This window comes from Bufo bufo, chromosome 2 (genome assembly GCF_905171765.1).
Source record: "Bufo bufo chromosome 2, aBufBuf1.1, whole genome shotgun sequence".
NCBI classification, from domain to species: Eukaryota; Metazoa; Chordata; class Amphibia; order Anura; family Bufonidae; genus Bufo; species Bufo bufo.
Window position 1 is genome coordinate 361,473,661 of NC_053390.1, and position 72,089 is coordinate 361,545,749.

Below are 72,089 nucleotides of genomic sequence, written 5' to 3' on the forward strand. Positions count from 1 at the left end.
CCTGGTCAGTAGGCTCCCAGCCCAGATACATTATGAGTGGCCATCGATTTATGATACTAGAGAATATACCCCCCTGGCCACTACTATATATTGGAGTAATGAAGCTTATGGAGCAGGGATTGTATCCCAGATTTTATAATAAGGGTACCATCTATTTAGTCTCTATTATGTATCTCTCAAATTTATTCATATGGATATCCTATATATGTTTCAAATAATATTTTATATTTTTATAAAAATAAATAATTTTTTTTATATATTATGTATTTATATTTGCCTTTTTTGTATAAAATATGGAGTGATGTATATTATGATCACCCACATATACTATATGGGCGAGTTCTGCCAGTGACTTTATGCCTCCCTGGTCACCTCAGGTGATATAAGAGAACTTAGCCATGTGATTATTCTATACTTTATTAATAATAACAAATATATATATGCTACTAGGATGCAAGACTTTCTAATATGTATGTGTATTTGAAAGAAGAATCTGATAAACGTGAGAACGCAAATAGCTATTACAAGAAATTCATCACAAAACACTAGGGATAAGTTAAAACAAAAGTGGAGTAAAAAAAACGCCAAAAACGCATGAACCTATAAAAAACCGCAGAGGAAACGCAATGAAAACGCAATATGATAAAAAGTGTCCCAGATACACAGGATCCACTTCAGGGTTAACAAAGAGCCCATTTGAGAGCCAGAGGGATAAAAGCCGGACAGCCAGACAGTCCTTACTAAAGCCACTGAGGAAGAAGGTAGCCTAACCTTCGAAACGTGTCTGGCGTGGAAAGATAGAAGTATTGGACCCTGGCAACGAACCGGCAAAACTAGAGAAAGCGCTTTCTCTGAACAAACAAGTTCCAGATCTATTGGCCATAGTCTGGTAAACTTGCGGACAACATAACACAGCTGGTGCCATTAAACTAGTTGCTTGGGCGGTGAGAGAAACGCCCATCACAAATGGAAGTGCAGACTGTGAACTAACTACGGCGCAAACAGAAAGAGACCTGTGACCTGCTACCGGACCTCTACAAAGCGGACTATATAGAACCGGGATATAACAGTAAGACAGTCTCGTAATTTGCGCCTATAAGGTAAGCGTGCCTTGCACTCACACTACAGACTGGACACTACCAAGCGTGAGTACTATTGCACCGCATGATACCATAGAGAGTAATGAATATCATCGAAGATCTGGTACTGCAGTCCTCTGTTAAAGGGTTTCTATCACTTCGTATGACATAATTAGCTGTCAGACACTAGCGATCCGCTAGTGTCTGCTCTGGCCAACCATCCTAATATAACAGCTTTTGGGGCAGCCGTTTTGCTAAAAAAAGAACTTTTATAAATATGCTAATGAGCCTCTAGGTGCTATGTGGGCGTCATTAGCACCTAGAGGCTCCGTCTACCTTCATAAACAGCCGCCGCCCAGCGCGTCCCTCCAGCCTGCCCATCTCCTGCTGAATGCGATCCTCCGTGTGACGCAGCGGACGAATTCTCGCGCATGCGCCGTGCGCGGCTGTATTCGGCGCATGCGCAGTGAATGTCTGACCGCTTCCCTGCTCAGACATCTCCACTGCGCCTGTTCCTTGGAGCACTATGACGTCATCGGCGCAGGCGCAGTGCAGATGTCTGAGCAGGGAAGCAGTCAGACATTCACTGCGCATGCGCCGAATACAGCCGTGCACGGCGCATGCGCGAGAGTTCGTCCGCTGCGTCACACGAAGGATCGCATTCAGCAGGAGATGGGCGGGCTGGAGGGACGCGCTGGGCGGCGGCTGTTTATGAAGGTAGACGGAGCCTCTAGGTGCTAATGACGCCCACATAGCACCTAGAGGCTCATTAGCATATTTATAAAAGTTCTTTTTTTAGCAAAACGGCTGCCCCAAAAGCTGTTATATTAGGATGGTTGGCCAGAGCAGACACTAGCGGATCGCTAGTGTCTGACAGCTAATTATGTCATACGAAGTGATAGAAACCCTTTAATTGATTGAGATTAGCCCATAGTGGCAAATTGTAACTACTGCAATCGCAATATTTGAATACAAAGTTACATCTACATCCACATGTAAGCGGCTACAGACTCAATAGTATTCTGCCGCCAACACCGCTGAACTTCTGCTGGCTGTGGGCAATATAATCCTGCAGCAAATAAACACTCATCTATTATTCTAAACACAGCAACACAACGGAATTTGATTTATTCTATAGGATTTTCATTTATGTTGAACAATTATCTACACATGAATTTGGATCACAAGTGATTGTTTTTTGGATTTTTTTCCTGGATTTTCTTTTCACCCTTAATTTATCAACATTTTGATATCATTTAGAAGTGTTTTATTAATAGCACACACGTATTTGTGTTGATTCCACATTTTTTCACATTTTGTAAGGTATTATATGTATTGATCATATTTGCCCAGCCAAATACTCTATTCCAGCGGGAGCTTTTATGTTTCACAGATTGGACGGACCTGACCAGGTTCATCATTAGCGGCTCCATTCAATCTACAATAGGCTATTGTGTATCCTCAGTAGCCACTACTAGTTTTATTTTATTTATTGTATATTTTATTGTGTAGCGACAGGCCTGTATTTTATAGTGAAGATATTTATCGATTGTCCTTATAAATATCCCTGAGTGGGAACAGCCTAATATATCTTACCAATTTTATGCATGTACTATCATTATTGTGATTATATTAAATTTAACCTGTTGGTTCCGGATATTAGAGTGCCCATCTTCTTTTTTGATTTAATATTTTGGTGCCTTGAGTGCGACATCAGATAGGTGCACCTGGCCATCCCAAACCAGGAGGTAGAGCCGTCCTTCATTTGTCATTTAGTAATAGTATGATGCATACTGAACGGATTGCTCTTCATTCAGAATGCATTAGGATAAAACGGATCCGTTTTTTCCAGTAGTAATGAGCCCCTAGGATGGAACTCAATACCGGAAAACTTTAACGCAAGTGTGAAAGTACCCTAAGAAAATTGTGCCAGATGTCTTGTAGTTTTCTCAGATGCACCTTTGCCGCCCTCTTATTTTTAGAAAGGGGGTAGAAAGAGGATTCCTCCTGGCAATCCGTCAAAACAAGCCATACTTTTTCAGTCTTTTTCTCATTCTACTGAATGAACTTGAACATTTAACATGTTAAGGCCTCTAGATGTAACTCTTGTTGTTTTTATTTTTTTGCAATTTCTTTGTGCAAAACACAGTCTGACTACGCTCTGACCACCAATTTTCTGGTATGTCCACTGCTGGGAAGATTGTGAACCATGAATGTTTTTCATTAGCGAATAATCATTCTTACTGTAGAATGATTGATTTCAAATTGTTTGAAAAAAAAATCTTATAACCCTTCTGTTACGACCAGTGGGTGGGACCCACTGGTCAAACCAGACATAGTGTGGATTCTCTGTGTCAACCAAGGGAGGCAGCCATTAACCCCTAGGGCTGTGATGGCTAGCTCTGGCACTCCAGCTGTGGTAAAACTACAACTCCCAAGATGTATACTTGCTTGGCTGTTCTCAGAACTCCATAGAAATGAATAGGACATGCAGGGAGTCATAGTTTCACCACAGCTGGAGTGCCGGAGGTTAGCCATCACTGCCTAGGGTGTTATTCAGCACTCTCACAGGAGACAGGATTAGCTAATATGGTTGACAGCTGACTCACAGAGTCAGACAACAGGTAACACTCCAATAGCTCAAGTTGCAGTAAGAACCCCAGTTAGTGTGAGTCCAATAGCAGACACGTGGTGAGAAGTGGTATTGCAGAGAAGACTGGAGTAAAGGCAGCAGCTGATGATGATGATTGTCAGAGGCAGAAGCTAAAGCATGGTCAGAGACAAGCCAAAGGTCAACAGCCTGTAACACATAGTAGTGTGGTACAGAGGATCAGACAGGCTCAGGGTCAGGCAGGTCCAGTAGTTGATGCTGGTGGCAGGCAAACAGAATGGTCAAACAGGTTGGGTCAAACACAGAAGATCAGAACAGAACACCTTTGCTATTAATCATAGTAAGTAAACACTCAGGGAACTTCCTGGAAGAAGAAGCTGATATTTAACCTTGTAAGCCCGCCCAAAGGCCATGCTGGGAGGGAGGAAGCACAAGCTCCTGGAAGCATAAATGATAGGAAGTGGCGGACGCGTTCCCCTATAGGATGCCAGCATGGTATGGAGTACAGAGGCAGAGTGGCCGGAGGACGCATCTGGCAGGCACACATCTGCCACATCTGGTGGAGATAGGCAGCGGACAGTGAGGCAGGATATTCTGGGGATATGACAGGTGAGACAGCGGGAGGTATAGCAGAAGGCCCAGGCCCAGGCCTAACACCTTTCCAGACTGATGGGCAACAACAATTGCTTCTCTAAGATCAATGCCGATATCTATCCTCCTTGGCATTGTGTTAACACACCTCTGAATGCTCCAGACCAGCAAACTGCCAAAACTTCTGCTTTAATACCGGTGGTCACATTTGCTGAGGATAAGTTAATCAAAAGCATTTGATTAGCAGCTCCTGGCTGCTATTTAACATCTTAATTCCTATGGAAGCAGTAAGTGAATACTTAATTTTTGTCCTAGTCAATGTTAAATAAATAATGACACACTGTAATTTGTCAGGTTTAATTGTTCATCTGAGGTTGTATTGACCTAATTTTAAGATATTCTAAGGACCAGATGTTATTTTTTTGTGCCCTGATGCATAAAACCATTCAAAGGGGTGTAGTTTGTTTTTCTCATAACTGTAGCCAAACTCTTCAAAAGAGCTCCTGCAGCAGTCAGGATCAGACTGACCTACAGCAGAACAGGTGAATTCCCTGATGGGCCCTGAGCCAAGGTGGGTCCCTAGTCCCCTATCCCCTTGTTGCATTATTTGCAGCTTTTTTTTTTTTTTTTTCACACTTCTTTATTGGTTTTTATTTTAAGTCATCTATGAATATAACATCATTGACATACCAACACTCATGTCAATTTTACATCAATATTTGACAATTTCAGCAAGTCGTTCAATGAACAAATATCAAACATACATACGTTCTGAATACAGTTGTCATTAAGGATATACCCTCTCCCACCCTCCCACATCCACCCTCTAACCCTCCCTACCAAGTACCACCCCCCTCCCATCTTCCCCAGCTTCAGCCCTAACCAAATATTTCAAAAACGAAATAAAAGAACAAGCCTAAACACTCCTATACTCAGCCTAGATCAGTCTACCTTCAGATGCCCTAAACCTCCCTTCAAATCCTCCGTCAGATACCAGGTGGTTAATTTGAATGGAGCCATAATGCGAGGATATTCTGAGACAGGAACGAAGACAACCAGGAATTTCCTCCACCCCTGATAGAGTTTCCTTCCTAGGAGTTCCTTATTTTTTAATGCTTCAAGCCATTCTAGGTGAAATACATACTTCAATTGAGAAACAACCATGTCCCTTGATGGGATTTTTGGTTCTAACCATAACTTTAATATGCAACGCTTTGCTACCATCAGAAGTTTAAGGCCAATTAAGTCAAATGAGAAACTCCACCCTCTCTGCCCTCCCCTGTTGTTGGGCTAGATTGTGGATTGTGTGGGTGATGGCCAGCACTGGAGAAATTTTCCCTTTAAAGCTGCTGATATCATTCAAAATTTTACTCATCTGTGCCCAGAAATCCTCAAGCAACGGGCACGCCCAAAGCCCATGAAACAAATCTGACCCCACTAGTTTACATTTGGGGCAGGCTATCAACCTGTCTGTATCACCTTGTCTAGCTGGGATATTAAAACCATATATTGCATGATGAAGTATTTTGAGTTGTGTCTCCCGCCATTGCTCGTTAGTAACCGATCGATACAAGTCAGCTAAACCTGCACATATATGGGGATATATATCTTCCTCCCCCAACCAAGCTTTCCATTTATCGAATATCTTTTTCCTATCCTTAGCTCTCCATTTGTCCCTAAGTGAATGATACAATGAGGTGATTGTGGGCCTGCCTGTGGACTTGAGGAATATGTCAAACTCATTCTTATTCCACTCCCTGGCCAAATCCTTCACTAGACTTTCACTATACCTCCTAATCTGTATATAGGGCAGAAAATTCGACTTCTGTAAGTCCCATCCCTCTTCTAGTTCCTGTAAGGTGGCCCATCGATTCTCCCCTTCTCTAAACAGGTCCCCTGCCTTAGTTAACCCTTTCTGGATCCACATATCTATTAACCTGCTACTGTCACTCGCTCGGAATCCTGGGTTATGAGATAGCGGAAAATGCTTGGAAAATTGATAGCACAATTGAAACTGCTTCCTCAGAATTTTCCATGTAAGGATTGTGTCCCTTAACATAAGTGACCTCTTAATGAATACTGGGAGCTTGGGTATACTCGTGTGTACTAAAGCCATAAGGTCCCAAGGTGAGGCCAATTGCTCCTCTAATTTCAGATTAGAATAATAGGAGGTTTTGTTAGCCCAATCTAGCAGGTGACGGCTCAAACATGTTAGATTATAGCCCCTTACATCAGGGAAATTTAGGCCCCCATGCTCCTTTCTCAACTTTAACTTGTCTAAGGAAATACGTGGTCTTTTTCCTCTCCACAAAAACCTTGTGAATCCCTTTTCCAATCTTTGTACATCAGCATGCCTAAGTAGAAGAGGAATGGTCTGCAGCGGATAAAGTAATCTGGACATCCCCATCATTTTTATGAGGTGACATCGTCCCATCAAAGAAAGTGGGAGGTTGATCCACCTATCTAGATCTGCTAATATCTTGTCAATCAATGCCGGAAAGTTCAGCTGATATAACGAGTGAGGCTGCTTTCCCACCTTGATGCCCAAGTACGTAATATGTGATTTGGCCTTGGTTACCTGGAGTTTTTCTATCCAGAGCTGAGTTTTTTTTGTAACAGAGCGTAACATTAACAATTCACATTTTGCAAAATTAACTCGGTATCCTGAATATGTACCAAACTTTTCGAGTTCCTCAAAAATTGTCATTACCTGTTCTTTAGGTTTATTTAAAAAAAGAATGATGTCGTCCGCAAATAGGGCAGCCTTTATACATTTTTTCCCCACCCTAATCCCCTCAAAGAGATCTGATTGACTCAATCTTCTGGCTAACGGCTCTAAAGCCAAGTTGAAAAGGAGGGGGGATAAGGGGCAGCCCTGGCGTGTGCCTTTCTGTAAAGAAAAAGGATTTGAAAGAAAACCTTGTGTGTATACTCTAGCTTTGGGATTAACATATAATTTGGATATAAAATTCCTAAAATGGCCAACAAACCCCATTTTATCAAGTACCGCCTCCAGCCATGCCCACCTGACGTTGTCAAAAGCCTTTTCCGCGTCAATAGTGAGCATGGCTGGAGTCTCTCCCCTTCCCTGATCCTGACTCACCCTATCTAATACTGTTAATACAGTCCGCAGATTTGTGACTGCAGACCTTCCCTGCACAAATCCAACTTGTTCAGGGGCGATAAGTGTAGGTAATATGGTCGCTAAACGATCTGCCATCACTTTTGACAATATTTTTGTGTCCACATTAATGAGGGAGATGGGCCTGTATGACCCTGGATGCAATGGGTCTTTCCCTGCCTTTGGTAGTAGCTTTATATAGGACATATTTTCATTGTCAGGAAGCTCTTTCCCCTCTAACACCTTGTTGTAAAGATTTAACATAACTGGAGATACCTGAGTGAGCAACGCTTTATAATACTCCCCTGTATATCCATCAGGGCCTGGGGCTTTGGAGTTACTCAGGCTACTAATAACCGCTTGGAGTTCTTCTTTGGATATTTTAGCATTCAACTGTGTTACCTGTTCTTTTGTAATTAATGGTAATTGCACCTTATCTAAAAGAGTATCAACCAGGTTGGGACTGGTCTGGTCCACATATAGATTTTTGTAATATTCCCCCACTATTTTGCTAATTCCTTCCGGGTCAGTGATCACCTTACTATCAGCATTTTTGAGGGCCGAGATGAATTGTGGGCGCCTCTTTCCCTTTGCCAGGCTTGCTAACAGACGACCCGACTTGTTACCAAACTTGTGTAGGATAGCTTCAAAAGCCACAAACCGTAATGATTCTCTCTCCCTAGTGATCATGTCAAAATCATGTCTCGCTTCCACCCAATTTTTCTTATGTACTTCAGTGGGATTCCCTAAAAAAGACGTATATGAGGACCTGACTTTTGCGCTAGCATTTTCCTGTTGACTGGCTACCTTCTTCTTAATCCCAAACATATAATTCATTATTCTTCCTCTCATCACTGCCTTAGAGGCGCGCCAAAATAGCCCTGGATCCTCCATATGTTCCTGATTAGCCTCCCGATACTCCTCCCACCAACCTACTAACTTGTTTTGGAAATCCTCTCGGGATAATAGCTGGGAAGGGAATCTCCACAGGTAATCCGGGCCCCTAGGATAATCCTCACTTAAGATTAGTTCTACAGGCGCATGGTCCGTTATCACCAGGTCTCCTATCGTTGCCTGCTCTACCTTCCCTCTCAGTGAGCCATGTACTAGGATGTAATCTATTCGCGACCATGAATCTTTTGCATGTGAATAGAAGGAATAACATCTTTCATCAGGATGGAGTTGTCGCCAGGGGTCCACAATCCCAGTATTTTGCATCATTTTTGACATTACTCCATCTCGATGACTGACGCCCAACCTCCCACCAAAATTGCTCTTCCTGTCCTCTAATGTGCTGAGGACCGTGTTGAAATCCCCCCCTACTATCTTGTTGGGGCAGTTATCACGTAAAATTCGTTCCTCAAGTTCCCTGTAAAATCGTGCGTTGCTATGATTCGGGCCATATATATTATATAAGCTATACTGGGTCTCCTGAACCTTCAACATTACATGAACCCATCTGCCCTGATTATCAGACTCAGAATTCAGAATTTGACAGTTAAACTGCCCATTAATAAGGATCAATACCCCCGCCTTCTTGCCAATAGCTGGTGAACCCAGCACCTCCATGACCCACAATTTCTTCATCCTGAAAAAATCCTCCTGGCCTAAATGTGATTCTTGAATTAAAGCTATATCGGGCTTCATTTTCTTAAGATGTCTAAGAATTCTCCAACGCTTCTGTGGTGAACGTAAGCCATTGACGTTCCAAGAGACCACCTTCATTTTAACTAGCTAAAATAAAATAATTAGAGTAATCTAGACTGAGTACCTCCTAGGCTGTTCTATTAAACTAAACTGATAATACACTCCCCCTAACCTCTGAGTAACAAACTGCCCTAAGCATAGAAGTATGTCACCATTAAAATCTATACTTCTCCCTCCCTTACCACCGTAACTTATAACTCCCTTTTTTCTGTGCTGCAGGAACATAACCGCCACTTCTCGGCAGTGTCTCGACCTTAGGTTATGTTTAAACATCAATTTTCAATATTCCCCTAATGGGCCGTTAACTCTCAACTCTCATAGCAAACATATAACATTCCCAATGATATACTTAGGACTTTGAACTGTCAAGTCCCTCAATCTTATCATATCACTCTAAACATAGCAACATTATGACATATCTCAACACATAGCTTCTCATGTGTAACACTTGTTGACATGATCAGCTTTTGCTCGCCGCCATTTTGCGGCCTCCCTGGGATTTCTGATCCCTTGATGGGCTTCCCCCTTCTTGCGTTTCCCGGTTCTGGTCCCGGGATGGGCCTTCTTCCTGCCTGCCCGAGGAAGCGTTTGGTGATCTTGATCTAGAATGTTCCATCCCTCGCTGATAGTCCCGACTCTCCCTGGACCGCAATAACATCTGTTCTGCTTCCTGGGGGTCCCTGAAGAAACGTACTGAGCCATCACGCATGGCCACCTTCAAACGGGCTGGATACTGCAGTTGAAAGCGAATCTCCCGCTTATAAAGTTCCGAGCATATTCGGCTGAAATCCCTGCGTTGGCGGGCAACCACCGCTGAATAGTCCGCAAATAAGAGGATCGTCTGGCCCCGGATTTTAAGTGGCCTTTTGCGGGTGCGAAAGGCACGCAGGATTGCCTCTTTGTCACAGTAATCTAAGTACCGCATTATCACTTGTCGCGGCCTGCCACCCGCAGTTGCTTTATTGCTTCCCCTGTGGTTATTATTATTATCTGGCATCGGGCCTATTCGGTGTGCCCTTTCCACTTTATGTTTGCCCACAAGGCCGAGAGCCTCGGGTAACTCCCGCTCACAAATTTCCATCAGATCCTGAGGTTTAACGCTCTCAGGTAGGCCCAGGAGTCTAACATTGTTCCGTCTAGACCTATTCTCAAGGTCTTCTAGGTGGTCTTTTAAGATAATGTTCTGCCTGAACAGTTCTTGGGCCTCACCATCATTCCTTTCAAGCGCCTTTTCCACCTGCACTAACCTCTTTTGCACCTCCTCTATGCGAGACTCATGCTGGGACAATGTCTCCCGGAATTCATGCAGGGACTGCGTTAGAGTCTTTGCCAGCGTCTCTCTAATATCCGGCGCCAAGTACCTTGCCACTTCAATTGCCAGCTTCTGGTAGTTGATTGCTGAGACATCCAGCTGAGATGATATAGGTACTTGCACCTCGGCTTGTGAGTTTGGCAGGGTCTCCGATGCGACCGAGCGGGAATCCTCCATTTTGTCCAGGTTAGTCACCTCACGCGCGCCTTTGCCTCCGGTCATTATTCTGCTCCCACTCCTTAGAAGGTATCGGTCCATGGACCACTTTGTGCCAGGGTACAGAAGACTGGACCTCTCACGTTCCAGCCCCTGAAAAATGCCTCGATGTTGGAGCAGGGGCTCGGTTTCAGTGCACGGTGTCCGGAGCTCTAGCCCTCCGTGTCCTGCATCACAGCGCCGGAACCGGAAGTCATCCATTTGCAGCTTTTATAAGCAGCACTCAGACATTGTAGAAGAGCAAAAACGGGTTTACTTTACTTGGGACAAAACAACAACCATTAACTATGACATCAATATCAAGATGGAAACTACCAGAAATAACATCTATATCATCATCAGACAGTACATAAACTAGATAAACTGCACTTTAATAAACAGTGATGCTTAACACAGTGCCATCTACTTTCAGCTTAATATAGTAGCTATTTCTTTATTACAACACCCCTTCTCAATAGCTAAGGCTTAATCTTTAAGACCTAGCTTCTTCATCAGCCTGAAGTGTGTTTCAACACTTAACAGCTTTGTAAATATATCTCCGACCATGTGATCAGTTGGACAGCCCTTGTTCTTGAAGATCCCTCAGAAAATGAAACACATTGATAAGCTTGGTTCTGGGATTCACCCTTTCCATCTGCACGAGTGCAAGGCATCCTTGGTTGTCTTCAAAGACTTTTCCGACTGCTGTTGATACATACTGCATGTGCCAACAGTTGTCTTAACCATATGACTTCATGACTTGCTTGTGCTGCTCCAACATCATCTGCTTCTGTTGAAGAAAGTGATACAGAGAGTTGCTTTCTGTCAGTCCAACTGATGGTACTTTGTAAAAGAAAAAATGATATCCACTGGTGGATTTTATGTCACAGGTGTCTCCAGCCCAGTTAGCATTCACATATCCAATCAGGTTACATTTGTCGCTTGCTGGTAACCTTAGTTTGAAATGCAGTGTTCCCTTCAGATAGTGAAGAAAGTTTTTACAACATTCCAGTCCATCTGACATGGCATTGAGACTTTTCTACATAAGATTACTGCTGCTGCTTTAATGTCAGATCTTGTAACAGCGGCAATGCATAGCAATTTTCCTATTGTCTTCCTGTACCGATTATCGTTTGGTAATAATGTACCTTTGCTGTTTACCTACTTCAAGTAGTTGGTTTCCATAGAAGACTTTACTGGCTGTGCATTCTAGTTTAGGTGAAATGTTTTAATAATTTCTTGAATCTTGTGCCTTTGGTTTAGAAGAAAGCTGCAATCTTCCTCTCTCTCAATCTGAATACTGAGGTCATGATTTATGTTTCTAGGATCTTTGGTATCAAAATTCTCATTTAGAGTTTGTAATATTCTTTTCTCGTTCCCTTCTTGCTCAAAGCAGACTAGGAGATCGTCCACATAAATCCATCTGTCAATTGCTTTGTGTATAAGCAAGGCTCACCATTAGGACTCATGCTGCTGGCCAGGCCCGTGCAGCGGACCGCAATTTGCGTATCCTTTGACAACAAATCTAGCTTTGTGCCATCTGTGTTGTATTTAACTTTGAGTCCTTTTACAAAGTCCATTTATAGCCTATGACTTTTCTTCCAGGTGGCAGCTCTGTCAATGTCCATGTTTTAGTATCGTGCATGGATTTAATTTCTTCAGCTACCTTTATCTATTTGCTGGCTTCCCCTTCTGGAAGTTGAAAGATGTCTTCCCAAGATGTAGGTTCATATACGCCGACTGTGCTCACCTTGTATGAGAGATGCACAGGTGGTTTACCTTTAGTTTTTTCTTGTTGAACATCATGGCTCTATCTCTGGGTTTGTTGTATCTGCTCATTGGCGGGACTTGGGCTTGCATTAACTGTTCATTAACTTCAGCAGTGCATTAACTTCATTTGTTCAGGAGACTCACAGGTAGATTGTTTGGTGTCACTTTCAGTATTTTGTTCTGCTCCTGATTCCAGCAATGTCATCACACCATCGTTCAGATGCTCAGTGAAAATCACACTGTTGCTAATGGTAATCGTGTCTGTTTTGGGGTTTAGGATTCTGTACCCTTTACAGTAGTCACTGTATCCAATAAATATTCCTTCTACTCTTCTGCTTTGGAATTTGGTGCATTTTACTTCTGGAATATACACAAATGTTCTACATCCAAACACTCTTAAATGTTTTACATTTGGCTTCTCACCATGCCATAGTTCATATGGAGTTTTCTCAACCGTTCTACAGAACAGTCTGTTTTGTAAATAAGTAGCTGCCATTGAGGCTTCACCCCAATATTTCTGAGGTAATCTGGAGTCAGTATGCACCTGATCATTTCAGTTACAGTTCTGTTTTTCCTTTCAGCTACCCTATTTTGTTCTGGTAAATATGGGAATGTCTTTTGATGCTTTATTCCATGTTGTCTAAAAGAGGACCTTTCATCTGTTTTACTATTTTTAAACATTGCCCCTACTCTCCACTGCGCACTCCTGAAGTTCTCGCGCTCAGTATGTAAATACTGAGCACCGGGACAGGGAGGAGGAAACACCAGGGTTTCTCAATGGGCAGCACCTTCTCCCTGGCTGTGACTCTCTCCGATGTGATTGGATCGCGGCACAGCCAGGGAGAAGGAGACGCCCATTGAGAAACCCTGGCGTCTCCTCCTCCGTGTTCCGATGCTCAGAATTTACATAATGAGCGCGAGAACTTCAGAGGGGGGCAGAGGGGCGTAGGGGCGATGTTTTAAAAAAAAAAAAATGCAAGTACAGGTATTTAGCTCCTATAAGTAAAACAGATGAAACCTCCTCTTTAAATATTCTTCTACTATTTTCTCTACACAGTATAAAAGGATTCCTCTGAAACGTGTTGCTTTTCTTTGTTACTAGTGATAGACGAACATCGGCTGAGACGGTTCGCGAACGCTATCGCGATCAATTGTTCGTGAACCGCAAGTTTGCGGCGGGCCCCATTTACTTTAATGGCAGGCGAACCTGAAAAACCTTCAGCTCATATTTGCAGCCACCAAATACTTACAAGAAGTGCACAAATCTTCCCGCAACATGGACAGTGGCATACCAGAGGGGGATCAATGGCAAAAATTCCCACAAAAAATATGTATTTTAATCAGGGGCCATTTTAAACTCTCAAAAATGTGCCCTGCTGGAGAATAGAAATGTTTTATTTTAGGCCACAGGAGTAAAGGCCCCAAACATTAGGCATTCACTGGACAGAAAACATCAAGTGATTATGTGGCTGTAGGTATATTAGATGGTCATTAGATATCAATTTTACTGCAGGCCAGTGGAGTACAGGCCCCAATTATTCATTCAATGTACAGAAAAGAACAAGCTTTGTCTTCTTCTCATTGTCTGTCGCTAGTAGAGGCCTAAGCATGGCAGGCAGGTTCCCCCAGAAGTATCTTGCTGGATTAGCAGCCAATACAGGATTCAGCTCCAGGTGTAGAGCAATTGTTTTTTTGGAATGCTTTCTCCATCGCAACACCCTCCATGTTGAATAAACTGAAGACTGGCCGATTCTCTCCTAAGAAAAAAAATTAAAAGTTATTATTACATTTATTAAACATTTTATTAGGAAATTTATTCCATATATATTATAAAATTCGGTGTCTCCATGATCAATCTGCAGCTTGGGGGTCCCACACGGGTTCTACACACTTCCAAAATAAAGTGGGGCGAATAAATGACGGATGATCAGGACGCTCCATGATCTTCCCAGGAGCTGCTTTTGGGAACCACGGTTCATTTCTGAGACGTCTATGTGGGAATCCGAAGACCATCTCCATCTCCGTGCACAACAGGATGTCCTCCTCCTCCTGTGTTAGGAAATTTTTTATTTTTATTATAAAATGTATTAAACATTTTATTATTAAATGTATTAAATATAATAAGGATGCCCTCCTTTCCATTCCATGATGACTGGGAACCCCTGACAAAGAGACTGGGCCCTGGTTGGTTTGAATCATGATTAAATTCGCAACTCTTCTGGGCTCAAAGCAATCTTGAAGCTTTGTCTTCTTCTCATTGTCTGTCGCTAGTAGAGGCCTAAGCATGCCAAGCAGGTTCCCCCAGAAGTATCTTGCTGGATGAGCAGCCAATACCGCACTTGCATCAATCTTGACAGGATTCAGCTCCAGGTGGAGAGTAATTTTTTTTTTAATGCTTTCTCCATCGCAACGCCACGTCGTTGAATAAACAGAAGACTGTCCGATTCTCTCCTGTCTTACGCAACATTTAATTTTTATTATTAAATGTATTCAATATTTTAACATTAATTTTATTAAACCAAAACTTGAATAAAATTATAAGAAAGTATACTTAAATTTGCGAAAACTGGCCTAATAACTCAGGTATGAACTCTGCCTTATAGATGTTAGTGTCAAGAAGAAGTGCGCTCCTTTTACATCCTTGTCAGCTGATTCCACATAGATGTCTACAGAACCTGTTCTATTACACGATTATACAAGTAGAGACCCCTTGACCGAGTGGAGAGGATGTCAGCAGTAAGTTTGTGTTGACGTTACTGATTAATTTGCCCTTCCTCTGATCCGTCAGAACAATAACCCACAAAAAACAGATCCAGTCTTTGGAGCATACGCCTTTACCCGGTCAGCATTTGCTCAGTATTGCTAATGCCAATAAAAACAGGAGTGGGTCTAAAACAGAGATGACATGAGAATGAAATATTTGCATGTCTTCTGTGTTTTGTACCCACTCCTGCTTTTGTCTAGCAAATCATAAACCAATTCTGATGGGACCATACAGGCCTTACAGCTGCTACACAGACAGGATCTGTTGTGCATCTAATTTTTCCTTCCTTCTGACAGATCAGAAGAAAGGTCAAATAAATGATGTCAGCCAGGCCGAAAGCCAAAATAGTGGCCCAGTCATGAAGTGGGGAGGGTGTGAACAAAGTGTCCCTATGACAGAGTAGTGAGGTGGAAGCAGCATGAGGAGACCACACAGTGGCCCAATGACAAAGTCTGGAGGTGGCAGCAGCATCAGGAGGCCACAGAGTGGCACAATGACAGAGTGGCACAATGACAGAGTGATGCGGGCTGGTGTGAATTATTTTGCATTTTTGTGCAGGGTTAGTGCATAGTGTATTCACCTGTATTGGTGCACCGCTCTTATGGAGGTCGTCAGGTAATTGCGCAGTGTGTGAAACATAAATACAAATCTTCAACACAACGTAATTCAGTCCATACCGCAAAAAGGACTTTTCCACATATAACTGCACGCTGAATATATCTTGATTTTTGTACAGAAATATGCCACTAAAGGCTGTACCTCATATAACTGCAACAGTGAAAGCTGAATATATTTAGATTTTTCAACTGATATACGTCAATAAATGTTTTTCAAGATATGTACAGAAGCGAATGGCGAATTTATATTTATTTTTCTACTGCTATACGTGAATAAAGTTTTTTCAAGATATAAGTGCACCAGCGAATGGCGAATGTATATTTCTTTTTATACTGCAATACGCCAGTAAAGGCTTTACCAGATATAACTGCAACAGTGAACTGAGAATATATTTTTCTTGTAGTGCTGAAATACGCGCCTATACGCTTTCACCAGAAATAACTGCAGAAGTGACCTGAGAATATATATTTCTTGTTGGACTCAAATAGGCCACTATATGCTTTCAACAGAAATAACTGCAGAAGTGAACTGAAAATGTATTTTTCTTCTTGGACTGAAATAGGCCACTATACTCTTTCACCAGCAGTGCGTATGTATTTAAATTTTTTTTATGAAATAAGCCCCTATACTCACCAGAAATTAATGCAACCGTGCAGTGCGTTTAAATGTTTAGTGCATTACTGAAATACCGCCCTATGCTCTTTCACAAGAAATTACTGCAAATGATTTTAGCGTAAATAACAACAAAAGTGACCTGCGTATATATTTTTTGTATTGTATTGAAATAGGCCAATAAATGATATCAGCGCAGTTAACAGCAAAAGTGACCTGCATATATATTTATCTTTTTCCACAGATAAAAGCCAATAAAGGCTTTTCAACATAGCACTTGCACCCCAATAACTAATTACTGGAATGACAGAGAGGTATTATGAAAATATCTGTCAGGGATGGTGTTGCAGGAAACAATACACTGCGTGCAGAATTATTAGGCAAATGAGTATTTTGACCACATCATCCTCTTTATGCATGTTGTCTTACTCCAAGCTGTATAGGCTCGAAAGCCTACTACCAATTAAGCATATTAGGTGATGTGCATCTCTGTAATGAGAAGGGGTGTGGTCTAATGACATCAACACCCTATATTAGGTGTGCATAATTATTAGGCAACTTCCTTTCCTTTGGCAAAATGGGTCAAAAGAAGGACTTGACAGGCTCAGAAAAGTCAAAAATAGTGAGATATCTTGCAGAGGGATGCAGCACTCTTAAAATTGCAAAGCTTCTGAAGCGTGATCATCGAACAATCAAGCGTTTCATTCAAAATAGTCAACAGGGTCGCAAGAAGCGTGTGGAAAAACCAAGGCGCAAAATAACTGCCCATGAACTGAGAAAAGTCAAGCGTGCAGCTGCCAAGATGCCACTTGCCACCAGTTTGGCCATATTTCAGAGCTGCAACATCACTGGAGTGCCCAAAAGCACAAGGTGTGCAATACTCAGAGACATGGCCAAGGTAAGAAAGGCTGAAAGACGACCACCACTGAACAAGACACACAAGCTGAAACGTCAAGACTGGGCCAAGAAATATCTCAAGACTGATTTTTCTAAGGTTTTATGGACTGATGAAATGAGAGTGAGTCTTGATGGGCAAGATGGATGGGCACGTAGCTGGATTGGTAAAGGGCAGAGAGCTCCAGTCCGACTCAGACGCTGGTTTGGGCTGGTATCATCAAAGATGAGCTTGTGGGGCCTTTTCAGGTTGAGGATGGAGTCAAGCTCAACTCCCAGTCCTACTGCCAGTTTCTGGAAGACACCTTCTTCAAGCAGTGGTACAGGAAGAAGTCTGCATCCTTCAAGAAAAACATGATTTTCATGCAGGACAATGCTCCATCACACGCGTCCAAGTACTCCACAGCGTGGCTGGCAAGAAAGGGTATAAAAGAAGAAAATCTAATGACATGGCCTCCTTGTTCACCTGATCTGAACCCCATTGAGAACCTGTGGTCCATCATCAAATGTGAGATTTACAAGGAGGGAAAACAGTACACCTCTCTGAACAGTGTCTGGGAGGCTGTGGTTGCTGCTGCACGCAATGTTGATGGTGAACAGATCAAAACACTGACAGAATCCATGGATGGCAGGCTTTTGAGTGTCCTTGCAAAGAAAGGTGGCTATATTGGTCACTGATTTGTTTTTGTTTGTTTTTTGAATGTCAGAAATGTATATTTGTGAATGTTGAGATGTTATATTGGTTTCACTGGTAAAAATAAATAATTGAAATGGGTATATATTTGTTTTTTGTTAAGTTGCCTAATAATTATGCACAGTAATAGTCACCTGCACACACAGATATCCCCCTAAAATAGCTAAAACTAAAAACAAACTAAAAACTACTTCCAAAAATATTCAGCTTTGATATTAATGAGTTTTTTGGGTTCATTGAGAACATGGTTGTTGTTCAATAATAAAATTAATCCTCAAAAATACAACTTGCCTAATAATTCTGCACTCCCTGTAAGTAACAAAATAAAGATCCGACTGACTTGATCCAAAACTAAGGAACAAAAGGGTGAGCCCTATAAAAGCCCTAGAGCTCTCCCTCACTGCTCAGCCCATGCAAAGATCTCAATGATAGAAAGTTGCATGTCCACGTACCTTAGACTGAGTGACACCTGCAAACCCTATAATAGTGAGGGGACACGACCACCGGCTCCCTGCACTTAATATGGAGGGAGTCAGGGTCACTTAGAATCAAGTCAACAGGAAAACACAATACAGAAATAGACTTATCTTGAGGAACCAGCAGTAGCAACTTCAAGCAGTGAAACCAATCCAGGAAGTAGTATAAACCGCAAAGTGAAGCAGTATGGGAGGAGATATATAGGGAGGCAATCAGTGCTAATAGATGACAGCTGGGAGAGGGAGAAGAGATGTCAAAGCGAAAGCAAAACAAAAGAACATCATGCAGGAGGTACCGAAGAACGTCTATCAGAACTTCTCAGAGATCTGGCGGTGACACTATCTGGATCCCCATGTAATGTGTCCCTGCACTTGTAAATCGATTGTTTTCACAATGAGGAATTTACTATAACTCAATTTACTATAACTCAATCTAGCATCTGCACGTCTCTCCCTGACTGTGAAATTATTCCTCTCACTGTCCTTTCCCTGCACTTGTAAATCGCTGGTTTTCACAATGAGGAAATTCTGATGACTCTCCCTACTAGCATCAGCACGTCTCTCCCTGATTCATCTCACTTATCCTTTCCGTGCACCAGTAAATCGCGTCTTTCCTTTTTTTTTTTTTAAACAGTTTTTCTTTCACTCTCCCTAGGGCCTGCATACACATCTGTCCCTGAACAAAGTACGATAGTGAATGGCAGACTTCCAGATGGCCGCCGTATTTATAGTGCTGTGACATCACCGGGCTGGCTGCTGATTGGCTGCATGCATGGCATTATGGGTCATCCTGCCTTCCCAGAGTTCCTTGCCCCATGTCCTCACAAGTGTAGCCGCCATTTTAGAGGCCATTTTAGGAAATAATGCGATTCATTGCCATGAAGCGTGAAGAAATTTGCATTCGTTCAGAATCAAATTTTTCCTGAAATTCTGGACGAATTAGACTTCGTCATCTTCGATTCGCTCATCTCTAATCACAACAGTTGCAATTAGTTGTTCCAATAGCGCTTGTCCCTCTGTATAGCTGCGGTATCTCAGCAGAACAGCACACAAATGCTGCACAATACAAATGCACTTTATATAAATTATATTATAGGTATATCGCACCCCTGCCTCAATCAGTTTTTTGGGGGCGCAACTGGTATATCACACCAGTAGAAATTATTTGTTCCAATGGCGTTTGTCACTCTGTGTAGCTGAGGTAACGTAGCTAAACCGCACACAAATTCTGCACTACCTAAATGCACTACAGGGAGTGCAGAATTATTAGGCAAGTTGTATTTTTGAGGATTAATTTTATTATTGAACAACAACCATGTTCTCAATGAACCCAAAAAACTCATTAATATCAAAGCTGAATATTTTTGGAAGTAGTTTTTAGTTTGTTTTTAGTTTTAGCTATTTTAGGGGGATATCTGTGTGTGCAGGTGACTATTACTGTGCATAATTATTAGGCAACTTAACAAAAAACAAATATATACCCATTTCAATTATTTATTTTTACCAGTGAAACCAATATAACATCTCAACATTCACAAATATACATTTCTGACATTCAAAAACAAAACAAAAACAAATCAGTGACCAATATAGCCACCTTTCTTTGCAAGGACACTCAAAAGCCTGCCATCCATGGATTCTGTCAGTGTTTTGATCTGTTCACTATCAACATTGAGTTCAGCAGCAACCACAGCCTCCCAGACACTGTTCAGAGAGGTGTACTGTTTTCCCTCCTTGTAAATCTCACATTTGATGATGGACCACAGGTTCTCAATGGGGTTCAGATCAGGTGAACAAGGAGGCCATGTCATTAGATTTTCTTCTTTTATACCCTTTCTTGCCAGCCACGCTGTGGAGTACTTGGACGCGTGTGATGGAGCATTGTCCTGCATGAAAATCATGTTTTTCTTGAAGGATGCAGACTTCTTCCTGTACCACTGCTTGAAGAAGGTGTCTTCCAGAAACTGGCAGTAGGACTGGGAGTTGAGCTTGACTCCATCCTCAACCTGAAAAGGCCCCACAAGCTCATCTTTGATGATACCAGCCCAAACCAGTACTCCACCTCCACCTTGCTTGCGTCTGAGTCGGACTGGAGCTCTCTGCCCTTTACCAATCCAGCCACGGGCCCATCCATCTGGCCCATCAAGACTCACTCTCATTTCATCAGTCCATAAAACCTTAGAAAAATCAGTCTTGAGATATTTCTTGGCCCAGTCTTGACGTTTCAGCTTGTGTGTCTTGTTCAGTGGTGGTCGTCTTTCAGCCTTTCTTACCTTGGCCATGTCTCTGAGTATTGCACACCTTGTGCTTTTGGGCACTCCAGTGATGTTGCAGCTCTGAAATATGGCCAAACTGGTGGCAAGTGGCATCTTGGCAGCTGCACGCTTGACTTTTCTCAGTTCATGGGCAGTTATTTTGCGCCTTGGTTTTTCCACACGCTCCTTGCGACTCTGTTGACTATTTTGAATGAAACGCTTGATTGTTCGATGATCACGCTTCACAAGCTTTGCAATTTTAAGAGTGCTGCATCCCTCTGCAAGATATCTCACTATTTTTGACTTTTCTGAGCCTGTCAAGTCCTTCTTTTGACCCATTTTGCCAAAGGAAAGGAAGTTGCCTAATAATTATGCACACCTAATATAGGGTGTTGATGTCATTAGACCACACCCCTTCTCATTACAGAGATGCACATCACCTAATATGCTTAATTGGTAGTAGGCTTTCGAGCCTATACAACTTGGAGTAAGACAACATGCATAAAGAGGATGATGTGGTCAAAATACTCATTTGCCTAATAATTCTGCACGCAGTGTATATAGAAAGTATATTATTGGTATATAACACCCCTGCTTCAATCAGTTTTTTTGGGGGGCAACTGGTAAATCACACCAGTAGAAATTATTTGTTCAAATAGTGTTTTTCACTCTGTGAAGATGCAGTAACGCAGCAAAACCGCAGACAAATGCTGCACTACCTAAATGCACTATATAGAAAGTATATTATTGGTATATAACACCCCTGCTTCAATCAATTATTTTGGGGGGCAACTGGTAAATCACATCAGTAGAAATTATTTGTTCCAATAGCGTTTGTCACTCTGTGTAGATGCGGTAACGCAGCAAAACCGTAAACAAATGCTGCACTACCTAAATGCACTATATACAAAGTATATTATTGGTATATAACACCCCTGTTTCAATCAAATTTTTTTGGGGGGGGGCAACTGGTATATCACACCAGTAGAAATGATTTGTTCCAATAGTGTTTGTCACTCTGTGTAGATGCGGTAACGCAGCAAAACCGCAAACAAATGCTGCACTACCTAAATGCACTATATAGAAAGTATATTATTGGTATCTAACACCCCTGCCTCAATAATTTTTTTGGGGGGGGCAACTGGTAAATCACACCGGTAGAAACGACTTGTTCCAATAGCGTTTGGCACTCTGTGTGGCTGCAGTATCGCAGCAGAACGGCACACAACTGCTGCACAATAAAATTGCACTATAATATACTTTCTATGTTAGAAAGTATATTATAAGTATATTACACCCCTCAGTATGTCACACCTATACCACTCCTTAAAATGACTTTTGTGGCCCTACTAGCTAGCGTTTTGTGTCCCTAACAGTCTGTCCCTGCTCCACACAGCAACCTCTCCCTACACTGGCAAAAGACTGAATGTAAAATGGCGCCCAGATCAGGTTTATTTATAAGGTAGGGGGTATGTCCATGTGCTGAAACGTCTCAATTGGCTGTCCTGTACCACCTGATGGATGTGTCATGGGTCAAAGTTCTTTACAATGTAAAAGAAAATGACGGGCGCGAATATCGCCATATGTTTGCCAGTTTGCCGAACAGCGAAATAGCAAAGTTAGCCGTGAAACGACCACCGGGCGAACCGCAAGGCCATCTCTATTTGTTACATAGTCTTACAATTTATCTAGAACTTTATCCTTTCTCTTCATTATGTGAGTGACTGTGTATCTGGAGTAGTAATCTATGAAGTTCACTATATACCTGTTGCTACACTTTCATAGGACCGGAAACATTAATGTGTATTAGGTAAAGTGGTAGTGAGACTCTTTTCTGGCTTTCTTTAGGAAGTGTCCCCCATAAAGCTTTGGATTAATGCAGCATTCACATCTAACAATTAATGGAGAAGTGGATACTTTAAGATCCTTTGTTAGGTTCAGTTTTTGTAGTTCCTGTATGCTGTCTGAATTGTCTGTGGTCTAAGCATCTATGCAAAACATGAATCATTAATTTCTAACGATAATTTGTTTTCCCTTAGTCCTAACAGTAGCACAGATGGGGTTTTCCGCCCCCCGTGGACTGGTAGGACAGGTGGAAATTTTATTGACACTTAAATAATTAAATAATTGACTAGACCCTCCCACCTCCAATAAAGAGGGGGATCACCCCCAGTGCCCTTGTGTAGTTACAAGTAGAAATAAGCAACAATAATGTATAACAATTTAGCAACCAATAACTAAGGGGGGGGGGGGGTATTTGTGTGCCACTGTTAGGACTAAGGGAAAACAAATTATCGTTAGAAATTAACGATTCCCTTATGTCCTAACCAGTGGCACAGATTAGCAAGTAGAAACCCCCGAGGGAGGGATTTACAGATGACCTCCAGTGGAATCGAGCTTCTTTTTGCAAAGGAAGTAGCCACCGCTCCAGTAGAGTGGGCCTTTACAAACTCAGGTGGCTCAGAACCCTGAGACACATAAGGCTCCCGAATCGCCTCTTTAATCCATCGACTAATGGAGGGCATAGAGGCTTTCCTACCCTTGTGGGTACCGGAAAAAAGGATAAGGAGATTTTCATCTTTCCTAAATACCTTGGACCGCTCCTGGTAAATCCTGAGACATCTCGAGACATCGAGGGCATGGAGCCCTCTGTCTTCTGAGGAGGGGAGTGAAGCCAAAACTGGAAGAGAAATTACCTGGTTGATGTTGCTGAATGAAGGCACCTTTGGGATAAAGGTAAGCAAGAACTTCAGCAGCACCCGGTCTTGCAGGAACTTGGTGTACGGCTCAAAAGCAGAAAAAGCTTGGAGTTCCCCAACTCGCTTTGCAGAAGTGATAGCCAATAAAAAAGTAATTTTCCAGGCAAGAAATTTGAACTCCACCTCCTTTAAATGCTCAAGGGGGGGGGGGGGTGGCAGGATGATAACCCCCTGAGCACGACCATTAAATGCCAAACTGGGATAGGTCTGATTACTGTAGGCTTTAACCTTGAAGCTCCCTTCATCCCTTCAGGAACCTCTTGATAAGGGGTTCTTGAGAAATGGACCTGTTGAGACAGGTCAAGATAGCAGAAGTTTGCACTCTGAGGGTAGACTGTGACAATCCCTTGTCCAGACCGTCCTGCAGGAACTGTACGATGGTAGGCATGGAAGCGTCTGTGGATGACAGTTGACTACTGGAACACCAATTTGAAAAAATCTTCCAAATTCTTGAATAAGATCTGTTAGTAGTCTCAGATCTGGAGTGCTGTAAGGTCTTCAAGACAGACCCTGAAAGCCCTTCTATTCTTGGAAGGGACTGATCAACCTCCAAGCTGTCAGGTTGAACATTTGAAGATTTGAGGAGATCTGAGTGTCCCCCGACACCAGTACTCCCTCTGGGGGAAGCCTCCAAAATTGACCCCGACTCATTTGAGTGAGTTGGGTAAACCAAGCTCTTTTTGGCCAGTATGGAATGATGGCGATGACTGATGCTTGGTCCTGCCTGATTTTAATCAATACCCTCGGAATCAAGGAAATTGGAGGGAAGATATAGGCCAGCCCGAACCTCCATGGGATTGACAGTGCATCTATTGCCACCGGGTTGTCCTCCCTGTAAAGGGAGCAGTACCTCTTCACTTTGGTGTTGAACCTCGTTGCCATGAGATCGATCTCTGGCATGCCCCACCTGAGCGTTATCTCCTTGAAGATGTCTGGATGGAGAGACCATTCTCCAGTTGGAAGACCTTGGCTCAGGCAATCTGCAATCATATTGTGGACTCCACGAATGTGGATGGCTGATAAATGGGTTAGGTTCTATTCTGCCCAATCCAATATCACACCTATCTCTCTCAGGAGACTTTGTGACTTTGTGCCTCCCTGCTTGTTGATGTACATTACAGCGGTCATGCTGTCTGATTGTACTTTCACCGCTTTGCCTTGAATGCAGGGATCGAAATAAAGAAGGGCTAGTTTGATCGCCCTGATTTCTAGGAGATTCGATGACAATAACTTCTCCTTAGATGTCCAGGTTCCTTGAACTGTCTTGTCCAGAAGATGTGCTCCCCAGCCTACTAGGGATGCATCTGTGGTAAGTATGATCCAAGAGGGTTGGATCAGGGACTGTCATGGTCTTACCTGCTTGCTGCTCTCCTTCGTTTGACATGTGCTGGCGGCCATCTTGGGTCCTGGGTTTCTTGTAGCCTTCCACCCTGCGGCTCCTCCTTCCCCTGGGAGGAGCTGGATGCCTAGCTCATATATATAGGAGGTCTGTGGCTTCAGTTCCTTGCTTGGTCCCCTTGTGTTCACATGCTTCTAAGACTGCTGCTGCTTCTGGTTCCTGATCCTGGCTTCGTCTGACTACCCTGCTGGTTCCTGATCCTGGCTTCGTCTGACTACCCTGCTGGTTCCTGATCCTGGCTTCGTCTGACTACCCTGCTGGTTCCTGATCCTGGCTTCGTCTGACTACCCTTCTGGTTCCTGACCTCTGGCTTCGCAAAGACTCTGCTCGGTTTCACCATCCGTTTGGACTTTTGCTTTACAGCTTTATTTTCAATAAAGCCTTCTTATTTTCATTTATCTCTTGTTGTACGTCTGGTTCATGGTTCCGTGACATTAGGACCAAGCCATGAATTCTGACGGTACAGGGCCATCCTCGCTACCCACGCTGGTTGCCAGACTTGATCAGCAGGATCACCTGTTGGGTCGGTTCGCTGTGGCGTTGCAAACCCTGCTTGAACGCACGGCTCATTTCGCTCCCGTTGCCGATGGGTCGGTTGTCGCTCCTGGGCTCGCTCCTACTGCCGCTCCGGTTGTTGCGCCAGAGTCTACCCCGACACCTGTTGTTGCGCCTGCGGTGTTTCGGGGTATGACCGGTTCTGCCCCTCTTCCACAGCGCTTTGGGGGAGAGCCAACTCAGTGCCGAGGTTTCCTTAACCAGGTGGGCATTTATTTCGAGTTGCTGCCACATGCCTTTCCTACTGAGAGATCAAAGGTGGGCTTCTTGATCTCGCTGCTCTCGGACAAGGCCTTGGCCTGGGCCAGCCCTTTATGGGAGAACAACAATCCGGTGGTTGCCGAGTTTTCCGGTTTTGTTGCTTCTCTTCGGAAGGTATTCGATGTGCCGGCTCGTGCTGCCTCTGCTGCGAAGCTCCTTATGTCCATCAGACAGGGTTCACGATCCGTAGCTGAATACGCCATTGAGTTTCGTACCCTGGCAGCAGAGGTGGGCTGGAATAATGAGGCTCTGGTCGCTGCTTTCTCTCATGGTCTCTCGGATGCCTTGAAGGATGAGGTTGCAGCTAAGGACCTACCAGTTGAGCTCGAGTCTCTTATTTCTTTCCTGATTTTGATTGACACCAGACTCAGGGAGAGACCTTCCTTTAAGGAGAACCTGCGGTGGTCTTCTAACACATTGGTGCCTACGTTTGCTGTCCCACCCGTGCCTCCCTCTCCTCCCACGCCTCCTGGGGATGACTTGTCTGGGGGTGAACCCATGCAGCTGGGGTTTGCTCGCCTGTCAGAGGGGGAGAGGGCACTCCGGAGACGCGAGGGCCGATGCATGTACTGTGGTCTCGGTGGGCATTTTCGGTTGGCATGTCCGAACCGTCCGGGAAACGCTCGTACCCTGAGATCCTGTCGGGGGCAGATCTTGGGTGGAGTCTCCTCGTCCCCGGTTTCCCGTGTTGACAAACCACTGATCACTGTTGTCCTCTCCTGGGTCGGGGGCTCGGTGACGACCCAGGCGTTGGTGGACTCTGGTGCTGGTGGTTTGTTCATTGATAGTGTGTTCGCTGCCGCCAATTCCATTCCTCTGCAGGCTCGAGGTTCCCCACTGGCTCTTGAGGCGATAGACGGCAGACCCCTTCTGCCGCCACACGTGACTCATGAGACCCTTCCAGTGGGGATAGCCATTGGTGCCGTTCACAGAGAGTCGGTCTGCCTCCAGGTTATTTCGTCTCCACACTACTCGGTGGTCTTGGGGTACCCCTGGCTCCAGAAGCATAATCCGACTTTCGATTGGAGATCGGTCGAGATCCTCTCGTGGTCACCGCAGTGTGGGGCTAGTTGCATCCATGGGTCTGTCAAGTTGCTGTGTACTTCCTCGGACTCTCTGTTGCCTCCTGAATACGAGGAGTACCGGGATGTATTCGATAAGGTGCGCGCGGTTGCCCTACCTCCGCACCGCCCATACGATTGTGCCATAGAGTTACAATCTGGTGCCGTTCCTCCTCGTGGCAAAGTCTATCCACTGTCGGTAGCGGAGAATGAGGCCATGGAGGAGTACGTGAGGGAGGCGCTTTCACGCGGACACATTCGCAAATCTTCGTCCCCGGCAGGGGCTGGATTTTTCTTTGTGAAAAAGAAGGGCGGTGAGTTGAGGCCTTGCATCGATTACAGGGGTCTCAATCGCATCACGATCAAGAACGCTTACCCGATACCCTTGATTTCCGAGCTGTTCGATCGCCTTAAAGGGGCCACGGTCTTTACCAAACTCGACCTGAGGGCGGCATATAACCTGGTAAGGATCAAGGCGGGCGATGAGTGGAAGACCGCGTTTAACACCAGGACCGGTCATTACGAATCCTTGGTTATGCCCTTTGGGTTGTGCAATGCGCCCGCAGTCTTTCAGGAATTCATCAACGATGTTTTCCGTGACCTGTTGCAGCAGTGTGTGGTAGTCTATTTGGATGACATCTTGGTATATTCTGAATCCATGGAGGCCCACATTCTGGATGTCAGACGAGTGTTGCAACGTTTACGAGAGAACAAGCTGTTCGGTAAGCTTGAGAAATGCGAATTTCACCGATCCCAGGTAACCTTCTTAGGTTACATCATTTCCGCTGAGGGGTTCTCCATGGATCCTGAGAAGGTTTCGGCTGTCTTACAGTGGCCCCAGCCCAGTGGTCTTCGTTCCCTGCAGCGCTTTTTGGGCTTCGCCAATTATTATCGGAAGTTCATCAGGGACTTTTCCATGCTGGCCAAGCCTCTCACGGATCTGACCAGGAAGGGCAGTAATTCCCAGGTCTGGCCGCTCGAGGCCATCCGAGCTTTTGAGGCCCTAAAGTCCGCCTTTGTGTCGGCTCCGATTCTGTCGCATCCCAACCCTGGGTTGCCCTTTGTCCTCGAGGTGGACGCGTCTGAGACGGGAGTAGGCGCCCTTCTGTCTCAGCGTAGAACACCAGAGGGTCCTCTGCTTCCTTGTGGGTTTTACTCCCGGAAACTGTCTTCCGCGGAGTGCAACTATCAGATTGGTGACAGGGAGTTATTGGCCATCGTGCAGGCCCTTAAAGAATGGAGGCACTTGCTCGAGGGTTCGGTGGTTCCGGTTCTCATCCTGACGGACCACAAGAATCTGACCTACCTTTCTGAGGCCAAGAGATTGACACCACGTCAGGCCAGATGGGCTCTGTTCTTGTCACGTTTTAATTACGTGGTCTCCTACCTACCCGGTTCCAAGAACATCAGGGCGGATGCCTTATCACGGCAGTACTCCGAGCTGTCCAGGGAGGAGTCGATTCCGACTTCGGTCATACCTCCGAATCAGATCCTGGCCGCCATTCGCACCAGCCTGACCTCTCCCCTGGGTGAGCAGATTTTGGCGGCTCAATCTGGTGCTCCCTCTGGGAGACCCAACGGCAGATGTTTTGTGCCTGAGGAGTTGCGCACTCGGTTGTTGCGAACCTACCATAACTCCAAGACCGCGGGGCATCCTGGAAAGAATCAGCTGTCCTGGGCTGTTTCACGTCTGTTCTGGTGGCCTTCCCTACGTTCCGACATCGCCGCATATGTAGCGGCATGCTCCATTTGTGCCCAGAGTAAGTCCCCTCGGCACCTTCCGTTGGGCCTTCTGCAACCCATAGCCACCGGGGAGCGCCCATGGTCACACCTGGGGATGGATTTCATTGTGGACCTCCCTGCATCCCGAGGCCATACGGTCATTCTCATGATTGTGGATCGGTTTTCCAAAATGTGCCACTGTGTTCCTCTCAAGAAGTTACCCTCTGCACAAGAGTTGGCCACGATTTTTGCCAGGGAGGTCTTCCGGTTGCACGGTTTGCCTAAGGAGATTGTGTCGGATCGGGGGAGTCAGTTTGTGTCCAGGTTCTGGCGCGCCTTTTGCTCCCAGTTGGGGATTCATCTCTCCTTCTCCTCGGCCTACCACCCTCAGTCCAATGGGGCCGCAGAACGATCCAATCAGGCCTTGGAGCAATTCCTTCGTTGCTATGTCTCCGATCACCAAGACAATTGGGTTGACCTCCTGCCTTGGGCTGAGTTTGCCAGGAACACGGCGGTGAACTCTTCCTCTGGGACGTCTCCCTTCATGGCCAATTATGGGTTCCAACCTGCCGTGTTACCGGAGGTATTCTCTCACCAGGATATTCCGGCTGTGGAGGATCACCTTTCCGTCCTACGTGCTTCTTGGGTACAGATCCAGAAGTCCCTTGAGGTCTCTGCGCAGCGCCAGAGATTCCAGGCTGATCGCAGACGAGCGCCTGCTCCTTCCTACCAGGTCGGAGACCGTGTATGGTTGTCCACCCGCAACCTCAACCTTCGAGTGCCCACTCCCAAGCTGGCGCCTCGCTTTGTTGGTCCCTTCCGAGTGCTTCGCAGGGTAAACCCGGTAGCCTATGCCCTTGCGCTTCCTCCTGGCATGCGGATCTCCAACGTGTTTCATGTCTCCCTGTTGAAGCCACTGGTGTGTAATCGTTTCACTTCCTCGGTTCCTCGGCCTCGTCCGGTCCAAGTGGGCAATCGTGAGGAATATGAGGTGAGCAATATCCTGGACTCACGCCTGGTCCGCGGTCGGTTGCAGTTTTTGGTCCATTGGCGTGGTTATGGTCCAGAGGAGCGTTCCTGGGTTCCCTCCGCAGATGTCCATGCTACTGCCTTGCTCCGAGCCTTCCACGCACGCTTCCCTCAGAAACCGTTTTGTGCTCCGCGGAGGAGGGGCCCTTGAGGGGGAGGTACTGTCATGGTCTTACCTGCTTGCTGCTCTCCTTCGTTTGACATGTGCTGGCGGCCATCTTGGGTCCTGGGTTTCTTGTAGCCTTCCACCCTGCGGCTCCTCCTTCCCCTGGGAGGAGCTGGATGCCTAGCTCATATATATAGGAGGTCTGTGGCTTCAGTTCCTTGCTTGGTCCCCTTGTGTTCACATGCTTCTAAGACTGCTGCTGCTTCTGGTTCCTGATCCTGGCTTCGTCTGACTACCCTGCTGGTTCCTGATCCTGGCTTCGTCTGACTACCCTGCTGGTTCCTGATCCTGGCTTCGTCTGACTACCCTGCTGGTTCCTGATCCTGGCTTCGTCTGACTACCCTTCTGGTTCCTGACCTCTGGCTTCGCAAAGACTCTGCTCGGTTTCACCATCCGTTTGGACTTTTGCTTTACAGCTTTATTTTCAATAAAGCCTTCTTATTTTCATTTATCTCTTGTTGTACGTCTGGTTCATGGTTCCGTGACAGGGACTTGCCGTCCTCTAGATGGGTCCACCATCTTAGGGAGGACCGGGCATGGTAAGACAGGGAGTGCACGGAATTTAGTCCCACCGGACTGTGATTCCACTTGGCTAGTACCTCCGATTGTAGCGGACGTAGATGCCATAATGCCTAAGGAACAGCCTCTGCGGTTGATGACAGTAGTCCCAACATTCTCATCAAAGTACGAATGGTTACTTTCCGAGGTACTAAGAGAGAGTGGGCTGTCTCTTGAACAGGTAGCCTTCTTTCGGGTGTAAGATGAATAGTCATTTCCACTGAGTCTACCACGAATCCCAGGAACTTCACTGAGGTAGCTGGCAGGAGATGGGACTTGTCCCAGTTGATTATCCATCCTAGCTGGTGGAGGAAGGCTACAGCCCGCTGAATGTGTTGGGACAGGATCGCTTGGGAAGGAGCTCTGAAGAGCCAGTCGTCCAGGTATGGAATGATGCTCAGACCCTGAAGTCTTAGAGCTGCCACCACGGAAACCACAACTTTGGTAAATGTGTGTGGGGCCGAAGAAATTCCAAATGGGAGGGCCACAAACTGAAAGTGTTTTAGAGCTCCCCTGACTTGCACCGAAATCCTTAAGAATCTTCTGGTCCCAGGATGGATGGGAATATGGAGGTAAGCATCCTTGAGATCCAAGGTTGCCATGAAATCTCCTGGCAATAGAAGATTGGTCACTGACTGGATAGTTTCCATCTGGAAATGCTTGCGTTTGATGAACTGATTGAAATATCTCAGCTTTATGATCATCCTCCAGTCTCCGGTCACCTTGGGTACCAGGAAAACTGGGGAATAGATACCTGCTCCTGAAGAGGCACCTCCTCTAAGGCCCCTTTCCGAAGATACTCCAGGATATAGTCTTCTAGAATCTTCTGTTTGCTGGATGGAAGCAGTCTTGTTAGAACAAATTTGTCCGATGGGGGACTGTCCAAGTCTACCAGGTATCCCTGAGATATAATACGAAGCACCCAAGGGTCTTGGATGTGGATCTGCCAAGATTCTAGAAAGTGTTGTAGCTGACCGCCTACGGGAATATGGGGAGCAGGGAGTTCTGAGAATCCAGTCAGACCAGCATGGTACCAAGAGCCTCGAGGAGGCCCGCAATAAGAGCGCCGAGGATTTTTTGGGGGGGCTTAGAGACCCTGGAGGATTCCCCCCCCCCCTTAGGGAGCTACAATCTCTCTGGGCTTTGGGATGATCTCCAGACCTGGACCCATACCTTTTGCTCCGACCATGAAAGGGCTGTTGGGGAAGGGACTTGCCCTTCTTATCCGACAGTCCCTCCATTATATGGTCAAGCTCTGTACCTAAAAGTTTGCCGGGTTCATATGCCATGGCGCAGAGATTATGCTTGAAAGTCGTATCAGCCTTCCAGGGTTTTAGCCAGAGCGGATGCCTGCCCACGGCTGAGAGCGCCATGGTCTTGGAAATTTTAGTTGTTGTGGAGCAGCGTCACACAAAAAATCAATGGCCAGACCGGCCGTCTTACCAGAGGCCAAGATGTCATCCCTAGAGACCAGGTCAGACTGAACTTGGGCAAACCTGGTCTTGACAAAGTTCGCCACTTCAGAGGACGCCATTGCGACCGAGGCAGAAGCCGATGCAGAGGAATAGGTATGCCTAAAGGTGCAATCAGCCTTGCAGTCCATCAGATCCTGGAGATTTGATCCGTCATCCGATGGTACTATAGTCCTCTTGGAAAGCTTGGAAATGGCCATATCCACCTTTGGTACTGGCCCCCAAGGGGACAATTGATCTTCTCTTAACGGGAAGACAGACTTAAATCTATTGGTCAGCACGGGACCCTTTTCTGGTTTCTTCCACTCCGTCTTCATTAATGACAGGAGGAAATCGTCCGCTTTAAAGGCCCTGGGCCCCTTAGAGGCAGACGTTGAGGCTTCACCCTAATCAACGTCCTGGTCCCCCGACCGGATGGATCTCAGCAGCCGCTGGGCTTTCTCGGGAGGGAAGAAGTAGGAAAACCCATCCTCATATTCAGAAGAGGAGATAGATCCCTCTCTAGCATCCTGAGCCCCCGATACCTCCATGGCCCGATGAGGATAGAAAGGTCTTTGGCGCTTAGATATAAGAGCCTGCTTCAGCTACTCTATAGAGGAGTTCACCTGATTCATGTTGGACTCCATGTAGCTCTTCACCCAGTCAACTACATCATGAACTGTAGGTTCTTCCTGGGGAAGAAGCTTAGCTTTACAGGGCGGACATCGAGAAAATAAATAATTATCCTCCAGGACAATTTGACAGTTGTGGCATTGAAGATGGCGTCTCTTGCCAGAATTCTTCCTGCCAGGGTCCCGATCACCATCCCCTGTAGACGACATGGCTGCAAGAAACAAACAAAATTAACTGTTGAGTCTGGAAGGAGGAAAGGAAATCCAAGCAAATAGGCTTTTACCCAGAAAAACCAAGAAACTACTTCAAGCAAAACAGCAAGGTTAATTAGCAGAGGAACAGCACTAGCTGATCAAAGCAAAACTCCTTGGAAGAAGGGAAAATTTGCTTCAGCCAATATCTCAAGATAAGCAGATTAAGGAAAACCATACACCTGCGCTCCAGGAGGCCAAATGACCACTGGTGCAGGATTAAAATAGCAACATTGGCGCCGAAAAAATAGGCTCTGCCCCAAAGGGGGCGGAGCTAGTGCTAAATATAATAATCAATAAAATGGCTTTAAAAGAGAGAAAATAGGCAAAAAAACTAAAGGGAGCCTATAGTAGCTTAGTTCTCCACAAGTGGCGAAAATAATACATTATTAGAGTTGAGCGGACATCTGGATGTTCGGGTTCGGCAGGTTCGGCCGAACTTGAAAAAAAAGTTCGGGTTTGGGACCCGAACTTGACACCGAACCCGAACCCCATTGAAGTCAATGGGGACCCGAACTTTTGGGCACTAAAATGGCTCTAAAATAGTCCTGGAAAGGGCTAGAGGGCTGCAAAAGGCATCAAAATGTGCTTAAGAGCATGGCAACTGTTCTGCAAACAAATGTGGATAGGGAAATTACTTAAAATAACATAAAATACTGAAAATTTTAAAATAACAATATGGATCTAGGAGTAGGAGGTTGAGGAGGCGGTGGATGGGTGGATGTGGCGGTGTAGGTTGACGTGGCGGTGTAGGTGGAAGTGGCGGTGAAGGAGGAATAGGTAGCCAACACTGATTTGTGTTATTTTTTATTTTTAAATTGGGGTATCCCCCAAAATATTGGGACATATAACAAAATAAAACAAAGAATAAGTGCACTTGAGTACAAAAATGGATGGTTGAGGCTGGTATAAATGTCTATTCTGCACAAGGTACGGACAAGTCCTGTGGGATCCATGCCTGGTTCATTTTAATAAACGTAAGCTTGTCCACATTGGCTGTGGCCTGTGATAATGCTCTCTGCCCTGCTAAACACACGTTCACACTATACACTGGCTGCAGGGCAGGTCAGCACCTCCAAGGCTGACAAAGCTTTTCCACATTTGGGCCATGCTAACCCTGCCTTCTCAGGTGCTGGCGGTGCCCCAGCTGCGTTGGGGACCTCTTCCTCCTCCTCTGCCTTCGCCTTGTGCTTCCACTGTGCCCCCGCTGTCAGGTGGGAATGCCATCAGCAGCGTGCGCTTGTAGTCGCGCATCTTCCGATCAGTAACAGATGTTTTCACTAAATTTAGTTCCCTCTCAGCAATGCAGAGCAGGGGTTCATTCACGGCAAAAGTGTGTTTTTGTCACCCAGCAATAGAACAGAGGATTTTGAGATATTTAGGCCCCTGTCACCCAGGCACAGCAGGGGTTCATTCACGGCAAAAGGGGGTTCATGTCACCCAGCAATAGAACAGAGGATTTTGAGAGATTTAGGCCCCTGTCATCCAGGCACAGCAGGGGTTAATTCACAGCAAAAGGGGGTTCATGTCACCCAGCAATAGAACAGAGGATTTTGAGAGATTTAGGCCCCTGTCACCCAGTTCACGGCAAAAGGGGGTTCATGTCACCCAGCAATAGAACAGAGGATTTTGAGAGATTTAGGCCCCTGTCACCCAGGCACAGCAGGGGTTCATTCACGGCAAAAGGGGGTTCATGTCACCCAGCAATAGAACAGAGGATTTTGAGAGATTTAGGCCCCTGTCACCCATGCACAGCAGGGGTTCATTCACGGCAAAAGGGAGTTCATGTCACCCAGCAATAGAACAGAGGATTTTGAGAGATTTAGGCCCCTGTCACGCAGGCACAGCAGGGGTTCATTCACGGCAAAAGGGGGTTCATGTCACCCAGCAATAGAACTGTGGATTTTGAGAGATTTAGGCCCCTGGGTGCCTACAGCAGGGGTTTGTTTACGCCAAAAATTGTAAAATGTCACCCGACAATTGAAAATAAGAATTTTTTTAATTTAGGGCATTAAAATTGGCACTTTTTTAAATTAAAATGGCTCTAAAATAGTCCTTGAAAAGGCTAGAGGGATGTAAAAGGCAGTAAAATGTGCTTAAGAGCATGGCAACTGCTCTGCAAACAAATGTGGATAGGGAAATAACTTAAAATGAAATAAAATAAAAAAAATTACAAATAATTAACCTGCAACTCAGAGAAGGAGGTGGATATGGAGTCAGAGGTTGAGGAGGCGGTGAATGTGGTGTTGTAGGTGGAGGCAGCAATGGAGGAGGGGTAGGTAGCCCCCAATATATTGGGACAAATAAAAAAAAAGAAAACAAAGAATCATTGCACTTGACTTGAGTACAAGAATGTATGTTTGATGGTGGTATAAATGTCTATTCTGCACAAGGTACAGACAAGTCTTGTGGGATCTAAGTCTGGTTCATTTTAATGAACGTGAGTTTGTCCACGTTGGCTGTGGACAGGCGGCTGCGTCTGTCTGTAATGACGCCTCCTGCCGTGCTAAATACACGTTCAGAGAGTACACTGGCTGCAGGGCAGACCAGCACCTCCAAGGCATACAGGGCAACTTCTGGCCATGTGGACAGAAGTTGAATGGGGCAGAACCATCAGTCAGTACGTGTAGTCGTGTGCACAGGTACTGTTCCACCATGTTGTTCAAATGCTGCCTCCTGCTAACGTGCTCCATATCAGCAGTTGGGGCCGGTTGTTGCGGCGAGGTGACAAAGCTTTTCCACATGTCGGCCATGCTAACCCTGCCTTCTGAGGTGCTGGCGCTCTTCCTCCTCCCCTGCCTTCACCTTGTGCTTCCACTTGTCCCCCGGCGTCAGTCGGGAATGCTCTCAGGAGCATGTCTACCAGCGTGCGCCTGTAGTCGCGCATCTTCCGATCACGCTCCAGTGAGGGAATTAAGGACGGCACATTGTCTTTGTAACGGGGATCCAGCAGGGTGGCCACCCAGTAGTCAGCACACGTTAAAATGTGGGCAACTCTGCAGTCGTTGCGCAGGCACTGCAGCATGTACTCGCTCATGTGTGCCAGGCTGCCCAGAGGTAAGGACAAGCTGTCCTCTGTGGGAGGCGTATCGTCTGCGTCCTCCGTATCCCCCCAGCCACGCACCAGTGATGGGCCCGAGCTGCGTTGGATGCCACCCCGCTGTGAACATGCTTCCTCCCCATCCTCCTCCTCGTCCTCCAGTAGTGGGCCCTGGCTGGCCAAATTTGTACCTGGCCTCTGCTGTTGCAAAAATCCTCTTTCTGAGCCACTTCTAAAAGACTGGCCTGAAAGTGTTAGAGATGACCGCTCTTCCTCCTCCTCGTCCTGGGCCACATCCTCTTCCATCATCGCCCTAAGTGTTTTCTCAAGGAGACATAGAAGTGGTATTGTAACACTGATAATGGCGTCATCGCCACTGGCCATGTTGGTGGAGTACTCGAAACAGCGCAACAGGGCACACAGGTCTCGCATGGAGGCCCAGTCATTGGTGGTGAAGTGGTGCTGTTCCGCAGTGCGACTCACCCGTGCGTACTGCAGCTGAAACTCCACTATGGCCTGCTGCTGCTCGCACAGTCTCACCAGCATGTGCAAGGTGGGCACGTCGCATATGAGGCGGTGAGCGGGAAGGCCGAAGTTACGCTGTAGAGCAGACAGCCGAGTGGCGGCAGGATGAGAACGCCGGAAGCGCGCACAGACGGCCCGCACTTTATGCAGCAGCTCTGACATGTCGGGGTAGTTGTGAATGAATTTCTGCACCACCAAATTCAGCACATGCGCCAGGCAAGGGATGTGCATCAAACCGGCTAGTCCCAGAGCTGCAACGAGATTTCGCCCATTATCGCACACCACCAGGCCGGGCTTGAGGCCCACTGGCAGCAACCACTCGTCGGTCTGTTGTTCTATACCACGCCACAACTCCTGCGCGGTGTGGGGCCTGTCCCCCAAACACATCAGTTTCAGAACGGCCTGCTGGCGTTTACTGGCTGTGCTGAAGTTGGTGGTGAAGGTCTGTCGCTGACCGGATGAGGAGGTGGTAGAAGAGGAGGAGGAAGCTGAGTAGGAAGAGGAGGCAACAGGAGGCAAAGAATGATGCCCTGCGATCCTTCGCAGCAGAAGGACGTGCACCAAACAGCTCTCCGCCTGGGGCCCGGCCGCCACTACATTTACCCAGTGTGCATTCAGCGTCCCTGACCGTGCTTACTGGTCCATGTATCTGTGGTTAGGTGGACCTTGCCACAGATGGCGTTGCGCAGTGCACACTTGATTTTATCCGATACTTGGTGTGCAGGGAGGGCACAGCTCTCCTGGAGAAGTAGTGGCGGCTGGGAACGACGTACTGTGGGACAGCAAGCGACATGAGCTGTTTGAAGCTGTCCGTCTCCACCAGCCTGAATGACAGCATTTCAAAGGCCAGCAGTTTAGAAATGCTGGCATTCAGGGCCAGGGATCGAGGGTGGCTAGGTGGGAATTTACGCTTTCTCTCAAAGGTTTGTGAGATGGAGAGCTGAACGCTTCCGTGTGACATGGTGGAGATGCTTGGTGACAGAGGTGGTGTTGGTGGCACATCCTCTGTTTGCTGGGCGGCAGGTGCCAATGTTCCTCCAGAGGCGGAGGAAGAGGCCGAGGCAGCAGCAGAAGAGGGAGCAGGAGGGGCCTGAGCCCTTTCTTGGTTTTGAAGGTGCTTACTCCACTGCAGCCCGTGTCTCGCATGTAGATGCCTGGTCATGCAGGTTGTGCTAAGGTTCAGAACGTTAATGCCTCTCTTCAGACTCTGATGGCACAGTGTGCAAACCACTCGGGTCTTGTCGTCAGCACATTGTGTGAAGAAGAGCCATGCCAGGGAACTTCATGAAGCTGCCTTTGGTGTGCTCGGTCCCTGGTGACGGTGGCGAGTAGCAGGCGAACTGTTTTGGCGACGGCTGCTCTGCTTTTGCACCCTGCTCCCGCTTTTGATACGCTGTTGGCTCGGTCTCACCTCTGCCTCTTCCTCCGAACTCTGAAAGTCAGTGGCACGACCTTCATTCCATGTGGGGTCTAGGACCTTATCGTCCCCTGCATCGTCTTCCACCCAGTCTTCCTCCCTGACCTCCTTTTCGGGCCGGACACACTGCAGAAAGACGCAGCAGTTGGCACCTGTGTTTCATCATCATCAGAGACGTGCTGAGGTGGTCATCCCATGTCCTCATCAGGAAACATAAGTGGTTGTGCGTCAGTGCATTCTACGTCTTCCACCCCTGGGGAAGGGCTAGGTGAATGCCCTTGGGAAACCCTGCCAGCAGAGTCTTCAAACAGCATAAGAGACTGCTGCATGATTTGAGGCTCAGACAGGTTCCCCGATATGCACGGGGGTGATGTGACAGACTGATGGGCAAGGGTTTCAGGTGCCACCTGTGCGCTTTCTGCAGAAGACTGGGTGGGAGATAATGTGAATGTGCTGGATCCACTGTCGGCCACCCAATTGATTAGCTCCTGTACTTGCTCAGGCCTTACCATCCTTAGAACGGCATTAGGCCCGACCAAATATCGCTGTAGATTCTGGCGGCTACTGGGACCTGAGGTAGTAGGTTCAGTAGGACGTGTAGCTGTGGCAGAACGGCCACGTCCTCTCCCTGCACCAGAGGCTCCACCAACACCACCACCATGACCATGACCACGTCCCTTATTAGATGTTTGCCTCATAGTTAGCGTTTACAAAGCAAAGTAAAAAGTGGTTAAGTCTGTTAAAAATAATTAACCGCCAATAAAAACCCTGATGTAGGGTATTGCACTCAATTTTTTTTTTTTAACTCTATATGACAGCGGTATTTGTGGCCTAAGTGTGACACTCACTTATGCATGTCTTATCCCAGATGTGCAGTATATCAGAGGGTTTTTTCACCCCAGTAACCAAAAAGACGTATTTCTGGCCTAAATGTGACAGTCACTTATGCTTGTCAAATCCCAGATGTACAGTATATTAGAGGGTTTTTTCACCCCAGTAACCAAAAAGCTGTATTTCTGGCCTAAATGTGACAGTCACTTATGCTTGTCTAATCCCAGATGTGCAGTATATTAGAGGGTTTTTTCACCCCAGTAACCAAAAAGTCGTATTTCTGGCCTAAATGTGACAGTCACTTATGCACGTGTAATCCCAGATGTGCAGTATATCAGAGGCTTTTTTCGCCCCAGTAACCAAAAAGCCGTATTTCTGGCCTAAATGTGACAGTCACTTATGCATGTGTAATCCCAGATGTGCAGTATATCAGAGGCTTTTTTCACCCCAGTATGCCAAAGCCGTATTTATGGCCTAAATGTGACAGTCACTTATGCACGTGTAATCCCAGATGTGCAATATATTAAAGGCTTTTTTCACCCTAGTAACCAAAAAGCCGTATTTCTGACCTAAATGTGACAGTCAGTTATGCACGTGTAATCCCAGATGTGCAATATATTAGAGGCTTTTTTCACCACAGTAACCAAAAAGCCATATTTATGGCCTAAATGTGACAGTCACTTATGCTTGTCTAATCCAGTGCTTCTCAAATAGGCTCCGTAAAGGGGGGCTCGTTTGACCTCGGCAAACACTGTCATATTGGATGTCCAGATCGGATTATCCGACTCACTCGCAAGCGGCGTCCCACACGGCGTCGGTTGCCTAGAAACTCTACGGCTGAATAGAGGGAGCAGCGCAGCGCGATCACTGGAGATTGTCCCAGCGCAGCCCCAGTAGCAGCCCGACGCGGAGGACCACGTGACCGCCAACGCACGTGACACATGCAGAGGACCCGTGGAGACATACAGGAATCAATACGCTGGTTCCTAGTGCCACTCACAGAGGAGAAAGAGCAGGATGCCGGCATGTCATCAAGGCAGAGTCGCAAAGATACATCCGCAGCATCACCAGGTGGGAAAACAAGAGCTGAAGCACAGAAAGAACATAAAGAGCAGGGGTCAAGGAGAGGAGGTAGGACAAACACAAAATCTGATAATAAAACTGAAAAGGGGAAAAGAAATAGTAACCAGGGGATGGAGGAGGAAAAAGTATACAAACTAGAAGGCAGTACCCTGGATGATGCTCTATCCTGATTGGTCAAACCCGCCCGTGTGACTTTTAGACCCGGAAATCGGTCCTCTGTACAGAAAAACGCCTGAAAGAAAGGAGTTGAACACACATAAAAGGGGACACCGCCGATTCAGCCAAAAAAGGTCAGTGTTCTGATGAAAAGGCTTTTATTATGCTTTGAAACGCGTCAACGCGACCTGTAGGGGGCATTCATCCATCTATGCCTTATTGCCATTGCTCCACAACTGATGTAAGTGTGGCTCATTTTTATGCTTTTAATCTTTGTATTTTACAAACTTCTTTTTTTAATCTCTTATACGTTAATAAGGATACAGTGTTATGCAGAGGTGTACTTATTACAATTTTATAGACAAATGATACTATTTACAGTCGCGCGGGGGGCGCAAAATGTTTTCTTCTTCCTAGGGGGGGCATGACAGAAAATAACTGAGAAGCACTGGTCTAATCCCAAATGTGCAGTACATTAGAGGGTTTTTTCACCCCAGTAACCAAAAAGCTGTATTTCTGTCCTAAATGTGACAATCACTTATGCACGTGTAATCCCAGATGTGCACTATATTTAACAGATGTATTTTTTTAACCCCAGTAAGCAAAAAGCTGTATTTCTGGACTTGCAGACATGCAGATAGCCTGTGCTGGTGCACTATCGTTGCATAAAATGGCTGCCGATTATGTATTGATATTGACTAACTGAAGAAAAAAAAGTTCGTTTTCAGCAGTAGTTGGCTCAGGGCAGGCTTAAAAAAATTGTGCTATATAACACAACCAATTTAAGTAGGTCAAACTACTGTTGGTACTAATGGGCTAAACCCTTCAAATCCCAAAAAATATTCACAAACAGTGGGTAGCTTATTAAAACTTAACATTTATTAATGTCCAAGAATAAAATAATGGGCCCTGGAAAAGTGAAACAAACAAAGAACACATCCATTGGCTGCTTTAATCTCCTTTGAAAGTAATACTGACAAGAAGATGGGAGAGGACCAAGGCAGGGATAGCGGTGTAAAAGTAGAGTAAGAGGAGAAGAAACATAGAAAGACAGACACAGTGCTGGGTCAATTACCCTAGGTGTCCCTAGCTCTATCCCCTGTCCTACTACCCTACTGTATTCGCCCTGCCGTCACCCTCCCTAAAAGTGGACTGCCCAGCTTTGCCCGACAGACAGAGAAAGGTCCGTAGGTTCCCAAGTTAATCTATCGGTTAAAGGAGAGCAATTGAACTGACACAATGATAGAGTTGATTGAACTGAATTGCAGTGTGGCTATAAAAGGGACCGCAATATACAGTACAATCAACAATCTGACATGTACATTGGTAGCTGTATAGCTAACAGGTTATAAAAAATCCCTGACAGAATGGTAGGGTCGATAGAACTGAATTGCAGTGTGGCTATAAAAGAACCGCAGTATACAGTACAATCAACAATCTGACATGTGCATTGGTAGCTGCATAGCTAACAGGTTATGAAAGTCCCGACGCGTTTCCTCGATGGTTACTGATTCCTCAGGGGACCAAATCTAATGTCAGTGACCCCTCAATAAAAGGTCACTTTGTTCAAGTGGGAAGTGTATAGAAAATCCGGTTTCATACAACGCTCCAGAGTTATGCGCTGCAATCCGTCCTAATTGCTGGTGGCTATGTGGTATCTTTTTACCAGTCCAGTCACCAACAGATTTCTATTCAAACCCGAGCCATATGTCAATTTGGTTCCAGACAATTATGGCCAGGTCTCACCTCAGTTCATGTGACCACACATGTTAAGGTCACCAATCACAACTGTTATATAGATATTTATTCAACAGTGTGAATATAGTCCTGGTGTATATAACGCAACCTGGATCTAGTTCCATTCAGTGATGTTCATTAAAGTATTAACTAGCGCATATTGAAACAGCTCTCCTGGTCTACTCACACCAGGAAACATTCAAAAGCTGTTCAATAGCGTGTGCTCTTAAATGCTAAACAGCAATGATGAATAAGCACAAAAGACACAAAGGTCACTTATCTGTCCAGTATTGGATATCAACTGTCCACAGATCAATGCGGCGGATGCTACTCCTCGGCGTCCTGCGTATGGCAATGGCATTGGAGAGACGTTCGCGGCTCTTTTTTAAAAGCCGTGTTACCCCGCCCATTTCCCGCCCACTCGCGTCATGCAGCGTCATCCGACCAGGTCACGTGAGGCATCACCTGTTCACTTCCCCGGTCACATGACTGTGCAGTTCTAGGAAGTGCTCAGTACAGCGGCGTGTCAATACTATAGAATAGCCATCCAGACAGCCGGCCGTCTCCAAGGGGCGGAGACTCCAACATCTGAGTGGCACACACTACAGCCGCCGCAGAAGAGTGCGCCTACCAGAGTATGCTCTATATTGCACACGTCTAGGGCGGGTTCGTCACAGTGTTTAAGTTAAGCCAGCGGGCAAGCCTGGTTCAGCAATAAACAAAGTTCCAGTTTGAAACATGCTTCCACCAGATCTGTAAAGTCCACAGATATCATAGTGGAATGTAGGAGTATTATAAGGTTGGTCCCTAAAAATATCTGTCATGTATATGATTACTTTACAATCCCCTGAATCCAGCGCTAACAACGATTAAGTATCCAGACAGCATATAATGCTAGATATAAAAAATAGATAGATAAACAGATCTAAGTCTGAAGGGGAAGAGGAGAGGAGGGGAGGGGACAGGAAAATGTCTACAAGTAGCAGATTCAGAGGGACCTAAGGGTCAATGTAGCAGCTAAATGAGAGCTGCTCATTCAGTCCCATGGGGACCACAGTTTTCAACTGAAAGATCCACCATGTTTCTCTCTGTAAGATCTTCCTGTCCCAGTCCCCTCCCCTACTCGGTCGTGCGACCACCTCAATACCCATACATTTCAGGCCAGATATATCGCATCCATTTATCGCATTGACATGTTTTGCCAAGGGTGTGTCTCGGTTGTTTCTAACATCACCCAGATGTTCTCCCACCCGCCGTCGCAGTTCAAGGGTGGTTTTGCCCACATATTTGAGGCCACATTCACAATTGATCTTGTATATGACTCCCTTAGTGCGGCAGTTCACGAAATGTCTAATTTGATAATTTTCGCCAGTGACATTGCTACAAAATGAGCGTCCCTGTACAATATGTGGGCATGCCACACAGCCACTGCAGTGAAAACATCCGATGGGACGCCGTAACCATGTTTCCTTAGCGTCCCGAGTCTCACTGAAGTGGCTGTGTACCAGGCGGTCCTTGAGGCTAAGGCCCCTGCGATAGGTGACCTGTACTGTTTCCAAGATAACTTTTTTAATGTCCGGATCCAGAAGGAGAACGTCCCAATGTTTTCTCAGCACTTGTTTAACATCCTCAGATGCCCCGTCAAAAGTGCCTATGAGACGTATAGGGCCGCTATCCGAACTTTTAGGTTTAGGATACAGGAGTTCGTCTCGATTGCTCTCACAGGCCCTTTTGTAGTCCGATCTGAGTACAGCATCAGGGTAGCCCCTCTCACGAAATCTACATCTTAAATCATTGGCTTGTTGTTTAAATACACCCCAGGTGGAACAGTTCCTCCTAATCCGTAGGTACTGTTCCACCGGTATCCCTCTCTTTAGGGATTGGGGATGATGACTGCTCCAATGTAGAAGTGAGTTCGTCGAGGTGGGCTTCCTGAATGTACTGGTTTCTATCGCAGTCCCCATGGGGCTGAATAAGCAGCTCTCATTTAGCTGCTACATTGACCCTTAGGTCCCTCTGAATCTGCTACTTGTAGACATTTTCCTGTCCCCTCCCCTCCTCTCCTCTTCCCCTTCAGACTTAGATCTGTTTATCTATCTATTTTTTATATCTAGCATTATATGCTGTCTGGATACTTAATCGTTGTTATCGCTGGATTCAGGGGATTGTGAAGCAATCATATACATGACAGATATTTTTAGGGACCAACCTTATAATACTCCTACATTCCACTATGATATCTGAGGACTTATCAGATCTGGTGGAAGCATGTTTCAAACTGGAACTTTGTTTATTGCTGAACCAGGCTTGCCCGCTGGCTTAACTTAAACACTGTGACGAACCCGCCCTAGACGTGTGCAATATAGAGCATACTCTGGTAGGCGAACTGTCTGCGGCGGCTGTAGTGTGTGCCACTCAGATGTTGGAGTCTCCGCCCCTTGGAGACGGCCGGCTGTCTGGATGGCTATTCTATAGTATTGACACGCCGCTGTACTGAGCACTTCCTAGAACTGCACAGTCATGTGACCGGGGAAGTGAACAGGTGATGCCTCACGTGACCTGGTCGGATGACGCTGCATGACGCGAGTGGGCGGGAAATGGGCGGGGTAACACGGCTTTTTAAAAAAGAGCCGCGAACGTCTCTCCAATGCCATTGCCATACGCAGGACGCAGAGGAGTAGCATCCGCCGCATTGATCTGTGGACAGTTGATATCCAATACTGGACAGATAAGTGACCTTTGTGTCTTTTGTGCTTATTCATCATTGCTGTTTAGCATTTAAGAGCACACGCTATTGAACAGCTTTTGAATGTTTCCTGGTGTGAGTAGACCAGGAGAGCGGTTTCAATATGCGCTAGTTAATACTTTAATGAACATCACTGAATGGAACTAGATCCAGGTTGCGTTATATACACCAGGACTATATTCACACTGTTGAATAAATATCTATATAACAGTTGTGATTGGTGACCTTAACATGTGTGGTCACATGAACTGAGGTGAGACCTGGCCATATTTGTCTGGAACCAAATTGACATATGGCTCGGGTTTGAATAGAAATCTGTTGGTGACTGGACTGGTAAAAAGATACCACATAGCCACCAGCAATTAGGACGGATTGCAGCGCATAACTCTGGAGCGTTGTATGAAACCGGATTTTCTATACACTTCCCACTTGAACAAAGTGACCTTTTATTGAGGGGTCACTGACATTAGATTTGGTCCCCTGAGGAATCAGTAACCATCGAGGAAACGCGTCGGGACTTTCATAATCTGTTAGCTATGCAGCTACCAATGCACATGTCAGATTGTTGATTGTACTGTATACTGCGGTTCTTTTATAGCCACACTGCAATTCAGTTCTATCGACCCTACCATTCTGTCAGAGATTTTTTATAACCTGTTAGCTATACAGCTACCAATGTACATGTCAGATTGTTGATTGTACTGTATATTGCGGTCCCTTTTATAGCCACATTGCAATTCAGTTCAATCAACTCTATCATTGTGTCAGTTCAATTGCTCTCCTTTAACCGATAGATTAACTTGGCAACCTACGGACCTTTCTCTGTCTGTCGGGCAAAGCTGGGCAGTCCACTTTTAGGGAGGGTGACGGCAGGGCGAATACAGTAGGGTAGTAGGACAGGGGATAGAGCTAGGGACACCTAGGGTAATTGACCCAGCACTGTGTCTGTCTTTCTATGTTTCTTCTCCTCTTACTCTACTTTTACACCGCTATCCCTGCCTTGGTCCTCTCCCATCTTCTTGTCAGTATTACTTTCAAAGGAGATTAAAGCAGCCAATGGTTGTGTTCTTTGTTTGTTTCACTTTTTCATGGCCCATTATTTTATTCTTGGACATTAATAAATGTTAAGTTTTAATAAGCTACCCACTGGTTGTGAATATTTTTTTTTCAAAAATTGTGCACTGCACCCACAAAACACATTTGCTGTAGATCGCTGAGTACAAAAAACAGTTCTTGATAAGATTTCTCCCTGATCTCTCCCTCACAGCAGCTGCAGCCTCTCCCTACACTAATCCGAGCAGAGTGACGGGCGGTGCTACGTGACTCCAGCTTAAATAGAGGCTGGGTCACATGCTGCAGTTGGCCAATCACAGCCATGCCAATAGTAGGCATGGCTGTGATGGCCTTTTGGGGCAAGTAGTATGACGCTTGTTGATTGGCTGCTGTGCAGCCTTTCAAAAAGCGCCAAGAAAGCGCCGAACACCGAACCCGAACTTTTACGTAAATGTTCGGGTTCGGGTGCCGAAAAACCTAAAGTTCGGTACTTTACAGTTCGGGTTCGCTCAACTCTATACATTATAAAGGCGGGGAACACTTCCCCTAAAGAAAAAAGGAAGTGATGTCACACGCTGGAGACGTCACTCCCAAAATGGCAGCGCCCACAGGAAACACATGGGGCCGCCGACTCCTAGCTCCCAGCGCTCCCTAGGAGTGTCTAGTTAGAGAGGACCAGTGGCGTGCGTACATGCGGGAGCCCCTCTTCGCACTTCGGGCTCGAAACTTGAGCAACAGAGGGAACCAATAGGTCACAAGAATCCTCTCCGCCCTGAGTTGCAGCACAGGAGCGGAACAGATTACCCTGCGCCCAACCGCAGGAAGAAGAAACAGCCACCAGAGATGGCTAAAAGACCCATGCAAAGTTAACCCCAAAGGGTAAGTGTCGAGTTCTATTAGAACAGGGATTCCCCCCCCCCCCCTCAGAGGGGACTGGGGGTGATCCCCCTCTTTATTGGAGGTGGGAGGGTCTAGTCAATTATTTAAGTGTCAATAAAATTTCCACCTGTCCTACCAGTCCACGGGGGGCGGAATACCCCATCTGTGCCACTGGTTAGGACGTAAGGGAATACAACAGACTCTCGCTTGTTCTTTCACAATGCTGAGATGATATAAATGTTTATCTAACTTAGCACTGGCTATCACCTGCTTTCCATGTAGGATGATGCAATTGTTGCCTTGGAATTTCACAGTGAGTCCTTTAGCTGGCAAACATTTGTCCATTTGCTATATTTGAAACATGCTCGTGTTACCTTTTTGTGATATCTTGTCTCTGTAGCTTTAAGAGCCATTCCACTGTCAACTTCTGTGGAGTCCTGCATGACCTTCTTTCTTCGTAAATATTCATCTATGAGCCAGGTTTTCACAAATTTCAGTGTCAGATCTGTCTCAGTTCTTGTCTCAAGCGCATTGATCAGTGAACTATATGATTCAGGCAAACTACACAGCAATATGGCTATAATATGACTTTAATATCTTTACCGACTGACCTTACTTGTGTAACCACCTCCAGCATTACATTTATGCCTCCTTTGTAGTTATACCTCATTTTGTACAGTTTCCTCAGTAGAAAACTTGCTTTTCGGACTGGATCTTTTATGTAATTTCTGTAGTGCATTCCACATGCCTTTTGCAGTGCTCTTATGTCTGATGTGAAGCAGCTGGTCGTCCTTCACTAATAAGCTTATTGTGGTCCTTGTCAGTTTTTTTTTTTTTGTCCTATTCCTGATAATTGATCTCTGGTCTCTCTGTAGTAATAACCACCTACAAGTCATCTCTGGGCAGTAATATTTCCACTTTAAATTTTCATAGCTGGTAATTCTGGGCACTGTAAATTTCAGCACTGAGCTGCAGGCCATCTTTCCCTTCATATATACTGTGGGGATTCGCTCTGGTAGACAGGGTGTGCGGACGCAGTACAGAGGCAAATTACCAGTGTTTATTCACACAAAGCAAACACAAAACGTCACTTTGCAGTCTTGGTGTTAGTTCACACACAATGGAAAGTCCACATTGGAAAAATCCCCTTGTTGGCAGTTCTGCCTCCAGCAGTCCATAGCAGGCTTTTAGGGGGCCCGTTTCCCTTACAGACGGGTCTCAGCCTTCGAGCGCGGCACAAGCCTCAGATCCCAGCACACACACTTCCTGAGCTCCACTGTCAGACTGAGGTAATCCTCCTCACCTGGCAGTGCTGGCTGGTTTTTAGACCTGGCAAAACCTGGCCTGGAACATGGGGGAGTAGTTCCCCTCCCAGCACTTTGACTACTCCCAGTAAGAGCCGTCCCGGATCAGCTATACAGCCATACTAAGTATTAAGGTGTCAAACAGCAACTGCTGCTGACACATAAAAATCGGCTCTTACTCCACCGAGGCCAGGGACCTTGGTAACACGTACCTATCATCCACGATGATTCCTTGTTCTTACAATAAAGATGGTGTCTCTTACTTGTATTCTGTGGATGAGACTTCTGGAAGATTCCTGGTGTCTGTCCACTCACCAAGTTGTGCTGTTCTGTTTCTATATGTCCTGGTCCCATAACCTGTTGCAGTGTTTGCAGCTTTTATGAACAGTGCTCAGACATTGTGGGAGAGTTTTTGCTCTCCCACAATGTCTGAGTGCTGTTCATGTTACTTGGGACAAATCAGCAACCATTAACTATAACATTGTCATGAAGATGGAGACTACAAGAGATAACATCTACATCATCACCAGACAGTACATACACTGGAATAACTGCACTTGAATAAACAGTGATGCTTAAGTAGCTCCATCTACTGTCAGCTTCAAATAGTTTCTCCTGCATTAAGCTGCAGCTGTTGCTGTATTCCAACACCCCTGCACAACTGACAAATGGCAGAGAACACTGTACTACATACAGTGTACAGTATCTTAGTGAGCCCATGTCTATGTAAAACTGGGTAGATTATTTAACAAACTACCCAGTCTATTATTATAGATACATCAGTTGGCTAAGATGACTTCTAGGTATAGAGGCCGCCAGCCAGTATCCTCCTTCTCCAGGGACCCGTCTTCTTGATGTTACTGCATCTTGCCGCTTCCTGCCTAAGTGTGTGTTCCTGGCTCAAATATCTAAGAAAGTTCTAGTCCAAGGCAGAGCTAATTAGCAGGAAAATGACTGGGTCTCAAGGAAATGAACAGTCGGAGGAACCATCTAGGCAGCAGGCTACTATTCGAACATGTGTGTTGGTGCAATTTACGACCAAGGAGAGGGTCAGATAATACTTGCATGTAGCTGTACAGTGGGCCCCTAGTATGACTTTTACTGGTGGGCCCTAAGCACCCCAGTCCGATACTGGCAGCAGCTACTATAAACAAAAGGGAGAAAAAGATTGAGCACTATGTATTTTAATGCCTGATCTTTTTGCATTTTAGAGAGACCGGCTGCCTCTAGAGGTGTCTAGCAGTGACTTTTTCCACTTTACACATTGAAAACACATACACAGTTGGCTGAACTGACCATGTATGTGTCAGTCAAGAGAGGTAGCTGTCAGCAGAACAAGCAGTCATCCACCAGCTATTGAAGCTGTATTAGCACCTTAAAAATTCCCTTCAGATGTATCAGAATTGACACAGATTTGCCACAGTCTGCAACTAAATATGCTTTAAATGGAGGTCGACCGAGTGTTTGAGAAGGATTACTTGGGCCTCTGCACTAGATGCGCTGGTTCATAGGGAGGAGATGAGTGCCTCTGACCGTAACAAGATTCCGGCGTTTCTTAAGGGTTGGGAGCCATAGTCCAGGTTTAGAGCCTCTTCCTCGTTCTCGGTTTGGGTGGCTTCTGGGGTTCTACCTGATTCCCCTCTGTGAGATTGTCTAGCTATTCACGTGCTATGTCCTGTGATTTCCTCCCCATCCCCCCCTCCTCTTGTGTGTCGTCTTGTCTCTCCCCTTCTCTGTTACTGTTAGTCTAGAATTATTTGCCTATATAGCCTATGTTAGAGGCCTTATTGGACCCTCTTGGGTTTTAATTCCTCTGACTATATGACAGTTTGTTGTTTTGCAGTACAGTCGTATGCTTATACCATGCCCTTGATGTAGCTATGTACTATCTTACACTATATTGCTGTTTGCGATTTCATGAAGCACTGTAACTGTATGAGTGGTTTCTATACTGCAATTTGTGATGTTTCTTTTATGTCTATAAAAGTTAATAAAATCTTATTGAATCATAAATATGCTTTAAATTCAAGGACAATCCGCATCGTATGCATCTAAATAGGGTGTTTAAAATTTTCTCAATTTGAATTTCTCTGCTTCTGAGACAGATTGTGATGAATCATAAAATAGTTAACATTCAGTATAATTCTACTTTATTTTGGCATCATTTTGTAAATCTCATTTTATTTTTTTAAGATGTTAGAAGGCTTAGAATTGTGGAATTGACTTTTTAAATGTTAAAGAAAATTTGCAAAACCAACCTTTTTAAGGACAAGTTCAGTTCTGAAGTCATTATGAGGAGCTTATATAATAAAGACCACATTTTAGAAACTAAACCGCTCAAATTATTTTTGAAACTGTTAACCCTTTAGATGTTCCACAGAAATTAAGGCAAAATGGATGTAAAGTTTAAAAATTTCATTTTTGTGCAGATTTTCCACCTTAATCCATTTTTACTGTAACACAGCAAGAGTTAACAGCAAAACAAACCTCAATATGTATTACCTAGATTCTGTTGTTTACAGAAACACCCCATATGTGGTAATAAACTGCTGTATGGGCACATGGCGGGGCTCAGAAGGAAGGGAGTGCAATATTGTTTTTAGAGGGCAGATTTTCCTGGAATGGTTTTCAGGCACCATTTCACATTTGAAGACTGCTGTTTGGGGGCATGGCCACAATCAGAAGGGAACGAGCAGCATCTGGATTTTCCAACATGGAATTTGCTGAAATTGTTTTTAGGGGCCATAACATTTTTCTTTTTTTTGTTGACTGAGCTGTTTGAGGGCTTGTTTGTTGTGGGACAAGCAGTAGGTTTTTTTTATACCATTTTGGGGTTACATATGACTTTTTTATTGCTTTTTATACCATTTGTAGGAGGTGAGGTGAGCAAAAATTGCAATTCTGTCAGTGGTTTTTATTTTTATGGGGTTCTCCATGCAGTATATATGATATGGTAACTTTATTCTGTGAGTTGAGATGGTTATAGTGATACCAAATTTTTATAGTTTTTTTTCATGTTTTACTACTTTTGCAGCATAAAATCCAGTTTTACTAAAAATAACTTATATTTTGCACTGGCATACACAGTACCAACATCCATAACATTTACATTTTTCCTCCAACATAGCTGTCTGAGGAAACATATGACCTTTTGATCACATGTGGAAAAGTAATGTGATCCTTTTATACATCAGGTTGTTACGGACATGCAATACCAATTATATGTATTTTTTTTTTAAATCTTTTAACCAATTGTATATCAGCAGATATGGGAAAAAGCACATTTTTTTATTGAAATTTTTATTTTACATTTAGCTACTGCAGTGCATAGTAATGTCAGTATTACACTGACATTATGCCTGATTAGACCCTGACCCTCGCATGGCATGTCAGGCTTAGATATAAGGCAAGCCTGGAGGCCTTTTTAAGGTGTCAGACTGCCATGGCAACCATCTTGTCTCTGCAAATGCATTGTGGAGGCTCAATGGGGGAGAGAAGGAGCTCCGTACCTCTGTTAACACCATGAATGCCACAGTGGATATCTACCACAGCATTTAAGGGGTTAAACGCCTGGGATCGGTGCCAGGACCATTTTTGGAAATTACAACAGAGTGTCAGCTGTATGTTACAGCTGATATTTGCTGCTGATCGCTGCAGTTCAGTTACTGGGCTGCCATCAAGATAGAAGGCACTGAGGGGGCACAAATTGCAGCATTGAGGGGGCAAGGTACAAGCTGGAAGAGGCACAATAGTGGAGATCAGAGCCTGAAATCAGCATTTACGCTCTGATTGGTTAGTCTGTACAGTGTAACCAATCAGAGCGTTTTCTGGCTGGCATAGTGTCACAACACCGGTTAACAGTTCAGGCGTTACTGTACGCCCGATTGCATTAAGTTACATGGATGTACAGTTACCTCCAAATGCAAGGAAGGGTTAAATATATCTATCTCCTCTCTATCTTAAATGATTTTGATCTTATAAAAAATTGATCTATAGTGGTAAGGGTGCTGTGTAATCTTAAAAAAGCAGTAATCACCACATGGATCCCAAAGTCACCACATGGATCCCAAAGCTGTTGTAAATTTCATTCTGGCAGAGGATGCAACTAAAATATGATATGGTGTGCGCTTTATGCACTCATAAATAATGCTCATCCTCCTGCAGTGCAGGGAAAATCATAGATGGGCATAAAATGCCCGCACAGCTGGCGCTGCATCGGCCTATTGTGCGGATCAAAAAAATCCAGCAACGGGACGGGGGGCAGCCAATAGTAGGCCACGATGGGAACGAGCCTCCCTAGCGTCACCCGCAATAGGAAGGTGCACAATATGAAAAAATCAGGAATTGATTTCCTTCTTATGATTAAGAATTAGTAGGGCAGATTTACTATTACAAATGAACCAGAATTCTGTTTCAGATTAATTCTGAATTCTGGAGCCCATGCCTCACGCCACATTTATTAAGGGCTTTAACACTTTCAGTCACACTTGTTAAGGGATGAAGTGGGATTTATGATGTGACACTGTGCACAAAAATTTCACCAGAATTTTGTGCACAATTCAGACACAGAGTAAGCAAACTAATAGGTGGTATACATTTACAATAGACAGTATAAAAATGCACCAGATTTACCATTCTGGATTAGCCACTGTGATAAATCTGGCATGTTTTTAGATTGTCTTCTCTAAATTTGTACTGTCTAAATCTTAGACAGGATAAATAAATCTGCCCTATTAAGCTTTTTTATTCCCTGCTCAGGAGAGAATGAAGCTGTAGTTTGGAATCTAAAGGCCAATTCAACACCATGAACTTTTTGTTATGATCCTCAAACCATTCCCGGACAATATTTCTAGTATAGTGGGGTGCATTATCCTGCTGAAAGAGGCCACTGCCATTAGGGATACAACTGGCATGAACTTGGCCTGCATCAATATTTAGTGAGTCTTCTGGTATTTATCCCCCTAAGACATGTTGCATGTAGATTTTTAGTACCCCTATGTATAACTTTATATTTATCCACAGTGAACCTCATTTGCCAAATGGATGTCCAAACAGCCTATAATTTAGGAACTAGGCTGAACTATACTACATAGCTTGTATATCATCTGAAAAAATAGAAACAGTGCAATTAATCCAATCCTCTATATCATTAATAAATAAGTTAAATAATAGGCTACCCACCACTGAATCTTGGGGTACTGTAAAGAGCCAGAGGTGAGGAAGTATACAGGTACTGTCTGGAACTACCTTCAGCAAACTCAAAATCTGCTACCTATTTTCCTTCACCACTCCGCTTACTAGATCTAAGACTACTCCTAGGTGTTCACCAGTTCCTGCAGTGTGTTGAACTTGGCTGCTTTGGAGCCAGGTTATGTCTGTTGAGTAAGGCGGCAGAAAACAGGTGCAAGCTCAGATTACAAGGAGTAACAGTAGAGAGGTACATGACAGAGTCTAAGCCAGGAAAGTCCAGTTAGTAGACAATGGATTAATCCAAAGACAAGCCAAAGTTCCACCAGGAAAGACAATTGGATCCAAATAAGTAACCAAGGGGTTAATTGAGAGTCAAGCCAAAGTCAGTTCAGCAGGAAGTTCCAACAGAAATGCAGAACAGTTTTCAGTACACAGAACTAACACGAGTCAGGAACAAAATCCAAAGTAAAGACAAACAGTAATGCCTAGCTCTGGGATTGGACACTGGGCCAAAAATCTGCTTGACTTGCTATCCGAGTGTCATGAACCAGCGGGTGTGAACCCACTGTGCCACGTGTCCTACCTCCTCTAAGGGCGTTATCTAAGTGAACCCCTCGATCTTCACAGTACCCTTGATGGTGTTGATAGACTTTCCCGAGGGGAACACCAGATCGCTACCTCTTGAGGATGATAGGCACATGAGGCAGCTGGTCCAGGTGGACCAGGAGGTACCTGAGAAAGGTACCAGGGGTACAGGCATTGTCAGAAGGCAGTCATTACCAGGAGCAACAGTGCAGGACCAAAGGATGAGGCAGAGGCAAAGTCAGACAGGCAAAAGGTCAGGGCAGGCGGCACAGGTACAGGTCAGGCAATCCGGATCGGCAACAGGAGAGTCAAGGCAAGCAGGCAGGGATCAAACAGGTAGCAGAGTCCAGGAATACAGGTACGAGTCAGGAACACTGGAACACAAACCTTAGCAGAAACCTTAGCAGGACACAAGGACCTTGACACTGAGGCAACTGGGAAGGGAATTGAGCCACGTATATATGTGCAGGAGGGCTAGGATTGGTTGGCAAGGTCACATGATCCAACCCATAAAACACAGGAAGTGTCGTGTGCCGACCCTTAAAGGGAGTCTGTCACCTCCATATGGCCATATACAGTGCTTACATGGCTCTGTAGCACACCTATACAGGATTGTAACGGTACCTTTGTTCTTTTCTTCAGACTTGCACCAGCAGGAAAAACGAAGTTTAATTCATATGCAAATGAGCACTCGCAAGTGCCTAGGGGCAGCGTTCAGTGTGTAGGTGCCCAGGCTGCTCTGCCTTCTTTTCACTTTACTCCTCCCCAGCCTCTTCCTTTGCCCGCCCTCCAAGTCCGGACCTATCGATGAGGCAAGAGACTTGGAGTGCAGGCAAAGGCAGAGACTGGGGAGGAGTAAAGTTAAAAGAAGGCAGAGCAGCTGTCACGGAACCATGAACCAGACGTACAACAAGAGATAAATGAAAATAGGAAGGCTTTATTGAAAATAAAGCTGTAAAGCAAAAGTCCAAACGGATGGTGAAACCGAGCAGAGTCTTTGCGAAGCCAAAGGTCAGGAACCAGAAGGGTAGTCAGACGAAGCCAGGATCAGGAACCAGCAGGGTAGTCAGACGAAGCCAGGATCAGGAACCAGCAGGGTAGTCAGACGAAGCCAGGATCAGGAACCAGCAGGGTAGTCAGACGAAGCCAGGATCAGGAACCAGAAGCAGCAGCAGTCTTAGAAGCATGTGAACACAAGAGGACCAAGCAAGGAACTGAAGCCACAGACCTCCTATATATATGAGCTAGGCATCCAGCTCCTCCCAGGGGAAGGAGGAGCCGCAGGGTGGAAGGCTACAAGAAACCCAGGACCCAAGATGGCCGCCAGCACATGTCAAACGAAGGAGAGCAGCAAGCAGGTAAGACCATGACAGTACCTCCCCCTCAAGGGCCCCTCCTCCGCGGAGCACAAAACGGTTTCTGAGGGAAGCGTGCGTGGAAGGCTCGGAGCAAGGCAGGAGCATGGACATCTGCGGAGGGAACCCAGGAACGCTCCTCTGGACCATAACCACGCCAATGGACCAAAAACTGCAACCGACCGCGGACCAGGCGTGAGTCCAGGATATTGCTCACCTCATATTCCTCACGATTGCCCACTTGGACCGGACGAGGCCGAGGAACCGAGGAAGTGAAACGATTACACACCAGTGGCTTCAACAGGGAGACATGAAACACGTTGGAGATCCGCATGCCAGGAGGAAGCGCAAGGGCATAGGCTACCGGGTTTACCCTGCGAAGCACTCGGAAGGGACCAACAAAGCGAGGCGCCAGCTTGGGAGTGGGCACTCGAAGGTTGAGGTTGCGGGTGGACAACCATACACGGTCTCCGACCTGGTAGGAAGGAGCAGGCGCTCGTCTGCGATCAGCCTGGAATCTCTGGCGCTGCGCAGAGACCTCAAGGGACTTCTGGATCTGTACCCAAGAAGCACGTAGGACGGAAAGGTGATCCTCCACAGCCGGAATATCCTGGGGAGAGAATACCTCCGGTAACACGGCAGGTTGGAACCCATAATTGGCCATGAAGGGAGACGTCCCAGAGGAAGAGTTCACCGCCGTGTTCCTGGCAAACTCAGCCCAAGGCAGGAGGTCAACCCAATTGTCTTGGTGATCGGAGACATAGCAACGAAGGAATTGCTCCAAGGCCTGATTGGATCGTTCTGCGGCCCCATTGGACTGAGGGTGGTAGGCCGAGGAGAAGGAGAGATGAATCCCCAACTGGGAGCAAAAGGCGCGCCAGAACCTGGACACAAACTGACTCCCCCGATCCGACACAATCTCCTTAGGCAAACCGTGCAACCGGAAGACCTCCCTGGCAAAAATCGTGGCCAACTCTTGTGCAGAGGGTAACTTCTTGAGAGGAACACAGTGGCACATTTTGGAAAACCGATCCACAATCATGAGAATGACCGTATGGCCTCGGGATGCAGGGAGGTCCACAATGAAATCCATCCCCAGGTGTGACCATGGGCGCTCCCCGGTGGCTATGGGTTGCAGAAGGCCCAACGGAAGGTGCCGAGGGGACTTACTCTGGGCACAAACGGAGCATGCCGCTACATATGCGGCGATGTCGGAACGTAGGGAAGGCCACCAGAACAGACGTGAAACAGCCCAGGACAGCTGATTCTTTCCAGGATGCCCCGCGGTCTTGGAGTTATGGTAGGTTCGCAACAACCGAGTGCGCAACTCCTCAGGCACAAAACATCTGCCGTTGGGTCTCCCAGAGGGAGCACCAGATTGAGCCGCCAAAATCTGCTCACCCAGGGGAGAGGTCAGGCTGGTGCGAATGGCGGCCAGGATCTGATTCGGAGGTATGACCGAAGTCGGAATCGACTCCTCCCTGGACAGCTCGGAGTACTGCCGTGATAAGGCATCCGCCCTGATGTTCTTGGAACCGGGTAGGTAGGAGACCACGTAATTAAAACGTGACAAGAACAGAGCCCATCTGGCCTGACGTGGTGTCAATCTCTTGGCCTCAGAAAGGTAGGTCAGATTCTTGTGGTCCGTCAGGATGAGAACCGGAACCACCGAACCCTCGAGCAAGTGCCTCCATTCTTTAAGGGCCTGCACGATGGCCAATAACTCCCTGTCACCAATCTGATAGTTGCACTCCGCGGAAGACAGTTTCCGGGAGTAAAACCCACAAGGAAGCAGAGGACCCTCTGGTGTTCTACGCTGAGACAGAAGGGCGCCTACTCCCGTCTCAGACGCGTCCACCACGAGGACAAAGGGCAACCCAGGGTTGGGATGCGACAGAATCGGAGCCGACACAAAGGCGGACTTTAGGGCCTCAAAAGCTCGGATGGCCTCGAGCGGCCAGACCTGGGAATTACTGCCCTTCCTGGTCAGATCCGTGAGAGGCTTGGCCAGCATGGAAAAGTCCCTGATGAACTTCCGATAATAATTGGCGAAGCCCAAAAAGCGCTGCAGGGAACGAAGACCACTGGGCTGGGGCCACTGTAAGACAGCCGAAACCTTCTCAGGATCCATGGAGAACCCCTCAGCGGAAATGATGTAACCTAAGAAGGTTACCTGGGATCGGTGAAATTCGCATTTCTCAAGCTTACCGAACAGCTTGTTCTCTCGTAACCGTTGCAACACTCGTCTGACATCCAGAATGTGGGCCTCCATGGATTCAGAATATACCAAGATGTCATCCAAATAGACTACCACACACTGCTGCAACAGGTCACGGAAAACATCGTTGATGAATTCCTGAAAGACTGCGGGCGCATTGCACAACCCAAAGGGCATAACCAAGGATTCGTAATGACCGGTCCTGGTGTTAAACGCGGTCTTCCACTCATCGCCCGCCTTGATCCTTACCAGGTTATATGCCGCCCTCAGGTCGAGTTTGGTAAAGACCGTGGCCCCTTTAAGGCGATCGAACAGCTCGGAAATCAAGGGTATCGGGTAAGCGTTCTTGATCGTGATGCGATTGAGACCCCTGTAATCGATGCAAGGCCTCAACTCACCGCCCTTCTTTTTCACAAAGAAAAATCCAGCCCCTGCCGGGGACGAAGATTTGCGAATGTGTCCGCGTGAAAGCGCCTCCCTCACGTACTCCTCCATGGCCTCATTCTCCGCTACCGACAGTGGATAGACTTTGCCACGAGGAGGAACGGCACCAGATTGTAACTCTATGGCACAATCGTATGGGCGGTGCGGAGGTAGGGCAACCGCGCGCACCTTATCGAATACATCCCGGTACTCCTCGTATTCAGGAGGCAACAGAGAGTCCGAGGAAGTACACAGCAACTTGACAGACCCATGGATGCAACTAGCCCCACACTGCGGTGACCACGAGAGGATCTCGACCGATCTCCAATCGAAAGTCGGATTATGCTTCTGGAGCCAGGGGTACCCCAAGACCACCGAGTAGTGTGGAGACGAAATAACCTGGAGGCAGACCGACTCTCTGTGAACGGCACCAATGGCTATCCCCACTGGAAGGGTCTCATGAGTCACGTGTGGCGGCAGAAGGGGTCTGCCGTCTATCGCCTCAAGAGCCAGTGGGGAACCTCGAGCCTGCAGAGGAATGGAATTGGCGGCAGCGAACACACTATCAATGAACAAACCACCAGCACCAGAGTCCACCAACGCCTGGGTCGTCACCGAGCCCCCGACCCAGGAGAGGACAACAGTGATCAGTGGTTTGTCAACACGGGAAACCGGGGACGAGGAGACTCCACCCAAGATCTGCCCCCGACAGGATCTCAGGGTACGAGCGTTTCCCGGACGGTTCGGACATGCCAACCGAAAATGCCCACCGAGACCACAGTACATGCATCGGCCCTCGCGTCTCCGGAGTGCCCTCTCCCCCTCGGACAGGCGAGCAAACCCCAGCTGCATGGGTTCACCCCCAGACAAGTCATCCCCAGGAGGCGTGGGAGGAGAGGGAGGCACGGGTGGGACAGCAAACGTAGGCACCAATCTGTTAGAAGACCTCCGCAGGTTCTCCTTAAAGGAAGGTCTCTCCCTGAGTCTGGTGTCAATCAAAATCAGGAAAGAAATAAGAGACTCGAGCTCAACTGGTAGGTCCTTAGCTGCAACCTCATCCTTCAAGGCATCCGAGAGACCATGAGAGAAAGCAGCGACCAGAGCCTCATTATTCCAGCCCACCTCTGCTGCCAGGGTACGAAACTCAATGGCGTATTCAGCTACGGATCGTGAACCCTGTCTGATGGACATAAGGAGCTTCGCAGCAGAGGCAGCACGAGCCGGCACATCGAATACCTTCCGAAGAGAAGCAACAAAACCGGAAAACTCGGCAACCACCGGATTGTTGTTCTCCCATAAAGGGCTGGCCCAGGCCAAGGCCTTGTCCGAGAGCAGCGAGATCAAGAAGCCCACCTTTGATCTCTCAGTAGGAAAGGCATGTGGCAGCAACTCGAAATAAATGCCCACCTGGTTAAGGAAACCTCGGCACTGAGTTGGCTCTCCCCCAAAGCGCTGTGGAAGAGGGGCAGAACCGGTCATACCCCGAAACACCGCAGGCGCAACAACAGGTGTCGGGGTAGACTCTGGCGCAACAACCGGAGCGGCAGTAGGAGCGAGCCCAGGAGCGACAACCGACCCATCGGCAACGGGAGCGAAATGAGCCGTGCGTTCAAGCAGGGTTTGCAACGCCACAGCGAACCGACCCAACAGGTGATCCTGCTGATCAAGTCTGGCAACCAGCGTGGGTAGCGAGGATGGCCCTGTACCGTCAGAATTCATGGCTTGGTCCTAATGTCACGGAACCATGAACCAGACGTACAACAAGAGATAAATGAAAATAGGAAGGCTTTATTGAAAATAAAGCTGTAAAGCAAAAGTCCAAACGGATGGTGAAACCGAGCAGAGTCTTTGCGAAGCCAAAGGTCAGGAACCAGAAGGGTAGTCAGACGAAGCCAGGATCAGGAACCAGCAGGGTAGTCAGACGAAGCCAGGATCAGGAACCAGCAGGGTAGTCAGACGAAGCCAGGATCAGGAACCAGCAGGGTAGTCAGACGAAGCCAGGATCAGGAACCAGAAGCAGCAGCAGTCTTAGAAGCATGTGAACACAAGAGGACCAAGCAAGGAACTGAAGCCACAGACCTCCTATATATATGAGCTAGGCATCCAGCTCCTCCCAGGGGAAGGAGGAGCCGCAGGGTGGAAGGCTACAAGAAACCCAGGACCCAAGATGGCCGCCAGCACATGTCAAACGAAGGAGAGCAGCAAGCAGGTAAGACCATGACAGCAGCCTGGGCACCTACACACTGAATGCCGCCCCTGGGCACTTGTGAGTGCTCATTTGCATATGAATTAAACTTCACTTTTCCTGCTGGTGCAAGTCTAAAGAAAAGAACAAAGGTACTGTTACAATCCTGTATAGGTATGCTACAGAGCCATGTAAGCACTTTATATGGCCATATGGAGGTGACAGACTCCCTTTAAGGAAATACTGCAGGAAATAAGCAGCAAGCATTCTGTGGCCAGTGCTGAAAGGAAACACTGGCAGCAGATCACCGCTGAACACGTCGCCCAGGACCCCGGCAGTAAGCAGAGGAACAGTGATGCACAGCAGCCGCTGTTACACCGAGCTCACAGGTTGACCAGCTGGTTCTTGGCTGGTCAGAACAGCAACCCTCCTAATGCACTGGATCATGGCTAGGTATGTTCCTGAAAGGTACATCACTTAGGGACCAGTCAGAATAGGAACCATACTCTCTGGATATAGTAATCTAGCCAGTTTTCAATCCAATTACAAAGTATACATAATTTTATAGACCTTTCTTTACCCATTAGATACATGTGATTGATATTCTCAAACGCCTTTGCAAAGCCTAAAAACACTATGGCCCACATTTATAAATGTTTTTTGAGCCTTTTTTTGCAACTTCTAACTCAAAAATAGTCGGAGTCTATTTAGATATGTGACATATTTATTAACCATTTGCAGCATGCACACTAGTTTGTTAATGTGGACTAAAAAGTAAGTGTCGCTTGCTGCTTGACTAGGATTTAGACAAATATATGAAATGCAACTTTTTTAGAAAGTAAAAAAAGAAAGAAAATTTGAAAAAATATGTCTACAACACATATACCCTAACGTATAAACGTGTAAGTTATTTTCAGTTATGTGTATTGTGACTGATTCATCAAATGGAGCGAATAGCATCATAAATCTGTCACTATATAATTATCTGAAATTGAATTTACACAGGGTTTTCCTGGCTCCTGATATTGATAACTTATCCTCAGGACACGTCATTAATATCCGATCAGTGAGGGACCAACATTTGCACCCTTACCAATCAGCTGTTCCCTGCAGTCTCTGGTGCTGAAAATAGGACTTTGAATGGAACAGGAAGCACAGCTCCATTCAAAGTGTAGTGACTTTACCGGGCTTACTGTAGCTCAGCTCCCATTCACTTTATTCAGGAAACAGCTTATCAGTGGGAGTGTGGGGTGTTGGACCTTCACCTATCAGATATTAATGACCTATTGTGAGGATAAGGTATCATTATCAGGAGCCTGCAAAGGCCTTTAACTAAAATAAACTTTTGATAGATATGCACAGCCGCCCCTCTATTCCTGCTTCTACTTTCCTTTTCATAAAAACAAATCAGGTTAGTCTAACTTCTGTCATTCATAAAACCAAGCTTGCTAGTATTTATAATACTTTTTTTCGGCCACATATTTGTATATTTACCGTAGTCACTTAACAGGGCCAATTTTTGTATTTGCACTTTAGTTTTTTCCTTTCTGCATTCTAAGCTATTACATTTTTTAATTTTCTGTTCAAATAGCCACATCAAGGCTTTTTTTTTGCGGGATAAGTAGTATTTTTTAATGGCACCATCTAATTTACCATAAGTTGTATTGGAAAATGGGAGAAAATTATTTGTTAGGTAAGTTGAAAAGGAATACAATGGTTTTTATGGCATTCATTGTGTGTTAAAAAGAACATGACAGGACAACCAATGGCAGGACAGTACAATTATTGTGATACCAAATTTATATAGTTTTATTATGTTTCACTACTTAAAAAACTACTACTAAAAAACAAAGAACATTTAGATTTCTTTTTTTTTTACTGTGCATTGCCATATTCTGACAAAATATTTTTATATTTTAACAGTTTTGACATTTTTGGACGTGGCAATACCAATGATGTTTATTTATATGTAAAAATTTTACAGTAAATGTTAGTCCCCTTAGGGGACTTGAATATATGATCTTCTGATCACTTGTACCATAGACTGCAATAGAATACTATTGTAGTCTATGGGATTTTGACATGATTCCTGTTCGGCCCTGCAGGCGTCGAAGCCTTCACAACTCAGTAAAACTGAATATACATTTTGAGGAAACTTTACTATATTTTCTATAGCAAGCCTACAGCTATTCACAGTAAATCTCAAAGAAATAACAAACATAGACACATATTTATTACATTTATAAGAAAGACCAGGGCATTTTTATGTAACACATGTTATCTTCTTTCTCTGCACACCTTGCACTTCTCTTCCCTTTCCCATAGGGTCCAAAGGTAAATCAACCAGACTTTGGAATACTCACGTTAAGGTTAATGGTTCTTAGTATTTAAAGAACGTTGTGTAAGTGATTTTCAGAGAAAGTTTGCATTTGATGCAATATGCATCTAAATAATATATAATCTAGAAGCCTTTGGAAATAATACCTTTAAAGGAGTTTAGTACTTAAAACACATTGTGTAAATTATTTTAGAGAAATTTTGCATTTGATGCAATATACATCTAAATAATATACAATCTAAGGGCTCATTCACATGACTGTATGGCCGCAGGGGACCACAAACAGCGGGTTTGCAATCAGTGTCGGACTGAGGTGCCTAGGGCCCACCAGTGGGAGTCATTCTAGGGGCCCACCCTACAGCTGCCATAAACGGAAATATTACTTGTTCATTTTTTGGGCTTACATACATGAATCTTTGCAGTTTAGTACACAATGCAAAACAGAATGGTATTGTGCACTGCACGATATCAAAGTGTTTATCATTAAGCAACTCATTGTAGTTGATAATTTATCTGTTATTTACAGTCAGTAGTAGTTTGGATAACACCCACACATGGAAATTCCTTATCCTTCAAGAACCACCCTTTCCCTCATCCTAAACAATATCCAAAGTAAAGTAAATGTTTGTCGGCATCTTCAAATAGAAAAGTGTACTGGAGTGAATAGGCCACCAGTTACATGCCATCCCTATAGGGTCTTTCTCAAGTGTCTTGACCACTTGAGTAAGACCCTATAGGAGTCGATGCGTGGTGGCGAACGCCGTATTCACTCCAGTAAACTTTCACACTACAACAAGTCTCAGAAAAGTTAGGCAGCCAAGGGCTACCTTTGTTGTATCTTCAATCAAGATGGCCGCAGCGGTCTCTTCGTGTGCAAATGGATGAGGCAAGTATGTTTTTTTTGTTTGTTTTTAACTGCCATTTCAGGGAAAATCGATTCAGCTTTGCAGCAAATCAAAATTTTCCTGAATTTCAAATCGAAGTCCACTTCGGATACTTTGGTTCGTTCAGCACTAAAAGTGACCTAGCATTTTGCTAAGGGGTCTGCCACTAGTTTATGTTGCTCTTAGACACCATAAAACTGGTGATAGATGCCCTTTAAAAAAAAAAATGAAATACACCTATTTCATTTTCGATTTATTTGTCAAGTTTCTATCATTAAAACCAAAAGCTAGCTGTCAATACTAGATTACACCTACCCTGTATCATTGTATAACTGGCTATCAACTGATCCGGCGGTCTATGCAGTATTCTCAGGTCTGCGCAGGAAGAACACGTGCTCTGGTGAAGTCACTTTGCTGTTCACATTACACAGCATTCCCGTTAGTCCTAGATATAAGAATGCTTAATACTATCATTTCATTCATTGTAAAGAGGAAACTGTTCTGCATTACTTTATTTTACAACTGTTAAAGATGTGGCCTATAAAGGGATTCTCTGGGAAAAAAGATTTTTGGCAAGTGCCCGCAGCCTGCCTCGCTAAACAGATGATTCATGCTTACCTGCTCCCCACCACTTTGGTTCTCCACACTGCCGTCAGCATATCCATGTTCTGTTCTGCGCTGTGTTTACATCTGGCACAGTGTGGCCATAGTAGTATGCTCTGCTGCAGCCAATGACTGGCTTCAGCAGTGACATGGCCACAAGCAGCACGTCATTGCATGTCATTGGCAGAAGCAGAGCACTTGACTATGCCCATGCTGTGGTGCATATAAACATTGCGGGGAACGTAAAATGGACATTCAGGATCAGACACCGCGTGTGCGCAGTGAGGGGTAGGGAGATTTAACAGAACAAATGTCCATCAGATCTCCCTACCCCCACACTACGCAGGCGCGGTGATCGGATGGATGTTCGGTTGAAGAGATCTCCCTGCCCGCTGATACACACGTGCGGTGTATCCCGACGGGAGTAATTAGCCGCGCGTGCGCACTTGTCCATCATTTTTCCCTACCCTTGAACGGCTGCAGAAGTTTCCCTACCGTCGTTGTGCGCCTGTGCAGCGCGGCACACCTCCTTCCAAAGCTGGGAACGTCATGTCCGGTGCGGCCGCGGCACAACAGGAAGTGACGAGGGTAGGGAAATTTATCGGGTAGGGAAATTCGTTAGAACACCGGCAGGTGGAGAAGAACATTTGCATATGGATAATGTCAGCCAGTTTAATAGGGATAATTGTGGTGACAGAAACCTTTTAACCCCTTAAGGACTCGGCCATATTTCACCTTAAGGACCAGGCCATTTTTTGCAAATCTGACCAGTGTCACTTTAAGTGCTGATAACTTTAAAACGCTTTGACTTATCCAGGCCATTCTGAGATTGTTTTTTTGTCACATATTGTACTTCATGACACTGGTAAAATGGAGTAAAAAAATGTCATTTTCTATTTATAAAAAAAATACCAAATTTACCAAAAAATTCAATTTCTCTACTTCTATAATACATAGTAATACCTCCAAAAATAGTTATTACTTTACATTCCCCATATGTCTACTTCATGTTTGGATCATTTTGGGAATGATATTTTAGTTTTTGGGGACGTTACAATGTTTAGAAGTTTAGAAGCAAATCTTGAAATTTTTCAGAATTTTTCAAAAACCCAATTTTTAGGGACCACTTCAGGTCTGAAGTCACTTTGTGAGGCTTACATAATAGAAACCACCCGGCAATGATCGGAAATACATAGGACGTACCGGTACGCCCTGTGTCCTTAAGGACCGGTATGCCCTATGTCCTAAACAGGTTAAGGGTGGGTTCACACTTGCGTTCTGGCATTCTGCTATAGGTTCTGATTATAATGGAACGCACAGACGGAATGCAAAACGGAAACCTTTAAGAGGCATTCTGTTTTGATCCGTCATAGTAGAAGTCTATGGGCAATAATAACGGATCCTGGCGACAGTACTTTGTTTTCCGTCTTGCATAATGGAAACCAGACCAGACGGATCCGTTATACTTGCCCATAGACTTCTATTGTGACTTATCAAAATGGAATGCCTCTTAAAGGTTTCCGTTTTTCATTCTGTCGGGGTATTCAGTTATAAATGGAGCCTATAACGGAAAGCAAGAACGCAAGTGTAAACCCACCCTTATTTGCTTGTATACAGTAATTTTGATACTGGCAAGTGAAGGTTTGCATCTGACAAGGCATGCTGGGAGTTGTACTTTCCAAAGGGGGGGGGGAGGCAATAAAATGTGAATAATATTTTTAATTTAATAGTATTTTAACAGTTATTACTGGAATTTATGGTATTACCTATCTGGACTAGCCTGAGACAGAGAGCGTGACGTCCACTGCCTCAGCTCTATCTGTCTTGCTCACAGGCAGGAGGCAACTAACTGATGGGCACCCTCGGCACACTATAAACCCGCCACTGCGCTCTGCAGTTTCCAGGGCGCGGCGGGAAACCTTACTGGCTGCGTGCCTGCGCTGCGTAGGGATGCTCTGTACGGAGAGCGCAGCGCAGGCACGTCACGTATGAGGAGGCGGGGCCCACGAGTAGCGCTGCGGGGAGCGATCTGGAGAGGAAGCGCTGGGCACTGGCGGGCGGCGGCTATGGCAAATGAAGTGGCAAGGTGAATGATCATGGCCTGGATCAGTCATCTCGCCACGCCCACTTATATGACAAGTCTGAGGAATCGTGCTCATTGAAGTGGCAGGCAGCGGTGCTGGCCAGCTGGAAGCTGGAGAGCTGCCTGCCGCACTCACTAATCATTATGAATGAAAATGCCAGGGGCCCACCGAGGGTTTACCCGGTTCCCCGGTGGGTCAGTCCGAGCCTGTTTGCAATATACGGGCACCGGCCGTGTGAACTCCATGCTGTGGTGCAGACCCATTGACTTGAATGAAAAAAGATAGGACATGCCTTATCTTTTGCAGTGTGGAAGCACAGATCGAAAGCCCATGGAAACACTCATAAGCCCTTCCATGGGCTTTCTGGTCCATGCATCTACACCGCAAAAGATAGGACATGTCCTATCTTTTGCCATATCTTGTGGATTGCAGACCCATTCAAGTTAATCGGTCTGCACCGCAGCACAGAGTTCACACGGCTGGTGCCTGTGTATTGTGGACTGCTATTTGAAGTCCACAATATGGGCATGGCAGACAGGCTTGGACTGGCCTACAGGGGTACAGGTGAATCCCCTGGTGGGCCCCTTAGGAAGGTGGGCCCCTAGCCCCCCTCCTGCACAAGTGACACATTACACAGTAGACTTACTGCACTACATACATATATTCAATGTAATTAATGCAAAGGAGAGACAGCACTACTCAATGAATGTAACTAAAATAATTTCCAATGGTGGCGGTGCCAGCGCTTACTGTCTTCAATAGTATGGAAATTTATTCAGTAACTGTGCGACATTTCGACTTCAAAGAGTCTTTTTTTCAAGCAAGTGTATTACATCAGTGCAAGGCATATATATACAGTCAGGTCCATAAATATTGGGACATCGACATAATTCGAACATTTTGGGCTCTATACACCACCACAATGCATTTGAAAAGAAACAAACAAGATGTGCTTTAACTGCAGACTGTCGGCTTTAATTTGAGGGTATTTACATCCAAATCAGGTGAACGGTGTAGGAATTTCAACAGTAATGGGACAGAATAATAATCATAAATCAAACTTTCACTTTTTAATACTTGGTTGCAAATCCTTTGCAGTCAATTACAGCCTGAAGTCTGGAACGCATATACATCACCAGACGCTGGGTTTCATCCCTGGTAATGCTCTGCCAGGCCTCTACAGCAACTGTCTTCAGTTCCTGCTTGTTCTTGGGGCATTTCCCCTTCAGTTTTGTCTTCAGCAAGTGAAATGCATGCTCAATAGGATTAAGGTCAGGTGATTGACTTGGCCATTGCATAACATTCTACTTCCTTCCCTTAAAAAACTCTGTGGTTGCTTTTGCAGTATGCTTTGGGTCATTTTCCACTGTGAAGCGCCATCCAATGAGTTCTGAAGCATTTGGCTGAATATGAGCAGATAATATTGCCCTAAACACTTCAGAATTCATCCTGCTGCTTTTGTCAGCAGTCACATCATCAATAAATACAAGAGAACCAGTTCCATTGGCAGCCATACATGCCCACGCCATGACACTACCACCACCATGCTTCACTGATGAGGTGGTATGCTTAGGATTATGAGCAGTTCCTTTCCTTTTCCATACTCTTCTCTTCCAATCACTCTAGTACAAGTTGATCTTGGTCTCATCTGTCCATAGGATGTTGTTCCAGAACTGTGAAGGCTTTTTTAGATGTCGTTTGGCAAACTCTAATCTGGCCTTCCTGTTTTTGAGGCTCACCAATGGTTTACATCTTGTGGTGAACCCTCTGTATTCACTCTGGTGAAGTATTCTCTTGATTGTTGACTTTGACACACATACACCTACCTCCTGGAGAGTGTTCTTGATCTGGCCAACTGTTGTGAAAGGTTTTTTCTTCACCAGGGAAAGAATTCTTCGGTCATCCACCACAGTTGTTTTCTGTGGTCTTCCGGGTCTTTTGGTGTTGTTGAGCTCACCAGTGCGTTCCTTCTTTTTAAGAATGTTCCAAACAGTTATTTTGGCCACACCTAATGTTTTTGCTATCTCTCTGATGGGTTTGTTTTGTTTTTTCAGCCTAATGATGGCTTGCTTCACTGATAGTGACAGCTCTTTGGATCTCATCTTGAGAGTTGACAGCAACTGATTCCAAATGCAAAAAGCACACTTGAAATGAACTCTGGACCTTTTATCTGCTCATTGTAATGAGGGAATAACACACACCTGGCCATAGAGCCGCTGAGAAGCCAATTGTCCCATTACTTTTGGTCCCTTAAGTGGGAGGCACATATGCAAACTGTTTTAATTCCTACACCGTTCACCTTGGATGTAAATACCCTCAAATTAAAGCTGACAGTCTGCAGTTAAAGCACATCTTGTTTGTTTCTTTTCAAATCCATTGTGGTGTGTATAGAGCCAAAAATGTTAGAATTGTGTCAATGTCCCAATATTTATGGACCTGACTGTATATATATATATATACCTTAAGCCTAATAGCTAATAGAGGTGAGGGACCGCCCTAAGTGGTTCAGCCCCATCTATTCATGATATCACTTGTGTACACATATTTATCAACAAAACATAAATCCATATACAGAACAAATCACTAAAATACCCATGTGATATAGAACAAAAAATATTACATACCACACTCATGTTTTTTTGGGAAAGCAGGAGAAATGTCCACAATGCATGCGTACTATTGTCAGGGAGGAGCGGGTAATTGTCCCGCTTGGATGCCTAGTGCTGATTACAGCTAAAGTCTCAAATTGCACTCATAATACTATTTTTTGGACACCAGTGTGCTTAAAATAGCGTTGGCGCTACTTTCTAATGCCATCCTATACTTGCGGTAAAATGTACCATCGAACGGGAGGTGAAGAATCTTTATTGAGCGTACCGCGCAAGCGCGGAGCGGAGTGTCACTAAGCAACAAAGGACTCCGTGTAGGCCATAGAATGTATCGGCAAATGGGAGGTCAAATTATTCTAATGCCAGCAATGCTCAAAGGGATTAAAGCGAGGTCTCTGGGGGCAATGTATGACATACACACTGACCTATGGAGTACGGTATCTACTAATATGAAACAGGGAAAGTAAAGCAGCTCTCATCCACCGACCACCTGCCTAGAGCACGGATGTCTTTCCAATGGAGAGAGGATTATGTTTGGATTGCTGCAGACGTGGTGTCACTTTATACGAATATACCACATGAATTGGCGCTGCGATCTCTGTGTTGGTTTCTTAATACCTATAGCAACTATACCTGTGAATTGCAAGAATTTTTGGAGATGTCGGTCAGCTTTCTCTTGAAACATAACTTTTTTATGTTCAACGGATGTTATTATTTGCAGGTATCTGGGGTGTCGATGGGGGCTAAGTTCTCTCCCTCCATTGCTAATATATTCATGGCATGGTGGGAGAGGAGCTTCCTCCTCATCGACACCCACCCTTTCTGCGATCGCCTGCAGTGGTATGGGCGCTTCATCGATGACCTGCTGCTTGTATGGTCTGGGGATGTGGCGTCCATACCACTGTTTGGCGAATACATGGATTCATGTGTACCCTCTATTTCTTTCACATTGCACTTTGATACCAGGTCGGTTTCCTTTTTGGATTTAAAATTGAGCGGTGATTCTGCTAGTTCTAGTGTGAATACCTCCACTTTTAGGAAAGAGCTAGCTGGTAACACTATTTTGCATGCATCATCATGCCACCCGCCGCATGTAATATACAATATTCCAAGAGGCGAGCTGATCCGTACCAGGCGTAACTGTTCGGACATTTCGTCCTTTGAGCAGGATAGTAATAAGATTGTGAATAGATTGGCTCTTAGAGCCTATTCGAAGAATCATATGCTAAATAGCATAAAACCGTTCAGAGTGTGGACCGCAAATCTTTGATCTTTCCTGATACAAACCCCACGGATACAGCGGGCAACAGCAAGGTGAATAGCCACACTCCCATTACGTTTGTCACCCAGTAGAGTGGCAATTACAGGGAAATATGAAAAATTATTCAAAAACATCTACCAGTCCTCAGCTTTGATGAAAAGTGGTCAGAAATAATAGTGGGAGGCATTAGATGTGCTGCAAAAAAAGCTCCCACATTAGGCAGTCTCATCAGTCCCAGTTTATATGAAGAGAAAAGCAATGTGACACCGACCTGGCTTTCAACGAAGGGGAGCTATAAGTGCGGGCACAGTAGGTGCATTTGTTGTGATTATTTTCAAGTAAGCCGTTTTTTTTATTCTATGGCTAATGGCAAAAAATACAGTATTAATAGCTACTTGAATTGCAACACAAAAAATGCCATCTACTTAGTGACCTGCCAAATGGTTGGTTGCACTTCCAACCAAATAAAATCGCGAATCTGTAAGCATATATCGGATATTCCCCATTACAGAAATTGCAACGTATCTGCAGTTAGTGAACATTTTGCAGTTATACATGGTGGTGATGTGACCCATCTGAGAGCCCAAGGTATAGAAAGGGTCTTTATTCCAGCCAGAGGTGGCGACCTGAGGAGAAAGCTGCTTAATAGAGAGGCTTATTGGATGTTTTTACTCGCCACGCGCTATCCTGAAGGTCTGAACAAGAGACATGATCTCATATTACAATATTAATTTCATGTTTGCCTGCCATTGATGTTTTTTACACATTGCCAATTTTAAACATTGTTATTATGTTTTTCTATATATTTCATGTGTATCTTTTCATGTGTATTCCAAGTGTCTTTTCCTCCCTCCCCTCCCTTCATGATTGACACATGCTCTGAGTCAGTCTAATCAGGTCATTCTTACTCAATGATTGGGGTGGCAGGTGTGGATTAGCCTTTTTAAACTGAGTTTTGTATACAAGTTTTTTGTCATGATGAAGGACCCTGATTTACTTGCGGTCTGAAATGCATTACTGTAACCTGTGATGTCTTGCATTGGATTTTAAATGCACAATAAAGATTCCACCTTTTGCATCTTGGAAGTTGGATTTTTCTTGGTCTTGGGTATCTACTAATAGTACTATAAAGAAGTGATAACTCGTATAGCCCATATTTATGGGCCGCACCATATGAAGGCAACTGATGCTAATTTAAAAATGTTTAGCCTAGGGAGTAAATTAGCCCAGGGAAAATTAAAGGAGAAGCAGGGGGCTAGCGATGAAGGCCTGTTTAGGGCTGCTCACAGTCATACAATGTGATTGGTCTGGAGTGCTCCAAATGTCCAGTGAATTAAATTCTGGGCATGGGGGCTAGACAGTCACCTCACACTCACAAGTCAACATTTTATCCAGCGTGGTGTACCACCCCTTTTATGGGGGGGAAGTACCACCATGGGGTTGACCCAAATGACTTACACATGCTCGAGTGCAGCCAAGGAGTTCAACACGCTCCAATCTATTGGCCCAGAGTATCACTAGTTAGGAGGTGTAGGTAGTCCACATTTAGTGAATCATCCACTCCTTCCCTTGTGACCACACTAGCTTTTCAAAGGAGAATGACAGAGGGGCAGCTGTGGATGTAGTGTTTGTGGATTTTGCAAAGGCTTTTGATACTGTCCCTCATAGACATTTAATAGATAAAGTAAGGTCTATAGGCTTGGAAAGTATAGTTTGTAATTGGATTGAAAACTGACTGAAGGACTGTGTCCAGAGAGTTGTGGTGAATGATTCCTATTCAGAATGGTCCCGGGTTATAAGTGGTGTACCCCAAGGTTCAGTGCTGGGCCCTCTATTATTTAATTTATTTATTAATGATATCGAGGACGGGATTAATAGCACCATTTCTATTTTTGCGGATGACACCAAACTATGTAGTACTGTGCAGTCTATGGAAGATGTCCTAAACTACAAGCTGACTTGAACACCCTGAGTGATTGGGCATCAACTTGGCAAATGAGGTTTAATGTGGATAAATGTAAAGTTATGCATTTTGGTAGTAATAATCTCCATGTTTCATATGTACTAGGTGATGTAACACTGGGAGAGTCACTTCTAGAGAAGGATTTGGGTGTCCTTGTAGATGGTAGATTAAAAAACAGCATACAATGTCAATCAGCTGCTTCTAAGGCCACCAGGATATTGTCATGCATTAAACGAGGTATGGACTCGCGGGGCAGGGATATAATATTACCACTTTACAAAGCGTTGGTGGGGCTTCATCTGGAATATACAGTTCAGTTCTGGGCACCAGTTCATAGAAAGGAAGCACTGCAGCTGGAAAAAGTACAGAGGAGAGCGACTAAGCTGATTAGGGGCATGGAGGGTCTTAGTTATGAAGAAATATGAAAATAATTGAATTTATTTAGTCTTGAGAAGAGACGTCTAAGGGGTTACATGATTAACCTATACAAATATATAAATGGGCAATACAAAAAATACGGTGAAAAACTGTTCCATGTAAAATGCCCTCAAAAGACAAGGGGGCACTGCCTTCGACTGGAGAAGAAAAAGTTCAGTCTCCAGAAGCGTCAAAGCTTCTTTACTGTAAAAACTGTGAATCTGTGGGATAGACTTCCTCAGGACTTGATCACAGCAGGAACAGTTTTAAAAAGGGTTTAGATGAATTCTTAAAAGTAAACAACATTAATGCTTTCGAAAACGTGTAGAAATCTGAGTCTCACTTCCTTCTGGGATTCGCGTCCCCACCTATCCCTTGGCTGAACTTGATGGACTTATGTCTTTTTTCAACCGTATCAACTATGTAACTATGTAAATGCCCTCCTCATGTGTGAAATTCAAACTCCCATACAATACAAAGTTACAGGTAGTGACTTCATATGGGTCGTGTCCATAGAACCAAAGTGTAGCAGTACCGGGGTACTGTATGTTCAGATCCGTGTCATCATCATACATCAAGGATGGTGATCCAGAGACCTAAGGCTAGTTTCACACTAGTGGCAAGGAACTCTGGCAGGCTGTTCCGGTGGGTGAACAGCC